This window comes from Rhipicephalus microplus, chromosome 10 (assembly GCF_043290135.1).
Source record: "Rhipicephalus microplus isolate Deutch F79 chromosome 10, USDA_Rmic, whole genome shotgun sequence".
Classification (NCBI taxonomy): Eukaryota; Metazoa; Arthropoda; class Arachnida; order Ixodida; family Ixodidae; genus Rhipicephalus; species Rhipicephalus microplus.
This window is the reverse complement of record NC_134709.1, coordinates 99,190,558-99,262,646: the sequence shown is the minus strand read 5'-3', so window position 1 is coordinate 99,262,646 and position 72,089 is coordinate 99,190,558. Positions and strand designations below refer to the sequence as shown.

Here is a 72,089-nt window from a genome sequence, read left to right as displayed (position 1 = left end):
CCTACTTTCGCCGGTTCGTGAAAAACTTTGCGGCACTCGCACGGCCACTCACCGACATTCTCAAACAAGACGTCCCATTTTCTTGGGGCCCTACTCAAGCTGACGCCTACTCTCAGCTAATCACCGCTCTAACAACACCTCCTATTCTTGCGCATTTCGACCCCGATGCTCCTACAGAAGTGCGAACAGACGCGAGTGGTCACGGAATCGGTGCAGTTTTGGCGCAAATTCAGCGGGGCAATGACCGAGTAATCGCATACGCAAGCCGTCTGCTTTCTAAGTCTGAACGTAATTATTTTATAATAGAACGGGAATGTATCGCTCTTGTTTGGGCGGTTTCATAATTCCGTCCTTACTTGTATGGCCGCCCTTTCCGTGTCATCACGGATCACCACGCGCTGTGTTGGCTTTCTTCTCTGAAGGACCCCACTGGACGACTTGGTCGTTGGGCATTACGCCTACAGGAGTATTCCTACTCGGTCGTTTATAAGTCTGCACGTCTCCATCTGGACGCCAATTGCATATCTCGCAACCCTGTTGATCAGCCCAACGAACCAGACATCGAGCCTAGCCTCAGCGTCATGTCAATGCCCCAGTTTCTACAGATTGGGGATGAACAACGTCGCGATGTTTCTCTGCGACAACTTATTGACCGTCTCGAATCTGCTCCGAACGACACGTCACTTCGCATTTACGTCCTCCTGAACGGCACGCTGTACCGCCGTAGCCTCCAGCCAGACGGCCCTGAGCTCCTTCTTGTCGTGCCGAAAAATTTGCGTTCAACCGTTGTCACACACAGGTCCCGTTAATTAGGGAGGCGATCGCCGGGCTAATTCCAAGGGTCGAAGTATCGGCCCCCCGAACCGTACCCCGAAAGCGTGGACAATTTAGAAGTGGTCCTTCTTGGCGCGCCAGCGGACGCCGGCTGTGGCCCAAAGAACAAGTCAGAGCCGAGAGTTGATAAACAAACAAATTATATTCTCAATAATGGCACATCGAAAACAATACACAAAAATGCACACTCCACAATAGTTGCATAAAATATGTCACCAATCAAACCAATCAAACAACGTACTACACAGTACAATCAGCCACACTTGAAACAACGGACACAGACAACAATACGCACTACAATGCAGTCGCATGCATTGAACAACCAAGACACTTAAAGACTTAAGAGATAGAAAACCTATTCAGTCCAAAGTTCTTGGAACCAAAGTCTAGATGATACTCTTCCGAGAATAACCCCCTCAAAGTCCAGCGTAGTTGTCATTCCGCAGCCCTCGAAGTTTCTCTTCCAGGAAACCTCGCCGAAGTTTCTCTTCCAGGAAACCTATCGTCTTCAATAGGCCACTCTCCAAGCTTCAAACTTCTTCGCCGGAACACGTCGGCTTCACACACGCAGCTGTGGCCACGCGTCTTCGCTCGATAGCGGTAAACACACACTCTTGCCTGTAGCTCGAGTCATCACCCCTCAGGTGGAAATTCTCTTCATCTCCTGCTTTGTCTCTACGGACAAAACATTCGCCGACTACACGGCGGTATACCCTACGCGCTCTGGCGCTAACTTCCGTCTTCTCCTGATCTCTCATCTCGGCTGCTCGGTTAAATACCTTCCGCACCACATTCCAGAAAGTTCTCGTCATTTCGTCGGCGCGATACGCAGCGAAGGTTGGGGAGAGGCGCGAGGCTGTACGAGGGCCGTCCCCGACTGATGACTCAACCCGGCAGAACACGCCCCTTTCCTTCTTGAAATTTCCAGTGCTTTCTCGGCCGCCGATGTGGGGTGAGGAGGTTCGTCGGCGAAGCCACGCTTCCGAGGGGAGAGAGTCACGCGCCCGGGGAGCCTTGGATGTTTGTTCTCTTTTTTTTTCTTTTTTTTGACCTCCCGGCGTCTCCCCCGCGCGTTATCGCAAGAATTTGGCGGCGCGCCCATTTTTAGCGCTCGTTCTGTGACACTGCCCCCCACTTTCAGAATATTATCTCATAATATTCAAAACCACACAAACGAGCGCGAACAGTCACCACACACTCCGAAAGACTGTAACACAAACCGTCGCTCATGACACTTCACATTCGGAATAGATCCTCAATACAATCGTACATTGTAGTTCAATTCCACAACACATGAAATATAGCCACAGGTACATGACTACAACACTTCATCACACATTCCGAACAATACAAACGTACAAAGTTCTCTCATTACAACAATTATACAACACTATACATCACATCACAGCACAGACACTTCGACACTTGTAACACAGGATAACACAACATTAACGCAACATATGGCACTCAGCACTGCCAAACACATTCTGATTCGACCTCAGCACTTATCCGGTGCATTCCGAGCGGCGCTTGCGCCCTTTCTTGCGGTGCTCGCTCGATCTCTTCTTGTGTTTCCACGTTCTTTTTCGGCGAGCCCTTTCCAACGACGATATCTGAGGCGGCGTCTCAGCCATCATTGTCACTTCTGACACTGTTAACGGGTGATAACGCTCAACCGATCCTGTCACGCGCTTGTTCATGTCACGACATTGGACCTGGCTGGCCGACTCCGTCACTTTTACACTGTCTGTCGGTTGAGGTCGTGCCGACGTACGTCCAGCTAGCTGCCCAGCACGTGAACTCATTCAACTCGATCATCTTCTCATTCGCTGTCTCTTGCACCGCGGCTTCACCTTGGGCTCTAGTGAGATCCGTCACGGTATGCTCCTTCACTGTATCTCGCGGTCGCTGGGTTGGCGAGGGCTTCATCTTGGGGTCTTCTCCCAAACATTTCGGATCATTCGGTCCTCGCGCCCCGTCGATGTTTTCGATGACAAGGTCGTACAGGGAGGTCGTCATACATAGAGCGGTAACCTTCCCGCTGAAGTACGGGGTTTCGACCTCAATTTCTGCTTCGGGAACCATCCGAACCGTACGGTCAATTAGGCAAACCGGTTTCGTTTTGCCTGTTAACTCACTTTCCCGTACCAAATTTCTCCGCATGATAACTGTGGAGCTACCGATGTCTCTTAGAACCGTAATCTTCTTGCCCGCAACCTTTCCAGGCAGCGTTGGCATTCCCTTCGTAACACCGTTTGGCTGTTTTGACACAACAGCACCCACAATAGGAATTTTCTCCCCATTTTTCAACTCTACGAATCCATCGGTGACGGCATTATTATCAGATTTCGGTGCCGCTTGCACACAAGATACCTGGTGAGTTTGACTCACTCCGTTCAGACAAGCGTCTGCTTTGTGCCCAGTCTGACCACACTTGAAACATTTTACTACCGTAGGGCTCGTAAAGTTAGTTCGGCAGTGGCTAGAACGGTGACCCACTCGGTTACACAGAAAACATCGCGGAATGCTCTACGGTGCACGCTTCTTTTCTTCGGGAGCCGATTTCTTCGAATCTTCGGGACAATCCTTCTTGACCTTGGCCAAATTAGTGCCACCTTGCGCTTCCAAGAATTGACCAGCTAATTCAAGCATGTCCTCAAGTGACTTAGCTTTCCTCTCTTTCAAGTACAGCGACAGGCTTGGGTGGCAACTAGTAAGAAATTGTTCTCTAATTAGGAGCTCTCTAAGCTCATCGTACTCCTGCGCTGTCCCTGAAAGTTCAATCCATCTGTCGAAATAATGGCAAAGTCGGGCGGCATACTGTGTAGCCGTCTCACCATCAGCTGGCTTTCCTGTCCGAAATCTGTCCCGGAATTCTTCCACAGTAAATCTAAATCGCTTCAGTAAAGCAGTTTTTACCTTTGCATAGTTGGCTGCATCGGTCGGCGTCAGCCTACCGTACACACTGAGCGCTTCACCACTCAAGCAAGTACTCAAAGCAGTTGCCCATTGATGTTCCGGCCAATTCTGGCTCCTAGCAATCGTCTCAAATCTGTGAAGGTACGCGTCAAGGTCGTCCTTCCTCTCATCACACGCTACGAGCAGCTTGCTTGGGTTCAAGCGGAAGCCATGATCTTCTCGTTCGCTGCTTTCAACTCTAGGTTGGACGGGAGTTTCACTTCGCTGTTGCAAACGGAGCCGCTCGAGTTCTATCTCGTGCTGTCGCTGCCGTTCCCTTTCCTCTCTTTCTTCTTTTGCCCTCTCAGCTGCCAGTCTTTCTCTCTCCAGCTCCAACTTCAATTGCTGCTCTCTTTCTTCTCTCGCCCTTTCGGCTGCCAACTTTTCTCTCTCCAGCTCCAACTTCAATTGCTGCTCTCTTTCTTCTTTCGCTCTCTCAGCTGCCAACCTCTCTTGCTCCAACTCAGCTGCTTTTTCTTCCTTGGCCCTCTCAGCTGCCAACCTCTCTCGTTACAACTCAGCTGCTTTTTCTTCCTTGGCTCTCTCATCTGCCAACCTATCTCTCTCCACCACCTCTTTCTCCGTCTGGCTTACCCACTTCCGTAGTTCGGCGCCAGAAAGACCCATCTTCTCACCAAGAGCTACTAACTTTTCGAGATCCATGGTGTCTCGCAAATAAAGTCTTGCCGCGTGTAAAAAGTATCTGCCTAAATCAGTCTATCGGAACACTCCCCTGCACTCGTTAACAAGAACACAGAGCAACACACAAAATCTTTCCGATAGCACCATCAACAACTCGAGGCTCTTTCTCACCACTTTGGACACACTGCGCACCAAAAGGTCCTGTGTCGCGGACGCCAGATTAATTGTCACACTGGTCCCGTTAATTAGGGAGGCGATCGCCGGGCTAATTCCAAAGGTCCAAGTATCGGCCCCCCGAACCGCACCACGAAAGCGTGGACAATTTAGAAGTGGTCCTTCTTGGCGCGCCAGCGGACGCCGGCTGTGGCCCAAAGAACAAGTCAGAGCCGAGAGTTGATAAACAAACAAATTATATTCTCAATAATGGCACATCGAAAACAATACACAAAAATGCACACTGCACAATAGTTGCATACAATATGTCACCAATCAAACCAATCAAACAACGTACTACACAGTACAATCAGCCACACTTGAAACAACGGACACAGACAACAATACGCACTACAGTGCAGTCGCATGCATTGAACAACCAAGACACTTAAAGACTAAAGAGATAGAAAACCTATTCAGTGCAAAGTTCTTGGAACCAAAGTCTAGATGATACTCTTCCGAGAATCACTCCCTCAAAGTCCAGCGTAGTTGTCGTTCCGCAGCCCTCGAAGTTTCTCTTCCAGGAAACCTCGCCGAAGTTTCTCTTCCAGGAAACCTCCCGTCTTCAATAGGCCACTCTCTAAGCTTCAAACTTCTTCGCCGGAACACGTCGGCTTCACACACGCAGCTGTTGCCACGCGTCTTCGCTCGATAGCGGTAAACACACACTCTTGCCTGTAGCTCGAGTCATCACCCCTCAGGTGGAAATCCTCTTCATCTCCTGCTTTGTCTCTACGGACAAAACCTTCACCGACTACACGGCGGTATACCCTACGCGCTCTGGCGCTAACTTCCGTCTTCTCCTGATCTCTCATCTCGGCTGCTCGGTTAAATACCTTCCGCGCCACATTCCAGAAAGTTCTCGTCATTTCGTCGGCGCGATACGCAACGAAGGTTGGGGAGAGGCGCGAGACTGTACGAGGGCCGTCCCCGACCGATGACTCAACCCGGCAGAACACGCCTCTTTCTTTCTAGAAATTTCCAGTGCTTTCTCGGCCGCCGATGTGAGGTGAGGAGGTTCGTCGGCGAAGCCACGCTTCCGAGGGGAGAGAGTCGCGCGCCCGGGGAGCCTTGGATGTTTGTTCTCTTTTTTTTTCTTTTTTTTTGACCTCCCGGCGTCTCCCCCGCGCGTTATCGCAAGAATTTGGCGGCGCGCCCATTTTTAGCGCTCGTTCTGTGACAACCGTGCTGCACGAGCTTCACGATGAACCAACTGCTGGTCATCTGGGTGTATCTCGGACGTATGACCGCGTGTGGCACCGCTTCTTTTGGCATGGTCTCGCCCGGTCTTTTCGCCGTTACGTGTCCTCCTGCGATAAATGCCAACGTAGGAAGCGACCTACTGCGCCCCCGGCTGGACTTCTTCAACCGATCTCCATCCCAACCGAACCTTTCTTCCGTGTCGGTATAGATCTTCTCGGTCATTTTCCCGAGTCGAAATCGGGCAACAAGTGGGTTGCCGTTGCTATAGACTACGCGACTAGGTATGCCATCACTCTAGCACTCCCCACCAGCACCGCTACTGACGTCGCGGACGTTTTGCTCCACGACATCATCCTACGCCATGGCGCTCCTCACCAATTACTCACGGATCGCGGCCGCGCATTTTTGTCCCATGTAATCGACGATCTTCTGCGCTCTTCCTCGACGCACCACAGGCTGACCACTTCCTACCATCCCCAAAGAAATGGTCTTACGGAACAGCTAAATCGGACCCTAACGGACATGCTCGCGATGTACGTGTCCTCCGACCACCATGACTTGGACCTGGCGCTACCTCACGTGACCTTCGCGTACAATTCTTCACGCCACGACACTACTGGTTATTCACCTTTTTATTTGCTTTATGGCCGTGATCTGAAGTTACCACTCGACACCCTACTTCCAATCACTACAACGCCGTCAACCGAATATGCACGCGACGCTATTGCTCGTGCCGACCACGCACGTCAGATCGCCCGCTCTAGACCTTCGGCTTCGCAAGCCACCCAGAAAGCCATCTACGACAGCCGGCATGCTGACGCTCACTTCTCACTCGGTTCTCTTGTTCTCCTGTGGTGCCCAGTTCGTCGAGTTGGCTTATCAGAGAAGTTGTTGTCTCGCTACATGGGTCCTTACCGTATCATCCGCCAGGTAACAGACGTCACCTACGAGATCATTCCTGCATCTGAGACCACAAGGCTGCCTGCAACCACACCCAGTGATGCTGTGCACGTCAGCAGGCTAAAACCTTACCACCTGCCTACTGAAGATCGTAGTTAATGGGCACTGAGACGGCGCTTTTACCGCCGGAGGGGGGGGGGGGGTAATGTTACGTAGCTGACATATCAGTGGTCAGAAGACGACAACGAGGAAGTGGTCTGTCGGTTGTGCGTGCTGTCTTCCATCTTAGTCGACGCCACACGCATCAGTTTGAATATTGATTTTAAATAGACACGCCTCGTGTCATTTTTACGTAACAATATTACCAAGCCTCATGTCACCAAACGACCCACTGGGCCCCACAGGGGTCGGCGACTGAGCGCTGACGAGCGTTTCAGGGGTAACATCTTCTTGACGTCGATTATTTTGTTCATTGTCGAGATGCTCAGCTTCACCCTGGACCGTGACAGTGTGTGCAGCGAAAGAGGGAATAAAGCTGTTTAACCTGGCGGCAAGCATCTCGGTGAGACCTTCAGCAAAGGTTTTGAAAAGCCGTTCCATATTCATCGGCATGGCCTTCTCTCGAGCAGAGAAGAAACACGCGATCTTCTTTTTCCTCCAGATTGAGAGCCACTCTTGCTGTCGACCCACTACGTGCTGGTGGCCAATTCGGCTATAAAAAACTGAAATTTCTTGGACATGTAGTTAGCGCCGAAGGAGTCCGGCCCGATCCGGACAAGCTTGCCAGTGTTGCCGAATTACCAGCTCCTGTCGATAAGAAAGCCATCCGGCGCTTCCTTGGTTTGTGCGCCTACTATCGCCGGTTCATTCATGGCTTTTCACAGATAGCAGAACCTCTGACTCGTCTCACAAGGGACGGCACGCCGTTTGTCTGGGAAAACGAGCAACAAGCAGCTTTTGACGAGCTGCAACAGCACATGCAATCAGCGCCCGTTCTCACTCATTTCGACGATGATGCTGACACGGAGGTCCATACCGACGCTAGTAACATTGGGCTCGGTGCAGTGCTCGTTCAGCGTCAAGAGGACATCGAAAGAGTGATAGCCTACGCCAGCCGCTCTCTATCCCGTGCCGAGGCGAATTATTCCACTACGGAGAAAGAGTGCCTCGCAGTCGTGTGGGCAATCACCAAGTTCCGCCCGTACCTTTATGGTCGTCCCTTCAAGATAGTGACGGACCACCACGCCCTCTGCTGGTTGGCAAGCCTGCGCGACCCTTCAGGACGGCTAGCACGGTGGAGCTTGCGGCTGCAGGAATTTGACGTCACCATCGTCCATAAGTCCGGCCGTAAGCATGATGATGATGATGATGACCTCTTATGGATGGCGCTCACCCATAGAGGGAGATGGGCCAAGAACCGGGCGTCAGGATACTTAAATGAAACTAAAATGAAAATGAAGGCAATCTGAAAAAGTAGTTTAAAAATAATACCACCAAAAAAACTAAAATGTTTGCTGAGCAAGCGGTCAAACCATCTCTTGTTTTTAATAGACATAACTACAAATTATAAACTAAAGATCTGAAAAGGTTGGAGTTCACTAGCACGGCAATCTTTTAGTTGCATTGATGTAATCAAACACAGTGGAGCATACATCCCTGTGGCAGTAATATGAAGACGCTGACACACTGTCACGCGCACCCCTTCATGTCGTCAGTCAGGAAGAAGAGGAAGACGAAGGCTTCCTGGGCGCGATTGCCAACACTCCTCTGTCGATTCCGCATTCTAACGGTTCAAACCTTCTTAAAGTTCTACAGTTTACCGGCGCGAAGATCAGAGTACGCATTTATCAGCGACTCTGACTCTTTTTTTTCTTGCACATTGGCCTCGATTTCATACCCATCAGATAATGTTTGTTGAAAAGAAACTGGATTGCATAAATGTAGACATTAGCACAGTAATTGAAACTAATTCCTCAACCATCAACATTAGAATAGGGTACGATGAAATCTTCCCCCCACAAGCCAAGTTGCAATCTCTTAGATTTTGACCACTACATTAAACGATTACTTGGTACATGCAGAAACAAAAAATGTAATAGCTACAGATGCTTCTGTGAACATTGAAAAGGCAGGCGTAGTAATTGCGTCTGATTTCCTCGGCTGGTCTTTTTCAGTAAGGCTTCCAGATTTCACTCCTATATTTGAAGCTGAGCTAGTAGCTATTATTTTAGCTTTTCGTAAAATTCCTACGACGGAGACCAGTGAAATCATCCTAACAGACTCACTTTCGATGTGTGCAGCTCTGACATCCTCTGAACAATCTCGTGCCCTAGCAGCGTTCCACACATTAGCACCGCCGCATTTAAAACTCCGCAAATTAGTGTGGGTCCCAGGTCACTGCGGATTACAATTAAATGAATTGGCAGATGCTTTGGCACGAGCATCACTTGATGGACCAGTAATTTTAGTACTTCCCGAGTTAGAATACTTATCAGTGGTTAGATATGGGAAATTCGCTATTTTTACAGATAGTTTAGAAGATATCACATAATGGACAGATTATCAGCACCTCAAATTTCCATGGAAAGCCCAGTGAAGTCCGTCAAAAAAACTTGAAATTATAATCTCCAGATTCCGGTGCCGTGTCCCCCCAATAAACTTTTATTTACACAGAGCTGGTCTGAACTTTCCCCCCTTTGTCCGTTCTGCGAAGAATCAGAAACTATTGAATATTATTTTGGCTCATGCCGTAACTATGCATTAATTAGGAAACGACTTTTAGATATTCCATTTGCGAAGCTAGGTTTAAATTTAACCACAAAAAGTGTTCTAAGTTTTCGTGCCTCTGTTTTGGGAAATTGCCACAAAGATGCATTCAATGTGGTGTGTAATTTTATTCAATACTCTAAACGTTTTTCAACATAAAGCCCACGTTAACAGATACTAAAAAAACCAGGTCGAAAAGTAATTTTCAATTCAGGATAAATTCGTGACATACCAAATTAATCGGGTTTGGCAAAACCAGCTGTCTGGTCGGCTCCCAAAATCAAGTTGTAGCTATTAGTGTCTACTTTGTTGTTGATTCTTTTTTCTCACTACCTAAATCTTTGGTTTCTTTCTTTTTTTTAACATACTGTCTTCCCTATACAACTCCCCCCCCCCCTTTTTTTCGTTGTAAGCAATAATGCAGTTATCGTCCGTATGAGACTACATGTTCTCTTGGCCAATCCCCCAGAGTGGGTACGAGCCATGAATTAGAGGATACAAACAAACAAACAAACAAACAAACAAACCTGGGCGCCGTTAGCGCATCAGACTTGAGCAAACGGCAGCGTGATGACGCAGAGATTCGTCCGATCATTGATCATTTAGAGGGCCAGGGCGCAATCATACCACGTCATTTATCCCACTCGTTGACGTCGTTCTGCCTGCGAGACAGTGTACAAGGAATGCTCGTTCGAACAACCATGCTTACCTCCTGGTGGTTGCTCGAGACATGCGAGACGACGTCCTCTTCGCTTGCCATGACGAACCCACATCCGGTCATCTGGGCTACTTAAGGACACTTGCCAGAGTGAGCGAGAGGTACTATTGGCCAGGACTCTCGGCAAGCGTCAAGAAGTACGTTAAGAGCTGTCGGGAATGTCAGAGACGAAAGCAGCCATCTGTTAAGCCAGCTGGTTAGCTTCAGCCCACCGAAGCACCCTGCACGCCGTTTGACTAAGTCGGCATTCACCTTCTCGAGCCATTTCTCCTGTCTGCGGACAGCAACAAATAGGTGATCGTCGCGACCGACTATTTGACACGCTACGCTGAGACGCATGCGATCCCACGAGCCACGGCTTCTGAGGTAGCACAATTTTTCATGCGCCACATCGTGTTACGACACGGTGCTCCTTCCAGTACAATAACGGACAGAGGGACGGCATTCACGGTGCATTTTACGGATGAAGTTTTCAAACTGAGCAACACCAAACACCGAAGGACAACTGCGTACCACCCGCCAACCAACGGACTTACCGAGCGACTGAATAAGACCCTCGCAGACATGATCTCAATGTACATCGACGTACAACACAAAACATGGGACCAGATCTTACGTTACGTGGCCTTCGCTTATAATACCGCCGTGCAAGAGACCACGCGATTCACGCCATTTCGGCTTCTCTACGGCCGCGAAGTGCAGACCACGCTGGACTCTATGCTACCGTGTCAAGACGAAGACGAGTTGGCAACTGACGCCGAAGAATTCGCAAAGCCTGATGAGGAAGCCCGGCAGCTTCCGCGACTGCACGTCGGCCACCAACAGCAGGCAGGCGCACGACGCTATAACCCCCGCCACAGAGAAGTGTTTTACAACACCGGAGACCAAGTTTGGGTGTGGACGCCCGCTCGTCCGCCGCCATGGCCTTAGTGAAAAGTTACTGAGCCGGTACTACTTTGGCCCATATAAAGTGTTACAACGCGTCAGTGACGCGAACTACGAAGTGGTTCCAGACTCAACACCACATGCACGGAGCAGTACACGACCGAGGCCAGACGTCGTTGATGTGTTGTGCATGAAACCATTTATTGCGCGTTGTTCGTAACTTTTCCTTTACCGTGAAGCGTTCTTTGTGTTTTTTGTTTATTTTTGTGAACTTGCTTTTTCGTTCATTGACATTTCCTATATTTACACGCTCTTCAATTTCTACTTTCACTTTGTCCAAATTTCAAATTAATTTTTTCACGTGCCTATGTAGTAGCATCGCGGTGCTGCTTTGTGCTTTTCTTTCCTCTTTTGAGGACTTGTTTTTTTTTTCTTTTTTTTTCTTTTCGGAAGGGGGGATAATGCCACCAGCACGTAGTGGGTCGACAGCAAGAGCAGCTTTCAATCTGGAGGAAGAAAAACGGCAGTGGCTTAGCTCAGCTATGCCAGGATATGCGTAGCGTTAGCAAAGTTCAGCTGATTATTCTTAGCTTTCCAGATATCATGCTTACAGCTGTTCCAATGACACACACGCGGTATACGTATTATGTGGCACATGTATATTTATTTTGCCGGGCAACTACTTCGGGATCCGATTAGTTAAGCTTCTCTGCTCTACTGCGCCGTTGAGCAGCATTTGACTCTCCTTCTCCATGGCTATACCACAGTGGCAAACGCCAGTCAGAGGCGCCATCAAGCGGCTCCAGCGCAGTGTCAGATGGCGACTGCACAGGGAAGGCGCTCGCGTCGGCGTCCATATGTCTACCAAGGCTATGACGGCACTCCTCTGGAAAGCGCACACCGGCGGCGGCGGTCAGTCGCGCACGGCCGAGTGCGAGAGAGGTGCCGGCTCCGGTACGTGACACCACTGATCGTCTGCGCAGCGCATCGAATTCCGCGCACACCGGCGGCGAGCCGCGCGCGGCGGCTGCGGAGTATCATTGCGCATACGCAGACTAGTGCCACGAGAAATTGGCTCAGCGAGGCCAGTGTAGCTAACGCTACAAAAGAAGATCGCGTGTTTCTTCTCTGCTCGAGAGTCAGCCACGACTGACGCATCGACCTAAAGCTAGCTACCCGGTGGTTTAATAAATACCCCGGTACTTGTGACTCATCGTGACAATATGTTCAAAAATTGGGTGTGTGACACCCTTTAACCGTGACAATCACGGGACAATACGGCAGCTTTCGGTGATTCTGGGGGCTTGCAACAAGGCGGCAGTTAAGGCCGTAGACTCCAGCACGTTGAGAAGCTGTGGTGGGCTAAAGCCGATAAAGTGGGAGAGGCTTGCCCTCACCTCCTTCCTCCTCGCGAACGAGTTGGTACGCCCATAGTCCGGGCCTGCCCATATGCACGCACTGCTGCATCGGCCCGGTGAACGAGAATTCTCTCGCGGATCAGCTAAGCGCTGTTGGGAAGTTGTCTATTGTGCGGAGGTTTGCACGATTCGTGCCCTCCCAATGTGAAAATTGTAAGATGCAACTGCATGCTGCGCGCGGGCTCGTCAGCACTGCTACGAAGGAATGATCGACGTCACTAACGGCACTGCCTAATGGCGCGCGCACTTGAGTGCGGCACGGAGAATGACGTAACTAACTCACAGCGCAGACAATGGCGACCGTTATACAAACTCGCGGCTCGAGTTGTTTGTCGTCGCCGCTAGACGGGTTTCTGGGCCGACAGACATGCGTCGCAAGCTTTCACTTTGCTCTAGCCACCATAGCTGTGTTGTAAATACCTCGGTACGACAGTTACTTGCCTGTCTTTTTTTCAATAGCTGGCCACTTCACTCAGAAAAGTGTACCAGAGATTGTGGAGCTTAAAATTTTCTACTAGGCGTGGGTAATACCGATAAGAGACAGATTTTCAATCGCAGGGGACGTGTATGTATTTATTTATTTATTTATTTATTTATTATTTAATAAATGCGAAGCACTTCTTAACGAACTTCGGCGACTCTGAGCGTATCTATCTATCTATCTATCTATCTATCTATCTGTCTGTCTGTCTGTCTGTCTGTCTGTCTGTCTGTCTGTCTGTCTGTCTGTCTGTCTGTCTGTCTGTCTGTCTGTCTAGCCGCTTATGACTTTAGCTCTCCTGGCCGTTCCCATAATGCTATCGATATTAAACTTGGTATGACATAACATGACTGTATGAAGAACATATCTGACTAGTTATAACATAAAATTATGATATATATGTCATGAATGCCATGATTTACATTTCATGGGCCTGCAGCTCTTGCGGTGGTTTCGTTTCACATAGCATGTTGCAAAACTGCTAAGGTATAACATGATTGCATTGCAAACACAAGCGACAGACCCTAACATAAAGATTATGACATGCCTGTCATGTAACAGCATGACTACATGCCACGCTCATTATGCGCTCGCGGCTGTTTCGCTGGCGTCACGTATACCAAATTTGGTATTACGGTACGTGAATGGATGACGACGGTATGAGACTGGTGCAAACATGATAATCATAAGATGCGCGTCATGTAACAACATGATTACATGCCTCGCTCATGATGCGCTGGCGGCCGTTTCACTAGCTTCACTTATACGAAATTTGGTATTACGGGACGTGAATGGATGATGAAGGTAAGATGCAGCAAGGTGGCCAAGTTGGTGGCAAGCGCTGTCCTTGTCAGCCTCTTCTGTCCGTCCGTCTTTAGTGCGCTTCAACAAAATTTTCAATTACGAAGGTATGATACTGGTGCAAATATGATAAACATGAGATGCGTGTCATGTAACAACATGACTACATGCTACGCTCATGATGCGCTCACGGCCATTTCGCTAGCTTCACATGTACCAAACTCGGTATTACGCGATGCGAACGAACGACACAGGTAAATTGCCATCCAAACAAGATAATCACGCCGTGCATGTTATGTAACAACATGACTACATGCCACACTGATGATGCGCTCGCGGCCGTTTCGCTAGCTTTACATATACCGAAATTGGTATTAAAACGTGGCGCCAATGAATAACGAAGGTATGTGACTATAGTGCAAACATCACAATCATGCGATGCGTGTCATGTGAAAACACGACTTCATGCCACAGTCAAGGCGCCAATACATTTCGACGTGACGCGGTGCGCGTGCTCGCCGGCGTTAGTTTCGTCGCGTCACGCCAGGCGCCGGTCCTGCCATATACTCACAGGCGCATGCCACGCTGCGTTGCTTTGACGCATGCGCGTTGCGGTGCTTCCGGCGTCTCTCCGTCACGAGAAGAGCGAGACGCAATGTTGTCTGGGTAACGCATCGGCCCCAAATGCAGCATGTCGCCTTTCGCGCCGGTTGCCATCGGGCCGCACCAACGGACGCTGGTCGCGCCTGGTGCCAGGCTATAGAGTGCTCGCGTTTTGCCAACGTAGCATCGCTGTGCCAAGTGTGCGCGCGCGTCAACGCTACAGTGAGGTATAATGAACCCGTCATGATGCGCTGGTGGCTGTTTTGCTAGCTCCTGATATACCAAATTTGGTGTTATTTGAAGTCAATGAATGACGAAGTGTATGACTGGTGCAAACATGATAATCCTGACACGCGTGTCATATAAGAACGTGACCGCATACCACGCTCATAGCGGGCTCAAGGCCGTTTCGCTAGCTTCACATATACAAAATTCGGTATCCCGTGACGTGAATAGATGACGAAGGTAAACGAGACATACAAACATGATAATCATGACACAAAACTCATGTACCTCCACCTCGTAACATTGTGCTGATATCAAAGTGACATATCAACCTTTCTCATTCGTGCTTATTATATCATCGATTCCCACTGTACGTGGAATCTGCCAATTTTTTTTTATTTTTCGAATGCGTGAAAATTCCTACCGGTGAGTGTACAAAGTGAGGTATATCTGGTTTTCCCGTTATTGTAGGTAGAGCAGGGTTTATGAGATTCCGTTAATATATGGGCTGTATTCTACGAAATTTCACTTTCACGCGTGGTGCGTGTGTTTGTGTGCTTTTGGAAGCAATATGCTCTTACATTTACTTAAAGGTTATCCCATCAATGTTGCAATCGGGAAGAAGTTAATATCGGGAAGATGTTCATGATCATGCGCATGATCATGAACACATCAAAGCGATCTTTGTTTCAAGCGCTTCTCTATTGGCAACGGCGTGTTATTCACCGGAATGTTTTCAGGCGGTATGTGTATCCTGTTGAAAACAAATGGAACAAACAATAAATATGCAAGTAATGAGTGTCATGTCAGAAGCCACAGTGCCAGTGCGAATTTGCGTAAAAGGCCCCTTCTGAGCGACAGCAACTCTTGATTGTTATTCAAGACCTTTTATGTACGTGAAGGCCTTTCTGAAAAGTCAAAGACGAAAAAAATTGGCAGATCCTACGTACACTGGGAATCGATGATATGCGAAGCACGAATGAGCAATGTTGATATGCCACTTTAAAACCATCTCAACGTTATGAAGTAGAGAAAAATGATGCCCTACGTGACTGCCCTGTCATGATTATTATGTTTGGGTGTGTCATTTACCTTCGTCACCTATTCATGTCACGTGATACCAAATTTAGTATATATGGAACTAGCGAAACAGCCGCGAGCACGCTATGAGCGTGGTATGTTGTCATGTTCTTACATGACACGCATGTCAGGATTACCATGTTTGCACCAGTCATATATTTCGTTATCCATTGACGTCCTGTAACACCAAATTCGGAGGTGGAGTATGCCATGGGGCAGCTGCGTACTACGTCTGCCGCAGGTCCGGATGGACTTACTAATAAAATGCTGAGAAACCTAGATTTCAAATCGGTCGGGGCAATCACTGACTTGATAAATGAGTATTGGGTGACCGGGGAGATCCCAGAACAATAGAAGCACGCTAGGATTATATTTATTCCGAAGCCAGGCAAGAATCTCTGCTTGGAAAACCTGCGCCCCATATCGCTGACATTATGCGTGGGCAAATTGATGGAGCACATGGTTCTCAACAGGCTTCAGAATTATGCAGAGGACAAGGCCATCTTTCCCCCAACTATGATAGGTTTCAGGGCCAATTTGTCTACACAGGATGTCATGATACAGTTAAAACATAATGTAGTCGATCCCGGGCATGGCACGGGAACCAAAGCTGTATTGGGGCTTGACCTGAATAGAGCTTTCGACAATGTTTCGCATGAGGCAATATTGAATAAGCTATCGGGAATTGGCCTAGGGGTCAGGACATTTCGCTACATTAGATCATTCTTGGAGGGCCGAACCGCAGAAATTTCAATAGGAGATATCAAATCGGACTCATTCGCGTTGGGAGGCAAAGGGACGCTGCAGGGTTCAGTTTTGTCACCGTTCCTGTTTAACATCGCCTTAATTAAAATACCGCCGAGGCTGGAGGAGATACCGGGACTCAAACACACATTTTATACAGATAATATTACTGTATCGGTAACCAGGGGTAGTGACGCGCATCTGGAAGAAACACTGCAACAGGCAGTTAATATTGTCGAAGAGCTGGCAGGGGAGGCGGGACTTTCATGTTCTCAGCCAAAGTCCGAGCTCTTTGTGGTTCTGGACAAACCCAGAGGGCTACATGCAAGACACTATATTCCGCCACCGCCATTAGAGGTAAAGGTAGGGGGTAGGCCGCTAGCTGAAGCTCAAACGATTAGAATTCTTGGCCTATACCTGCAAACTAACAGGAAGAATAGGGTGGCCCCTGAAAAACTTAAGACCACGGTCAATGCTACTGTCAGGCTAATCAGAAAAATCGCTAATCGTAAGAGCGGGGTTAAAGAAAAAGAACTCTGTAAGCTGGTACAGGCGTTTGTGCTCAGCAGGATTACTTACGCGACACCTTATATGAAGTTGGATGCCGCAGAAAAAGGTATACGGTCGAGGCTATGATCCGGCAAGCTTGCAAGGCAGCGCTTGGGTTGCCTAACAACGCGCCTGCAGAAAGGCTGTTAAAACTAGGGGTACACAACACCCTGGATGAATTATGGGAGGCGCATCTAGTGATGCAGCACGCTAGGCTTTCGACAACCAAAGCGGGCAGGATCATATTGGAAAGGATTGGCATTGGAGCAGAGGCTACCACTGGGGACACTAAAATTCAGGTGCGGTGAGAGTTACATAAGGCCCTGTACATAAAACATTTGCCCAAAAATATGCATCCGATTCACCATACGCAGCGCAGGCAGGCAAGAGCCAGAGCTTTACACGTTGAGTACGGCGAGTATAAAGCGGCAGTCTATACAGATGTTGCGGAATATAAGGACAAAGACGCTTTTGTGATTGTGGTGGTGGACAGGCGGGGGCGCTTGGTCGCCTCTGGATCGGTCAAAACCCGCTCCTCGGAAACTGCAGAGGAAGCGGCAATAGCGCTAGCTATAACTAATTCGCAGTCAGATTTGATTTTCAGTGATTCAAAGACAGCCATTCGAAATCTGGCGAGGGGCAGAATATCGGCGACCGCCGCACGATTTCTGCATGGGGCCACGGGACGAGAAAATAGAGAAATAGAAATTGTCTGGGTACCAGCACACTCTGGAAACCCTGGGAACGAGGTGGCTCACCTGAATGCTCGAGGTTTCGTCAGCCGGGTAGGTGAGCTGCCAGTTCCGGGGAGGTCCGCGAGAGATGGGCTGGTGTCCTTTCATGACATAACGAATCATTATAAACTAGAGCGGAAGTTTTATCCGCCCCCGCACAAGCGATTGACTAAGGTGCAAGAATGCGTCTGGAGAACACTGCAGACGCGATCTTTTCCCAACCCTTACGTGTTGAACAAAATATACCCGGAGGAGATTAAGCCGCAATGCAAATGGTGTCAGGCTGTGGCAACATATGATCACATACTTTGGGAATGTAGCATAGTGCCGCCGCCGGTGGATATTATGCGTGATCCCTCTCTTGAGCACTGGGAGGCCGTGTTGACCAGCTCAGACCCAGTCGTCCAGTTAAGGGTCGTGGAGTGGGCCACACAGGTCGCCGCCAACCTTGGGTTGATGGCCATCTAACACGGAATCATCCTCAGTTGCTTTGTGACGAAATAAAGTTTTTCTATCCATCCAACACCAAATTCGGAATATGTGGCACTAGCAAAACGGCCACGAGGGCATCATGAAGGACGCAATAATCTACAATGTATATATGTATAGCGTTGACGCGCGCGCGCGCTGGGCACAGGGACGCTGCGTTAGCGAAAGCGCGAGCACTCTATAGCCTGACGCCAGGCGCGACCAGCATCCGTCGGCGCGGCACGAAAGCAACCTGCGCGAAATGCAACATGCTGCATTACACGCCGATGCATTACCGAGACAACACTGCGTCTCTCTCTTTTCGTGACGGAGCGACGCCGGATGCGCTGAAACGCGCATGCGTCAGAGCAACGCAGTGCGGCACGCGTCTGCGAGTAGATGGCAGGACCAGTGTCTGCCTTGGCAACGCCGGTGTGACTGTGGCAAGTAGTCATGTTCTCACATGTCAAGCATCTCATGATTATCATGTTTGCACCAGTCACATACCTTCGTCATCCATTGACGTCACGTAATACCAAATTTGGTATATGTAAAGCTAGCGAAACGGCCGCGGGTGCATCATAAGTTTGGCATGTAGTCATGTTGTTACGTGACACGCATGTCGTGATTATTTTGTTTGTATGTGTCATTTACCTATGTTGTCCGTTTGCGTCACGTAATACCTAGTTTGGTACAAGTGAAGCTATCGAAACTGCCACGAACGCATCATGAGCGTAGCAAGTAGTCATGTTGTTACATGATACGCATCTCATGATTATCATGTTTGCACCAGTATCCTACCTTCGTCATCCATTCACGTCCCGTAATACCGAATTTGGTATAAGTGAAGTTAGCGAAACGGCTTCCAGCGCATTATGAGCGTCGCATGTAGTCATGTTGTTACAGGACACGCATCTCATGATTATCATGTTTGCACCATTCACATACCTTCGTCATCCATTCACGTACCGTAATACCAAATTTGGTATATGCGACGCAATCGAAACGCCCGCGAGCGTATCATGAGCTTGGCATGTAGTCGTGTTGTTACATGACAGGCATGTCATGATTTTCATGTTATGGTCGGTCGCTTGTGTTCCCCATGCAATCGTTTTATACCATACCAGTTTTGCAAAATGTCACGTGAACGAAACCACCGCAAGAGCTGCAGAACCATGAATTGTAAATCATGACATTCATAACATCCATGTCATGATTTTCATGTTATGACTAGCCAAATATGTTCTTCATACAGTCATAGTATGCCATATTAAGTTTGGTATCGTTACCATTATCGAAACAGCCAGGACACCAGGACAACTAAAAGTCGTAGGTGGCTAGATGATAGATACGCGCAAAGTCACCGATGTTCGCTAAGGAATTCTTCGCATTTAAAAAATGCAGATTGAATGCCTGTGGCACACGCTGGATACGTACTTTAAAGCACACCAGAGCAGACAAATCATCCCATAATACTCCTGTCACCACCTTGCAGAAAAGTGCCGTCAATGTAATGCCATGAGAATATATATTGCTACGTGTGCCAGCGCTCCCTTCAATAAGAAAACTGCCACCATCATTAAACCTCCCCATGGAGCAACATCGCGGCACAATTAATAGGCAATCCAAGACTAGCCAATCGGGTTTGTTCATTGCGAAGAAACGCCTCTAGGGGGTGTTGTTGCTAAGAAACGCTTAGGAAAAAAAAATCACCCAGCACTCGACTAGGCTATGACTCGACCAATCCACTGCAAGCCATGAGAATAGAACAAGAAGGAGAAGAAGCGTTCCATCGGCGTTGAAGTCATAGTGGTGGTTACTGTGAACTTTTATTGTGGTGGAAAGGCTTTCGACGACTTTAAGGAGTTGGAAAGCAGCATTTTTACTCACCGAAGGTATTTTCCACATCTAGTAATACTTATCCCTAATTGAGCACTCTGTGTTTAGCGTTTTTGTCACTTTAATTACAACATGCGAGATGCCAATTTTCAGGACCTGCAGCATTACATTTTCGGGTGTCGTTTCATGTGCGCTGCCTACAAATTTCGTCGTGATAATAACAATAATTCGTGAACGTGCACGCGAAGAAATAGTGCAGCGTGAATGTTAATTCGGCGTACCGGTATGCAGTGCTGCAGCGAAGCCGTGGAGCCGGCGTCCCCGCCGACAGCATCGGCGCGACCACGGTTTCTTCTTCGTCCTGCCCGGCCTAGCGTGGAGAGGAGACACAATAACGGCAACAAGAGAAATGTAAGGACGTTTAATTCTGGTACGTACTGTGCGTCACTATCTTCTGCTGCTCTTCGACCACCGCGTCTGCCTTCCACGCTCACCTTTGTTCTCCCGTGTCGAGCGCGGCCAGCGTCTCGTTCTAACTCTGCGTCGCCGTTCACGCTTTCTGCAGATCCCTTTCTAGCTTCTGCTTCTCTTCTGACCTACTTCACGATGGTATCTGTTATTCTTTCTCCTGCGTATCTTTTTACGCTCCGCTGATTCTATGTGCTGTATGGGAGCTCCTCTCACGGGCTTACGCGCATGCTGTCGGCGAAAACACCACCTAGCCCGGGCTCCACAACGGTCTCCGATGCCCTCAATGTATGCAGACTAAAGCTTCATTTAACCCTCTAGACGCCGACTTCTTCCTCCGACTCCGTGGCATTGTTTGACGTCCACGTTGAGCAGACGTCCTGCACCCATGTCCCTCAGCAGCAGTTTCAGGTACGCAAGTGATTTCCCAGAGAGCCGGTCGCAGACTTATTCACCAGTCTTCGTACGCTTGAAGCGTTTTGCGGTTTTGTTGCCTTGTAAAGTCACATGAGTCGGCATCAGTCGCTCATTGATCGTGTTGGTCAACGATCGCTGCCGTCTGCTTCAAAAAGGATCGTTCGTCTCGTTGACCAAAGCTGTTTCTATTGCTCGCGAAAGCGAGCTGGTTTGTTCTCGTATGTAACAGTTTTCTCCGCATAATGTAAAAAAAAATTCCGCTACGGGCCACATGGCGCCCATTCTTTGTCGGCCGGGGCTCGCCAACATGACCGCCTGTCTTCCCCGTCGTCTCGAGCAGGCCAGCATGGCAGCCCGTCAGCTCCGTTCCAGCAGATCAGTCCCAGGGGTACAACGGCTGCGACAGTTTGATATGATTCCCTATTTTCGCGCCAAGCTTAGCCAAAACCTTCAAATCTGTCGAAACTGCGCTACGCTGCTACATTTTTGGCATCATATAACCAACATGGTTGCGCAGACCCTAATTCGAAACCACAGTGTAAAATATATAGGCGTTTTAGGAGGACACTCATGAGACGCTACAGATGATATAACGTAACGCCGCGCGCCCACCTCGTCCACTGACCGCGTAGGGTATCTCTAGGCGGGACGACGCAACTTAAAAGACACAAATGTCATGCGTAGCAACTTCACTTCGCCGGAATTATGAATTTCCTAGTCGGCAAACGCGGCCATGGCACGTTGGGAACTAACCCCTGTAATCAGAAATGCTCTTGATTTGAACTTGACTTGCCACCGCCTTGAATACAGCCCAGCCACGTTTAGAACGCGCTGTGTTTAGGTGGTGCCAAGCCGGCACAAACACGTTTCAAACGCACTGCATGAGGTGGTGGCAAGTTTAAGTAAAGGAGCGTTTCTGAATACGAGGTGGTGGTGGTGGTAAAAAACATTTATTTCAGAAAAAGTTTACTAGAGAGTGCCGACGTGGCCCATCGGCGTGCTAGAGTGGCAAGACCCTATTCCGGGACGCCAGTGGAGCTGGAAGCTGCCCGTGCGCGCTCCACCAAGGAGCGTTGTGCAGCCAAGGTAGAGCAGCCGAGCAGGTGCTCCTCCCAAGCCTTTCTAGTTGGGATAGGAAAAGGGGATGAGAAAGGGACGGGATTAACTGGGCACGATGCTACGACGTGATATGTGTCGGCGAGCACATGACAGGTCGAGCAGGTGCCATTGATTTCCGGCAAAAAGTGCCTGGCGACCGCGGGACTTATAAAGGTGTTCGTCTGCAGGCTGCGTAGCAGTCGTTCGTCCGCTTTCTCCAAACCGCGTGCGGGGTCCGGGTAGAGGCGGCGCGAAGCCCGGTAATAAGCCAAAATTTCGCGAAAGCGCGTCAGGTTGGTATTGCCAGATTCCGTCTCGGGACATGGAGGGGCAACGGCCCGGACATGAGAAGCGCGGGCAGCGGCATTTACCGCCTCGTTGCCGGGCAGGCCCGAGTGGCCTGGGGTCCACACTATACGAATGGGATGAGGGTTAAAGCGCCAAGAAGCTGCCTGTAGTAGGCTAGCCGCCAGCGGAGCAATGGAACCCTGAAGGTACTGAGAACAGGCCGAGCGCGAGTCCGTCAGGATGGTGCGTGAGGCAGGGTTAGAGGCGGCCAAAGCTATGGCAACCTCTTCAGCGTGCGTTACTGTGTCTGCTCGAAAGGAGAGGCCATCTACGTGTTTGCCCTCTGTAATCACGGCAGCCGTGAAGTGACCCGAGGGGGAGGGACCCGAGACGTCCACGTAGAAAACACCAGGACGATCGGAGTGTCGCGTATGAAGGGCCGCGGCGCGTGCTAGTCTACGGCCAGGATGGAGGTCAGGGTTCATATTACGGGGTAGAGGTTCCACCCATAGCTTTTGACGCCAAAGCTCTGGTACCGGCTGCAGAGGGTCTTGGTCAGATATCGGGTTAAGGCCAAGTCTGTGTAGAAGACGGCGCCCTGAAGGCGTCTGCGACAGTCGATTGATTTGGTTAACGCGATGAGCTTCGCGCATCTCTGCAAAGGTGTTGTGTACCCCCAGAGCCGTGAATCGGCTGTTGGAAGTTGCAATAGGTAGGTCCAGAGCGCGTTTGTATACTGAACGAAGAAGGACGTCCAGCTGGTGCTCATGTCGACGACGCAGGTGAAGGTAAGGCAAGGCGTAGAGGACGCGACTGGTCACAAACGCGTGGGCCAATCGGAGGGACTGAGACCCGCGGAGGCCGCCGCGCTTGGTAGAAACTCGCCGTATCATGCGGCTCACCTGTTCGCTGGTGCGTCTGAGGCCTGCTATTGTGCCCTTTGGATCCAAGGACGATGTGAGGTGAAGGCCAAGAACCCGAATATTTTGCACTGACGGGACGGGCCCGGACGGAAGAAAAATTTGAGGCGGCGGTAGCGGAGAGACTGAAAGAAGAGCCGATTTAGCTGGAGAGCACTCCAGGCCGCATGAACCTGCGTAGGTGTCCACCAGAAGGGCAGCCTTTTGCAGGCGTTCTTCGATTTGCGCTAAGGAGCCGGTGTTGGTCCAGATTGTGATATCGTCCGCATATAGTGCGTGTTGTATTCCCTCGACCTCGCTTAGAAGAGAGGGGAGGTTCATCATCGCCAGGTTAAAAAGCAGAGGAGACAGAACTGCCCCTTGAGGTGTACCCCGCGTGCCTAATAAGTACGGGCCGTGTTCGGTAGAATTAAGGCGAATGAAGGCGGTGCGATGTGATAGAAAGGCGCGAATGTAGTTGAAAGTCTTCTGCCTGCAGTTTGTGGTAGACAGGTTAGTGAGTATAGTGCTGTGTTTGACGTTGTCGAACACCCCGCGGAGATCGAGAGCGAGCACGGCTTTATCGTTATGGCGCATAGTAGTCGGCTCTATGATATCGTGTTGAAGCTGGAGCAGGTCGTCCTGCGCCGACAGATGCGGGCGAAAGCCAAACATCGTGTCGGCAAAGGTGCTCCTGGCCTCCAAGTAGGCTGAAAGGCGTTCGCGAACCATGGTTTCCATGAGTTTGCCTGCGCAAGACGTAAGTGAGATGGGTCTCAGTGCCTCAATACTAACGGACTTTGCCGATTTGGGAATGAATGTCACGACCGATGTGGTACATTCCGTTGGAAGCGGAGAACCGTCCCATATCGAATTTATAAGCTGGAGTAGCGAGAGGTGTGCTTGGTCGGGAAGATTTGCCAGGAGCGATACTGTGATTCCGTCGCGTCCAGGGGCCGTGCCCCGTCGCATTTTCGTGAGTGCAAATCGTAAATCAGAAAGCGTGTATGGGGCGTCGAGGTCGGTGTTAGGGGCGCCGGAATACGTATATGCTGGGCCTGCGGGATCAATTGTGCGGCAGATGTAGCGGTCACAAAGTTCTCGCGCGAGTTCATCCGTAGTGCCCTGAAATGCATGCAGAACACGGTGGAGCTGGCGTTGCGTTTCTCCCCTGGTGGTGAAGGGATCAAGAAGGCTTCTAAAGAGTCGCCACGCACTCTTAGAGCTCATCTGGTTTGCAGCCTTCGAACAGGTGTCTGCCCAGTTAGCATCAGAAAGTTGTGCGGAGTATGCGGCCACCTCTGCAGTGAGCGCCTCAATGCGAGCGCGAAGTTTCCGATTAAGTTTGTTGCGTTTCCAGCGCCTTATGAGCCCGCGGCGAGCGTGCCAAAGATGTAGGAGGTGTGGATCGATTGCAGGAGTCAAATTAGAGGTTGCAAGGGCGCGAGTGTTCGCTTGTTTCATATGAAGAGCGTATGATGCCCACGCTGCATATTCGGTCGAGGAGAGGCCGGCGGGGAATGGTTGCATTCTGAACTGAGTCCAATCGGTGAGACGGGCTTGGCCCCAGTGTTGGCGCATTTTCTGCCGCGGTGTGAACGAAATGCGGAGTAAAAAGTGATCGCTGCCTAGGTTTTCGCCTAAATTTTCCCATGTAGCATCGCAGATGTGACGGGTGAGGGAGAGGTCGGGGCATGTGTCTCGCGTGACCGAGTTGCCGGAACGTGTGGGTTGTGCCGGATCGGTAAGAAGCGTCAGGCTCAGCGAGGAAATGAGCTCCTTGAGCTCTCTGCCCCGGGCCTTCTCGTAGTGGTAACCCCAGTGAGGGCTGGGGGCATTAAAGTCCCCGACAATCACCAGTGGTTGTCGGGCCGCTATACGCAGTGCCCGATGGAAGAGATGCGCAAACGAAGCCCTCGCAAGGCGAGGGGGACAGTACACGTTTAAGATATGTATTGATGGTTGGCCCCTCCGCTGAGACAGCACTGATATCATGCAGTAGTCGTAAGGAAGATCCAGATCGAGGTCGATCTGTATCGCCGTGTAAGCTTTATGCACGAGGAGGCATGTGGTGGTGCCGCCTACATAGGAGCAGTATCCAGAAAGGGATGGAGCAGGGCCAGATTCTTGGAGCGCCAAGACGGCCGGCTGAGAGCCAAGTGAGCTGAGGAAAAGGGAAAGATGTGAACGCTTTCGCCTGTTCCCGAAGCCTCCAGGGTTCCACTGTATGATCTCGAATTTAGACACAATGTTTGAACGGGACGTACGATTGGTAGCCATCGTGACTGTCCTAGGTTTTATATTTGGTCCTCCATGTCCCGCTCGGAATCCTCAGAGGCAGGGAGGGGCACGGAGGCCGCATTGTCCGACGACGGGGTGGTGGTAGCCACCTTACGACGACGCCGTGGAGCTGTACCCTCACTGCTCACCGAGCAGGAGCGGGAACGCGATGCCTTGGGTTGAAACTGGGTGATTGCCCAGGCTTGAATAGCCTGGGTAACCTCTACTACTATGCGTTGGACCGAGAAGCTGGTGAGGAGGTGATTAATCGAAGCTTCGACGCGCGTGAGGCGTTCCTCTACGCGCGGGGTGTGCTCTTCGCTAGGGAGAGTTTGGTTAGCGGGCAAGAGAACCTGAGGTGCCCCAGGAGCCTCAAGAGCTTCTGGAGTAGATGTAGCACCGGTTCCGAGTGCTGGAGTACACATGGCTGCTTGAACCGGCGGTTTAATGGGAGTGGACTTAGCGCGAGGACTAAGCTTGGACATAGCTGGCGTAGCCGCCTGGACAGAGGAGGCAATACCGGATGGCTTTGCAGTACACTGTTGTTGGGGTTGAAGTCGCTTATTTAAGAGTTCGAGTTGTTTAGTTAAAAGAGAATTTTGCTTTTGAAGTGCCGCAACTTGCTGGCGAAGGGCCGCAAGTTCGGGAGAAGGAGGATCGACAGAAGGGGTGAGAGAGGCTTAGAAGCAGCTTTCCCTGCCCAACTGCTCACCTGAGGTACCGCCGCTGGTGCTTCGAGCGGTGGGAATGCTTGAGAGTCGGCGTGGAGTGGTGGAGCCGAATGATGCAGGTTTGTGCTGCTGTCTGGCTGTGACGAACATGAGGTGGTCCCTCGAGGAGATGTTGAGGGCTGCTTGCGTTTCCGATATTTTCGGTATTTTGCCGTGCAGCCACTGGTCCCAGTCTCATGGGCGCCATGGCAGAGGAGGCACTTGGGGTGGCAGTCGTGGGCATCTAGACCTGCAGGTGCGGGGGTTCCACATTTGGCACACTGGGTTGGAGCGGCGTGAGGGCACTGAGGTGGTCGATGACCGATGGTACCGCACTTGGTGCATACAGGGACCGTTTTCTTATAGGCGCGGATATACGTCGCCACGCAGTGGTAGAAGAGGAAGCGGGGTAACTTCGTGCCCTCGAAAGTCACCACCGCCGCCGCGGAATCTCCGAGTTTGCGGACCGCAAGGATAGTACCTTGAGGCCAATACAGTTCAGACTTTATCTTTTCCGGGCTTTCAGCAGGGTTTACATTGATGACGCCCTTGCATGTATCCCCTGGTGCCTTGGCGTGGCCTCGAACGGGCAGCTGCTGATCCCCCACTTGCAGCTGGAAGTCCCCGAGGAGTCGCTGTGCCATAGGCAAAATGGTGGTGCTACAGACCAAGATGTTCTGTTCCCAGATTGGCCACACTTGAATTTGCGTGGTAGTCCGGTCGCCGAGGTAGCTGCGGATGGCGTCGCCCGCGCGATCGGCCGGGACAAATGTGCGTAGCTCGCAGGGAACGCGAGGTTTCAGCACTACGATGTAGTCGTCGCGAGAGAGGCGAGGAGTTTGACGCGGACGCCACTTGCGTTGCTTCGCTGGCTGCGAGGACGGAGCAGAGGTAGGCACACCACCGGAGGGATGGCGCGCCGGCGTTCCTTGCAAGGCTGGGGAATGGTGGCCCGCTGTGGCGTCTCGTTGTTGTTGAGACGCAGACTTCGATTTCGCTTGCTTGCGTTGCCACAGTTTCACCATGTCGTCGAGGTATTCATCTTCTGATGGCATAGTGTTTTCGGAGGATGAAAGCTCCATGGACAGCATTTGGCTTGAGGTAGGATCATAGCCCGTAACCACGTTAGCGGCCGCCATCGCCGGGCTGAGAGCCCTTAGCGAGGCGGCGTTGTAGCCGGGAGTGAAGGACGTCCCTCAAGTTGTCAAAACTGGACCCACCTGGACGAAGGTGTTGTCTAGGCGAAGCGGAGAACTTGGCGGTGACGATAAATCCAAGTTTCAGGGGTACCAAGGTGGATGTCCGCAGAAATAGCAGAAAATCTACGGAGGCGATGTGGAGTGCGTCCGTCACCATCGAATACGAGGTTTGCTGGATATGTGTGCCGTGTTTTCCATGGGCGAACAAACACGACGTACTTCGAACACTGGCGTTGGCATATTTTCCGTATTTTCGTCCCGGCGATAGTTATACGGTGCCACCGCTGGAGTAATCGACGCGCGGCGTCGTTACTTGATCTGGAACGCGCCTTGCAAGTGAGCTAAGAAGTTGCACCATAGAGAAAAAAAAAAGTTGTACGCTAAAGCAATTTTTACCTTGAAAAAAAAAGCAGCTGTTGAAGGATTTCTTGGCCTTTTTCGTTTTTCTTTATATCCAGTGCTGAGTTATGCTGATGCTACTTTTGCCGCAGGACATTGTTGTCTTGCTAAAAGCGTACTAAAATTTGGAAGGGGATGTTAGTACTACTCACGGGACGCAGCAAATTTTGTTCCCCCAAATACTCATGCGTATCTGTCGCATGATTATAAGTACAAGTAAGACCACTGACGCCTAAATAAATTACTGGTGGTCATTTGTAGCTGTGCAGGATATTTCTGCATCCCTGAAGAACAATAAACAAAACCGTATGCCTTATTTTTTACCTCCCCCTCCTCCTATATGCTGCTTTATGAGTATCGAGTTTCAAGGTCGCCAGCTTGGTAGATTCACGTCTGAGCTTGCGCAGTCTCTTAAAGGATTTTAAAGGCGCTGCAAATGCGAACTTCAATTTCATCATTGCTTTCACTTCGGGGTGGTTTCAAATGCTTCTTTTATCAGTGTAAATGATAAATGAAAATGAAAGTAGCAGTGTAAATGAATACCGTGCACAAATTAGGCGATGTTGAATGGTTTGCAGGTATTTTATTGCTCAAAGTTTAGAATTTCGTGAATAAATTGGGCGTTTTTGTTTTTCAGTAACCTACTCTAAATTTATGTTCTCGTGCCCCAAAAGCTACATTTTACTGCTCCGAAAATTCCTCCAAATATTATTTCGGCTGTTGCGCCCCAGCAGTCCGCAACACGGTTACTTTTGTTTGGCAGATTATGCTTCCCAAGTTTACGACAAAGCTTTTATGGCGTTTCAGTCGGCATCTTAGTATTTTGCGCATGCTCACAGCCTATGGCTCTAAATGGCGACAAGAGCCTGTGGCTCTTGTCGCCATTTAGTGAACTTTGCTCGTTGCCCGGCGGAAATCGTACCTACTTGTTGTGCGCGAAACGTGGACATTTTCGCTCCGTTTGCGATTCACACCCGTCGATTTTTCCTGGTACAATTGATTCTGATCGATAGGTCGCTGTTTCAAACGTGAATGGATTCCTCAAGGCCCCAGGACTTTTCGTCGCAGCTTTACATAGGGAACATCCTTTTCTCATTTCTTGTCGTCACCGCTGCATCCATGCCTTGCATGAACGGCAGCGCCGCTCTGCACTCTGGGTAGGCAGCCATTTTTTGCCAGAGGCGGCTGGGGAGAGCAGCAGCGCAGTCGTGTTTGCGAGCGTCTACGGAGCTTGCAGGCGGGATAGAGTGAAAGCGCGACGCACGTTTACATCCAAGGAGTGTCGTGCATGATGTCAGCCTCACTGGAAGACTACACCGCAATGCTGTGCCAGAAAGACCCCGAGCGGTACGAAGACGAGACGATAATTCGCTGAGCGGACCCATTCGCACTTCGTACGGGCGACTACGTAAGCGACGTGGACTTGTGGTAGCGCGTGTACAGCCCCTATATTCACTAATTTCTCGTTCCGAGGACGAGCTTGATCACCTAGGAGTGGTTGAAGTCGAGAAAGGCCCTCTAGGGCCACGTCTTTATGACGAGGGGGTGGGTGGGGGTGCCGTGCACGTTATGTTCACGTTAAAGCACCCCACCCGCTAAAAATTTCCAGAGCCCTCTACCACGGTGTCTCTTGTAAGCATATCGTGCTTTTGGGACTTAAAAGCTCCTACAGTTGTTATTGTGAACACAGAACAAGGTGCTGACCTGCATTTTCCGCTATTCTGATGGCAAGCCGATAAAAACTATTTTTGTTTTTTGTGAAGATAGACTGGTGAAATTTGTCATGCAGATGATAATTGTTATGTTGATATCATAACTAAGATTGATTTCAAGCTGTCTCGTAGTTTCTGAGCTGCAACAATTCGTATAATCCCAAAATTAGTTATTGAATTAAGCACGAGTACATGTGAATTTTTCTTTAAAGATGTTTACGAAGGCTTGATGAGTGCTATAAAGTTAAGGGTTGTTTTTTTTCCTTTTCAAAAGTAAACACCAAACTTGTTTTTCAAATCGCCTCTTCTATTCATTTATACACAACTTTTACACAAGGCAATTTTATTTAAATTTATACCAGGTGCGGTCAAATATGGACAGATTTACAGCACCCACAAATGTTTCAGGATCTAAGAGCAAAACATTGAATGGTTATATACTTATTTGTTGCAAAATGGCCCATCAAAAAGTGCCAGCAACTGCACAAAAAAACGAAGCTGATCAAATGGAGCATAAAAAACGGAGGTAAAAGCAAAGAAAACGCAGCTCCGATGAAAATAGTGTTTATCTTTCTTTCATTTGAGGTATCATCGTGGCTACCCTGAGTTCCTTAGACCTCTACTCTAGGCAATAATGAAAGTTGGCGACTCTGCTTCAAGGTAAATCTGCAAGTTATGCATTCTCCATAGCCAATTTTCTCAGTTTTTGATGACAGCACAGTATAGTAAAGCATTTTTCTGTCAACTTGTATTGGTTATCTTGTTCTAATATTTTGCCACGATGGGAAATGTGGCCGAGGAATTGCGAAAAAATATAATGAATTTCAAAATTGAACCTTGCAACCAAACTTACCATTCCCATCGCCAAGTTACCCCTTTAAGAAGCGTACCGCTAGAGCACGTTTGCTACTAAACTTGAGGAAAGGGGTTTTCTTATTGTTGCAAACGGCAGGCTGTGGAAAGTGATTGCAAACATACCGCGCGTTACTTGGGCTTTCAGCGTTTTCTCTCAAGACCAGTGAGATGCCCACTCCGTTCAACTTCGGCACAACGCTGCGGCCGACGGGCTTGGCGTCTCCCGCCCCAGCCACGGCCACCCCAGCCACGTCTGTCGCATCACCAGCCGCCATCAAGGCTACTACAAGTGAGGCTGCATCGTTTTGTGTTTTTAAGAGAATATTAATGAGCACTTTTGAAGGGAACCAAAATGGGCTACATGGCTCTCCGTAGTTACTAAGTGGTACTCCGCAAATAAATGCAGGAAGAATAAAAAGGCATTTGTTCTTGCCTTTTTTTTTTTCGATCCTCCGCTCTTGCTTTGTGCCGTACCTATAGTTTTTTAGGCCTACCACATATGTATCGCATACAAAAAGGTTACATTTGCAACGTGTCAAGGTTTGTAAAAATTTTTCATAATTTTGGATGGCTCAATGAGCTCTAGGAACCCCAAGCTCATCTAGAAACACCAAGTCTTATCTGCATTAACGTAGCATTATTACTACGCTTGTGCAAATAGCAAATTTCACGTCCTAAGTTGATGCGAGGCGGATATGGTTTTTCGTAAAAAACATTGGGACAAGCGCGAATTCGAATGATATATATCTCATGTTAGAAAAAAACTAGCATACTTCTCATGATCCAACTAAGCTGCTCAATTTGTTTAATTGAAACAATGCATGCGTAAATGTCATTCTTTTTACTTTTAAGTAAGTGGAGGCAACTTTTACTAGCAGCAGGACTTGACTTTCAGTAGAATGCAAGTATCAACCTGTAAAATATGTTAGGCTTTAGAAATCTCTATACCTAAAACATCTAAGCTGGTGTCACAAGCTTTTAAACTTCAAAGTATGATGAATCGACATGAGGGTAAAACGTTCTTTTAACCATAGAGAGGAACTTTGTGGCTGTGCGAATTATTTTTTGTATAGGTGCATTCATGTTGCAGCATTTCTCTGTTACCGTGAAACCACTTTTACAGGGGGATCACCGACTACTAGCTTATTTTGAGTACTTCGAAATTTCCAATAACTTAAATTTGAATCGATGCATTCCAACGCTGCATCATTTGTTTTGTAACAATACTGTTAGACGCCACGCCGGGGTGAAGCAACCATTTATGGGCCTAACAGCAGCGAGACAGCAGCCCGAGCCTCCGCCAGAACAAACGTCTTCTTCGTCCTCTCTATAGCAGAGCCCGTATTTGTCCCTACATTGACTCCCCGGTGCAAAAGGAGCCATCCTGGTGCCCTATAGCACAGACAAGACTGGTGGGTCGTAGGGAAGTTTTAGGCAGTCGACGTGCACAGTTTCGCGCCCGCGGCGCCGTTGATCTTTAGGTGGCTGAATAGGTTGAACCATGTAGTTGACTGGTGATGTCTGGCACAAGATCCTGTACGGACCGTCATACTTGGGTATGAACTTTGAGCAAAGGCCTGGGGCAGACGATAACACGCGGAGCCACACGATTGTTCCAGGCGCGTATGATGAAGGGGATGAGCGTCAGCCATGGGAGTGATTCTGGCGAGCCTGATCGTGCGTAGTAAGCGGACGTGAGAGCTGCCGACATTATTCGGCATATGTGGTGGCTTCGGCCGAAGTTGTCGATGCTGAAGGGTCTAGTCGGTACAGAAGGATAGTTTCCAAGAACGATGAAGGTTCCCGACCATAAAGAAGGAAGAATGGGGAGAATCCAGTTGTATATTGAATTGCGCTGTTGTGGACGTAAGTAACGAATGACAGTATGCGGTCCCAGTTCGTATGGTCTTCGGAAACATACATGGAGGACATGTCACCCAGAATGCGATTAAATCACTTGGTCATTCCGTTGGTTTGGTGGTGATATGCGGTGTTCGATGCACGATGTTGCATTCGCGTAGGAGGGCTTCTACAGCTTCCGACAAGAAGGAACGCCCATGGTCACTGAGAAGCTCACGGGGTGCACCATGCCGAAGGACGAGGTTGTGCAGAACGAACAAGCCGACTTCACGCACAGTGGCCTCGGGAAGCGCCGAAGTTTTGGCGTAGCGCGTAAGATGGTCCACGGCTACTATGACCCAGCTGTTTTCATTTGGTGTGTATGGTAGGGCACCATACAAGTCGATTCCGATGCGGCCGAAAGGCCGACAAGGACAACGCAGTGGCTGGAGTGGCCCTGTGGTTGTGCGAGTAGAGCTCTTCCGTCGTTGGCACAAAGAACATGAACGTACGTACTGCCTAACAAAGCGGTACATTCCGCGCCAGTAACATCGAATTCGTAGGCGAGCAGACGTCTTCACTGCACCTGCGTGGGCGCATTGCGGATCCGCGTGGAAGAAGGCACAGACGTCAGAACGTAGGTGGCGAGGTATTACCAGCAACCATTTTCGGCCATCAGATAGGTAGTTTCACCGGTACAGAAGACCGTCACGGATGGTGAAATGGCGAGCAGTTCGTTGAAGTAAACGGTTGTCGGTACGTGGAGACGTCTGAGACAGGTACTTTGAGAGACGCTATCCAGGGATCCTAGCATTGCTCAGCGGACATGTCAGCATGTTCAAGTGCAGAACATTCGCAGCTGCAAACAGACGCTGTAACATAATCGTGGGGAAGTGGTGAGCGAGAAAGAGCGTCGGCGTCCAAATGTTCGTGGCCTGTCCAATAAATTACACGAATGTCGTAATCTTGGAGGCGTAGTGCCCAGCGAGCTATGCGACCAGATGGATCTTTTAATGATGACAACCAACACAATGCGTGGTGATCAGTCACGTCAAAATGGGCGGCCATATACGTAAGGTCGGAATTTCGTGATTGCCCAAACAATGGCTAGGCATTCTTTCTCGGTGACTGAAGAGTGCTTTTCCGCTTTAGTGAGGGTGCGACTAGCGTAGGATACAACATACTCCTCAAAGCCAGATTTACGCTGAGCGAAAATAGCACCGAGGCCAACTCCACTAGCGTCCGTATAGATTTCGGTTGGAGCGTCTAGATCAAAGTGTCGTAGGATAGATGTTGATGTCAGAAGATGGCATAAAGAGGCGAATGCTTCGTCGGATGCTGGGTACCACGCCTAGACGTCTTGATTGTCGGCAAGTAGCGGCGTCAGGGGTGTGATTATGGTGGCAAAATTGCTCACAAAACGGCGACAATATGAGCAGAGGCTTACGAAGCTGCGGAGTTCTTTTAGTGTAGCCGGCCTAAGAAAGTCGCCGACAGCACGAAGCTTAGTTAAATCAGGACGGACACCATGCTTGCTAACAACACGGCCTAAGAGGGTAAGCTGGCGGGCAGCGCCAGGTGGTAGAGGGGACGGGGCTGTGTAGCAAGATCCGTGACGGTTGGTAGCGACGGTGGCGATCGTCAGGCGGCATCAGCGTAAGTGAGAGGGACGGAGATAGGTGGAGGATTGTATGTGGGAGACAGGGCGTCAGAAACTTGCTCTTCGATTGCCTTGCGGAGCGTTGGGTTCAGCGTGTGCGCACTGGTGGGAACGTACGGCACCAGAGACAATTCGCGCGCCACTTCTCGGACGAACTGCTGGATTTGCTGCATTAACGGGGTTTTTTCGGAGGAAACAGCGCCAATGGTTAACCCAGATGTAGAGATCGTGTCGAGGTTTGGACGTCGAGTATAAATGCGTTCTCTCCGCAGCTCGTCAAAACTCCGACAGTGCCGAATAAGCTGGCGACGGTTTGCGGGTTTTTTGCAACGAGCATGTGAAAAGCATCGTCCTCGATACCTTTCATGATGTGCCGTATTTTGTCAGTGTCAGACATGTCGGAAGCGATACGACGGCAGAGGTCCAGAACATCCTCAATATACGAGGTAAAGGTCTCGCCAGAGCGCTGTGCGCGGCAGGGCAAGCGCTGTTCGGCGCGGAGCTTGCGAACAGCGGGTCGGCCGAAGACTTCTGCAAAGCGCATCTTGAAGGTTGACCAAGAGGGTATTTCCGCTTTGTGGTTGTTAAACCACAGTTCTGCCACACCCGCGAGATAGAAATTAAGGTAAGCGAGCTTGTCTGTATCATCCCACTTATTGTGGGCTCTTACCGCTTCACACTGGGACAGCCAGTATTCGGCGTCTTGGTCGTCGGTCGCGTTGAAAATAACTGGATCTCGCTGTCGTGGCATTCCGGAACAGGTGATCGATGGTATTATGACTGCAGATGGCTGGGTTATTATTGTCAGGTATTGGCGAGGCGGGGGGTTGAGGTAGAGTTCAGGAACGGAGTTCTAGTTTGAGACAACCAGCACTCTTCACCGAATGTAAGAATACTGTTAGACGCCACGTCGGGGTGAGGCAACCGTTTAATGGGCCTAACAGTAGCGAGACAGCAGCCAGCGGTTTCAGCAGCAGTTGCAGCAGCACGAGCCTCCTCGACAGCAAACTTCGTCGTTTCTATAGCAAATCCCGTATTTGTCACTTCGAAGTGCTCGAATATTCTCACAAGCCAGATCATTACATGAGCCAAAGCTAATGCGTATATATTGCGTACGTAAAGCTAGTTCAGCAACACTGACAGCTAGGTGAGTTCGTGTGGGTTCATAGTTAAAAACGGCACAGAAAAACGAGGCTCAAAATGAAGAAAAACACAAGAATGGTGTCCTTCCTTGTGGTTCTCTTCCTTTTGCGTCTCGTGTTTTTTTTTTTGCGCTGCAAGGTTGATTGTTAGTTGTTTTTTTTTTTCATAGGCCAGAAGGGGAAGTATTTTTATTTTTTTTATTTTTCTTTTATTTAAAAATACAACAGGCCCTACTCGGTCCCAATCAGGAGTGAGAACACCATTAAACATAAACAATACCAACAATAGTATTTACAGCAGTCGATAAATTACAGATAGAGTGAACGTAAACTACAAATAACAAACAAAGGAAAATTAGTAAATATGCTTCGAAATTCCAAGCACACAACTTCATAACAGTGATAAAACATGCACATACAACAATTCAACACATGAGGTAAATTGCACACTATACATAAAAAAAAAGTGAACGAGGGAATCAACTGCCAACATGGCTGTTCAGCATAAAAGTAGCTTTACGTGTCAAACAAAAGGTTGTTTAAAAACTGAACAAATATTTCTGTTGTATTAGCGTTAACTATGACTTCAGATAATTTATTCTATAGTGATATTGCGTGCAGAAAAAGAGAATGCTGATGTATTTTAAAATTATTAAGCTGCTGTGTTTTGATGTAGTTTGTACGACCAGATCGCATGGCGGGCTCAAAGCAGCTTTAGGTCTGGCACACTGTCACCTGTTTATGGCTTATATTTTTCAAAGCTGTGCGGGGAACGTATCATACAGCTCTGATTGTCGTTATGTTTGACTATACCACACTTGCTGTCAAGACTACGAGTGACATTGGCTGACGTGTTCAGATTTAAGTGAAGCGAAATTATTTCGGAAATGCGCAGAAATTTATTTTTAATGTCTTCTACTGTGAGTGTATTACCTGAGCATCTGCGAGTTTCCGGGCTACGATTTCGAACTCCATGCGAATACGCCAGCCAATTCCCCGTGGAGAAACTTTTTTGATGATCTGCATTTTTTTTTCTTTGTCAGCTACCACCAAAGCCCCGACAAAGATGACCCCAAGTGCTGCGCCATCTTCAACGTAAGTACGTTGTTGAAACATAATGTATCTCGTACAGCAACAAAAAATGTCTCTTCTGCAGGTGGTTCCTTCCGTATTTTTTTTTTATTCTGAAAAGGCAGTTTGCAAAGTTTGAGCATCCGTTCGGTGATACAGTACACGCATCTTAACTGCTGCAGACTCTGTTGAAGCTGTTGTAGGTGGTGATGATAAATTATGCCTTTTAGCAGGCCTTCAAATCGCCTAATGTTTGCGTAATTCCCATGTTGCGATACCTGGTGCGATTGTAGACTTGATCCATGAATTTGTGGTCCAACTGCATCATTTGCACCGATTTATGACAATCCTGTCTGTCGGCACCTTACTGCGCCTACTCAAGTGCAGCTCGTTCCAAGAGCACCGTAGTTCATTATCCCACCTCCTTGCTCGGCGGCGGAGCGTTTTGGTTTCAAAATATCCTCGGTCGGTCCCAAACAGAGCAACAACCTTGCTATGATTGCCTCCGAAACCCTCCCCTCTCTGCATTTCTACCTGTGCGCCTTTTCTTGCTTCACAATCAACCGAACTCGTGTACGCACAAGTTGTCGCCTTTGGGACGATTCGCCGTGTCTATAGTCCAGCTAAAACCTAAGCAATCTGGTTGATTAAATGAAAGGGCAATAGTACTTAGAAAAGCTCTTCTCTTTCTGTATCCGCTTTAAATATCCTAATGTAGTGCTCACGGGTCATCCGACTGCTGTTTTTGACACTGGTCACGTGTTGTAAACGGCGATTTCATGCAAATCGTGATTGTAAGAAACATTTAGAAGTGTGGAAGCTTGGGCTAGTTGGTATGGCAGGACGATATTTGTAGCGCGAGAACAAAACGACGACACAGAGACAAGAAGGACACGAAGGACACGTGTCCTTCTTGTCTCTGTGTCGTCGTTTTGCTCTCGAGCTATAAATATCGTCATGTGTGAAATAGTTTGTCTGATAAGATACTAAACCTTGATCACTTTATCAAGTGAGAAGAAAAGAAAGGCCGCTTTCGCCTTCCCGTCAAGTTAGGTCAATCCGTAAGTTGATTGATTCAATGAAAACGTTTTTGAGTTATATAGAACGAATGTTCTCTCGCTTGTTGAATTCAACCTCTGATATCTTTTTTTAAGGGGAGTCAGGGGTGAGGGTGAATGTGTCCTAGAGGGCACCAGGGCGTTTTCGGTATATAAAAAGAGTGACCTAGCCATATACAGCACTGCGTCAAAAGGAAAAACTCCCAAGCATTTCCCCGAGGGTGAACATGGTTAAGTGCGAATACACGGGGTGATGCTATGAGGGGTATTTAATAATTCGCACTATTATATTTATTAATCACACTATGTGCCTTTATGGCGTAATGGTTCCTGGGAATCGCAATTTGATCACACGGGGGAATTTACGTTAACTCACTGGCGAATGCCAACGGATTTTAACTTTACTCCCCCTCACGACCCGCTCTCGACGGGAGACTGAGAGAGAAGGCGGACGCGTGAGAGAGAGGGGTGCGCGCGCAGCTGCAGCGAGCGAAGGGGGAGGGGGTATAAGGCGCGTTACTGACACCGATATCAGCGTCGCGTCCGTGGCTTATTCGGTAGAGCGTCGCGCTGCGGCCCGCCAAGTCCTCTTTCTTTTAAAGATAGAGAGAAGACTGCGGACGCCGCCGACGGCGGTGGATGGTTTGGAGTCGCTTATAAAGTGTATTCACACTTGAAACGACGTTTGCTGCTGAACCATTCAGACCCCCCCCCCCCCCCCCCCTGAACGCACTTTCGGACACTTTCACGAAAGCTCGACTTGAAGCAGATATGCCAGGCAAACCGGCGTATGCACATATGATAGCCTGGAAGCACTGCGGGAATGCTCTTGCTACAGCACGCAGAGGCCTCAGGAAGAATGAAGAAGCGTGTTTCCTGTGTTTTTTTTTCTTGTTCCTAATGCATTTTTTTTTCTAAACCAGTCAACGTTACCCACGGGAATAGCGCTTCGAGGTCTTTATGCTCAGCAAATTAAATTGAGACAGAGCAATCAAGCGATGGAACATGACCGGAAGGTGCATTGTGTACTTGCGTGCATCTTGATTGAATGACTTTCCAGGAGGTTGTTTCTTTTAGGCTATAGCTAAGTGACATCTTGTTCCGCTCAGTAGTACGGTATTTACACGGTTCTAGGTCGACCCATTTTGTATTATGGTGAAATCCCAAGTGGGGTGGTTGACCTAGGGTCTAAATCTAGTTTCTGTTCTAACGTCTTTCTAGAAATAATCCCCGCGTATTCTCGTGAAGCTAGCTTTTTCGCACAGCTTTAAAGCCCTGCCATGAAGCCACATTTTTTTAGTGTGATTTTTTATTTATTTATTTTTCGTGCGAGTTTGGGTGGGTCGACCAACATTTGAGTCGACTGACAATCGTGTCAATACGGTACGATCGATTGAGAAGAAAAATAACTTCTTATTTTTTTTTTGTAGTCGTCTGAGGGGAATGTGTTGAAGAAAGTGCGACGTTTAATGTTGAGGCAGTGTTGTACGTTGCAGCGTTCGTTTGCACATCTCATGATAACCACATAGGTGTATCAAGAGCATTATCTCATGAAGAACAATTTTAGTCATCTAGTATCTCGTTCATTTGTTACTGCCGAAGACAATTGCTGAAGTGGTTATTCCAGAACGCTCCATTACGTGGTGCCACTTTCTTTTTTTAATTTTCGAGTGAAATGTGAACTGCTCCTAAGATGATTTCGTGCATTAGATTAGCAATCAATCAAGATATTTTTATATCTTCATTAAAGCCCCACAATAACTATTGAGGTGTTGTAATGTAATTGCTACTTGCTTCTACACTGCACTCATATATGTGAAATTATCTCTCACAGTGCTCCCAGGTCCAAAATTGCATGCTCCAAGAAGCCACAAGATGAAAACTTCGATTGCTTCAAATCAATTGCTTCAAATCAAAAGTCCTCGATATCATTGCTGTCATATTCTCATACACTATTTGCAACAAACATTTCAAGCGAAGCTGAATGGTCATATTTCATGACTGGTACGAAACGCTAGCGCAATAGCAGCCCATCGAAGCATGAATATTCACCTGCCACACACTGTGCCTTTATCACACGCAGTTCAGTAGTCCATTGCTACTAGACACATAAATAAGCAACAGAAACAATTCTCTTGCACTAAAGTTTTCAATACCTTTTCTATTTAGGCTGCATTCTCTGCCGGTACTCAATCCGTATATTTGTAGCAAGCTTTCTGCAAATTTCGGCAACACTATCGCACGAAGGTTTTCATTATCCTTTCTCTTGTTTATTAATGTTTTTTTTCCTTGTTCCTTGTTCATTTTCTTTCTAAACCAGTCGACATTAAGCACGGGAATAGCGTTTCGGGGTTTTCATGTTCGGCAAATCAAACTGAAACAGAGCAATCAAGCGATGGAATATGACCGGTAGCTGCATTGTGCACTTGCGTGCATCTTGATTAATTGGCTTTCCAGGATGACCTACGGTCTTCTGGAGGAGTCCGTCGACCAGTGGATGCGGGAAATGGGGGACCTCGAGAGGAGCTTCATCGACCAGGCCACTGGGGTGAGTGCAGAAAACAGTGACGTACGAAGCGCGCAGCAGCACCATCAACGTTACTAGAACCAAAACTGTAAATGATTCCGACGCGTTCACCTTCCTCTAATTGATTTAATTTATACATTTTATTTGTATATACTGCAGCCTTGTTCAGGGTTATAGAATGGAAAAAAAAATGGGGAAAAATTCAAACAAATATTACTAATGGTAAGGCACGGACACTCGTTTCAAAGCAAAAGTAAAAGGGACGTGATTACACGTTAGTAAGATTTACATCAACGGCAACTTTTGAAGACATTTAGTGGTAAAGAGCCAACTTTACTTAAGAGAAACTTCCACAGTTCCATTACACGCAGAAAAAAATAACTGTATTCAAAGGTACGAACAAAGATATTTTTATACCTTTTCTCACAGGTGTTAGCATTAGTACGCACGAAGCAAGGTGCTACGTTAAAAACGCGGGAACTACGAGTACAACTTTAATAATTAAATTTGGTGAGATTATCATCAGAAAAGTCGGAGGAAGGGCAAATAATTGCGTGTAAAAATTTAACAATTAAGGTGCTTGTTTGTTTCATAATTTTTGAGGAACAACCGTCATTGCATTAGCTGCGACTTTTCAAACATAGCTTAGACTATTCAGACCACGTGCCATGATACAACTGCTGTAAAAAACACAGGCTGCGGTAAGAACTTTACCATGAAGAGACATTGGCTGCATCATGGTGTCGGAGTTGCCATATAACAAGCTTTTTTTTAACTACTTGTACGGTACACGTGTTTGCAACTAATTAAGTGCGGCTAAGTCTTGCATACCAGGACAACATGATGGACAGCTTATTATTGTCTTTCTGAAGTATTACGTGCCCAAATTGGGAAGATATTATAAGGCATGCCATTAAATTGCGGCGAGACATTGCGCCATTACTAGGCAAGATGTTATGCATGTACTCTTAGGTAGCGTTGACTGCTAAAAAGGCTGAAGTATAATAGTACAGGAACCCATTGTGAGTTTACGTTCACGCATCTATCCATCCGTCCGTTCATCTGCTGTCCGTCCGTCCGTGCGTCCTTCTAAAGAGAGTGGATCTGGTAATAAGAATTTGTTGATAAGATCGGTACTAATTACATAACATTTCGGAAATAGTTTCCTTGGGCTTTATACACGACGTACAACGCGATTCCCTCGCTACAGAGGCTCCCGGAAAGTCAGCTGTAGTGCCCTCTCCCAGGGACCGCAAGTCGGTGAACTCTCTCATGAGTCGACCGCTCGGACTCCCTTAGACGCGGATCGAGCCACGATTGTGAGTCTGGGTGAGTCAGGGTGAGAAATACTTTCGTAAATCTGTGTCCGAGTGAGTCCGGTCGAAGAACATTTTAGTTAGTGTGAGTTGAGTGTGTCCTGTTCAGGAAAGTTTTGGTGACTCTGAGTCCGAGTGATTCCAAAGTGAACGCATGTATAAATGTTTTCTATTCGCTTATCTTAACCCCCGTATTCAGAAATGCTGCTGGACTTGAACTTCACTTGCCACCGACTTCGATGCAGCACAAGCGCGTTTCGAACACGCTGGCGGTGCCAATGCAGCACGAACGCACAGACGCGTTCCAAACTCGATGCATTGAAGGCGGTTTCAAGTCAAGTTCAAGTCAAGGAGCGTTTATTAACACGGGGGAAACTATGAGACTTACCCCGATTCATATTTATGATGATGTCTACTCACTGGTATTCAAAGCAGTGTCATTCATACACCGTTCAAATATTTATTAGAAACGTCGATTTCGTACGAAGGTGCCTTGACCTCACACCACGAACTCATCAAAAAAAGTTCTTGTATAAGGGGGTTTATTGAATAAACCAACTGCCTGGTTCAAGAGGCGTCAGTCACTGTCACGAGCTCAGCTCTTCGTCGTAGTCGTCTTTCAGGTGCTCCAACTAGATACTGTCTCTCTCCCTCTTCCCCACTACATTTGCCCCGGTGGTGAGGAGTGGCCATCCAGGCGACTCACGGCGAAGCAAGCACAAGGGGATCATAGTAAGCTTTTAAGCGGCTGGTGTGGACTGTCTCACGACAACGGCACCGTCTGTCATCGGCAAGTGTCACTGGTTCGACGACGTAGTTGACCGGTGACGTGCATTGAACGATGCAGTACGGACCATTGTACTTGGGTGACAACTTTCGGGAGAGGCCGGGGGACTGGAATGGAACCGAAAGTCATACAAATGAGCCTACGGGAAAGCTGTGAGCAGGCTTGTCTTGGTCAAGTCGTTCTTTTTGGAGACCTTGTGCGACGGACGTAAATGAACGCGCTAATTGGCGGCACTCTTCGGCACACTGAACAAGTTCGGAGGCTGGGCGGTATTCTGAAGCATCTGGGCGGTAAGTAAGTATCGTGTCAAGCATAGAAGAGGGCTCACGTCCGTACAGTAGAAAAAAAGTTGAAAACCCAGTAGTTGCTTGCGTGGCCGCATTATACGCATACGTCACGAAAGGGAGCACCAAGTTCCAATTAGAATGATCGGAGGATATTTACACAGAAAGCATATCACCGAGCGTGCGGTTAAAGCGCTCTGTCAAACCGCTTGTCTGTGGGTGATAGCTTGTAGTGGTGCGATGAATAATATTGCACTCACTGAGAAGCTCCTGGGTGACTTGCGATAGAAACGCACGCCCACGGTCGCTAAGCAGCTCACGTGGCGCGCCATGGCGAAGGACAGAGCTACGCAAGATGAACAAGGCGACATCACGAGCAGCAGCGGCTGGAAAAGCGGCGGTTTCAGCGTAACGGGTTAGGTGGTCAACGGCCACAATAATCCAGCGATTTCCCGCAGGAGTACAAGGTAGTGGGCCGTAGAGGTTGATGCCGATTCTATCAAACGGCCGAGCTCGACACGGCAATGATTGTAATTTGCCAGAGGCATGAGAAGTTGTTTTCCGTCGCTGACACTCAGTGCAGGAGCGTATGTACTTGCGAACGTACGAGTACATTCTACGCCAGAAAAGTCGCTGACGAAGCCGGTCGTATGTTTTCAAAACGCCAGCGTGCGCGTTTTGAGGGTCTGCGTGGAACTACGCGCACATGTTCGAGCGCAAATGGCGAGGTATAACAAGAAGCCATTTCCTACCATCCGGCTGATAGTTGCGACGGTACAACATGGCATCCCGTATTGCATAATGGGGAATTTGCCGACGTAGTGCACGAGGTAGACGATGGCGTGGTGTCACCGAAGACGAGGAGAGAACGTCGATGAGCGAGGCTATCCCTTTGCGTTGTTCCGAAGGCATTTCAGCGGTATCGATGCTGCCGATGGTAGCTTCGGCGGAGGAAACAGGTGCAACGGCTGAAGGAAGGGGCGAACGAGAAAGAGCTTCTGCGTCGGTGTGCTTGCGGCCTGAGCGGTAAATGACGTGAATATCGAATTCCTGTAAACGTAGTGCACAACGTCCAAGCCGGCCCGAAGGATCCTTCAATGAAGTGAGCCAACAGAGTGAATGGTGATCTGTAACTACATCAAATGGGCGTCCATATAAGTAAGGACGAAATTTTTGTAATGCCCAAACAATGGCCAAACATTCCTTTTCGGAAACCGAGTATCTGTGCTCTGCCTTGGTTAGGGTGCGACTGGCATACGCAACTACATACTCCGAGAAGCCAGGCTTGCGTAGAGCAAGGACAGCGCCAAGTCCTACGCCACTGGCTTTCGTGTGCACCTCGGTTGGAGCAGTAGGGTCGAAGTGGCGTAAAATAGGGGGTGAAGTAAGGAGATGGCGTAATGTTGCAAAAGCATCATCGCATGCTGGCGACCAAACAGAGAGGTGTCCATCGCCAGTGATCAGCTGTGTCAGTGGTGCTATTATCGAAGCAAAGTTCTTCACAAAGCGGCGAAAGTACGAGCACTGTCCGACAAAGCTGCGAAGCGCTTTCACGGTCGTAGGCTTCGGGAACTCAGCGACAGCACGAAGCTTCTCTGGGTCTCGGAGGACGCCCTGTTTTGAGGCAACGTGGCCAAGTATTGTGAGCTTCCGAGCTCCAAAGTGGCTCTTCTTGATATTTAGTTGAAGGCCTGCGCTCGTGAGGCAACTCAAGACTTCGCTGAGACGATAGAGGTGGCTGTCGAAATCAGGGGAGAAAACAACGACATCGTCCAAGTAGCATAGGCATGTCTTCCATTTTAGCCCACGCAAGACGCTATTCATCATCCTTTCGAATGTGGCTGGCGCATTACAAAGGCCGAAGGGCATTACAATAAATTCGTATAGCCCATCGGGCGTCACAAAAGCAGTTTTTGGACGATCTGATAGTGCCATGGGGACCTGCTAATAACCGGACCGTAGGTCTAGTGATGAGAAGAATTCAGCGCATTGCAAGCAGTCCAGGGCAACATCGATGCGCGGCAAAGGGTATATGTCTTTAATCGTGACATTGTTCAAACGGCGGTAATCGACGCAAAAGCGAATCGAGCCGTCTTTTTTTCCTCACAAGTACCACAGGTGAAGACCAGGGACTGCTGGACGGCCGAATGACGCCACGTTGAAGCATGTCGGCCACTTGTTCGGTGATCACACGACGCTCAACAGGAGATACACGGTAGGGACGCTGCCGCAGAGGCGCTTGGGAGCCGGTGTTAATGTGATGGACAACGGTGTGCGTTCGGGCTAAGGACGTCTGCTGGCAATCTAACGAGCCGCGAAACTAGTGAAGAAGTTCTAGAAGTTTTTCGCGGTGTGGTTCTTCAAGTTTGCCATCAATTGAGGTGCCAAACAAACCATTGTTTTCGTGGACAGTTGAATGGGCAGATGGCGTCAATGCATTAAGCTGCAAATCACTTTCACCGTCAAGGTCGAAGATGGAGGAACCGTCTAAGTCTTGGAATGTTCCAATACGTTCTCCGCGACGCAAGGTTGTGGGAGACGGCAAGGGATTTGTGACAAACAAATCGGTAGCGCCCGCCGTAATATCTAGAACTGCAAACGGCAACACGAGGCTCTTGCGACTTTGGAATGTTTGGGAAGGCGTAAACAACACTGCAGGCTTAGACACATCGGCACAAGATACTGGAACAAAGGCTGCGCTAGTCGGTGGTATGTCGATGTCGTCAGCGACAAACGGCTTGTTCAACGGAAATTCCGGAGACGAGGCACACAACGCAGAGAAGGCCACTTCAGCACGAGCACAGTCGATAACCGCATGATTACGTGACAGAAAATCCAGGCCGAGGATCACATTATGAAAACACGCCTGTAGCACAAGAAATTCAATGGTATACAAAAAAATCTTGGATGAGAACACGGGCGGTACAGGCAGCTGATGGTCGAATATGGTGAGCACTGGCAGTACGGAGAGACAACCCCTTTGGCGTCGTGGTAACCTTCCGAAGCAGGCGGCAAAGTTTTAAATCAATTACTGAAACGGTAGCACCAGTGTCCACAAGCGCAAGGGTACGGTAACCATCCACAAAAACGTCGATGAGGTTTGTCGGAGAAATGCGAGGACTTGATTCTGTCGACGACGACGCAGTTCATGCCTCCGTAGCTGCGGCATCTAGTTTTCCGCGTCTGAAGGTCAGGGTCGACGGCGCATAGGCGACAGGGAGTGACGTCGGGGAGATGAAGATCGGTGACTGACTGAGGGAGGGCGGTCGGGTGAAGAGGATCCTTGTTGACGTGCCGTGTTGTTAAAACGCCGAGAGTCGTGCGACGATCTTTGAATGGTGTCGCACTGAACGAGAGGGCTGCGGCGGCACAAGTGAGCCACGTGTCCTACGTAACCGCAAGAATAGCAAATCGGGCGGTTGTCTGTGGTGCGCCACGGATTCGGAAACGCTGCAATCGGCCGGCTGAACGTAACTGGTGATGACCGAACAGGGATCGGTGAGGTAGCATAAGTGGGCTGTCGAGGTGCTCTGGCTGCAACGACTTGCGCATACGTCAAAGGTGCGGCCTCCAGAGGTGGTGAACGAGCGAAAGGCAAAGCGTCAGCTATCTCATCCTGTACGACGTGCCTTGTGGCCGGGGCCAGATTATGTGGGGCCAGAGGATGCGTTTTGGCTGGCTCGGGCGCGCTCGATAAAATGGAGAGCTGCCGAGCGACCTGCACACGCACGAACTGCTTTATGCAAGCCAACATGTCGTTCTGGTCTCCGAGAGTCAAGGCCGCGATCGAATCACGTTGTTCCAGGGAGCGCCGTGTTTGGGCACGTTGCTTGCGCAATTCGTCAAAACTCTGGCACAAGCTGACGATTTTGGCAATGGTTTGTGGGTCCTTGGCTAACATTATTTGAAATGCGTCATCGCATATGCCCTTGAGGATTTGTTTGATTTTGTCGGCTTCGAGCATCGCTGGGTTCACCCGCTTGCACAAGTCAACAACGTCTTCAATGTAGCTGGTAAAGGTCTCTCCTGGCTGTTGAGCGCGCTCACGAAGTCGTTGTTCTGCGCAGAGTTTTCGCACAACAGGGCGGTCGAAGACTTGCGAAAAGAAGGCCTTGAATGAATCCCAGCTGGCAATCTCGGCTTCGTGATTGCACAACCAGAGACTAGCGATGCCGGACAAGTAAAAGCTTACATAGGTCAGCTTAGCCGCATCGTCCCACTTGTTCGCTGCGCTTGCCTTGTGGTAAGTAGCCAGCCACTCCTCAACGTCTTGGCCGTCAGTGCCGCTGAAGATCGGTGGGTGACGCAGTGGCCACACGCCGGGACATGTAGAGGCGGGAACTTGCGAGGTACCTTGGGTGGAGGGTTCTTCCGGCATTGCTGACACTGCAGGTAAGGTGCGGCTTTGTAGTTCCAGCCTCGAAGACTACCCCACACTTCCACCAAATTATAAGGGGGTTTATTGAATAAAACCAAATGCCCGGTTCAAGAGGCGTCAGTCACTGTCGCGAGCTCAGCTCTTCGTCGTAGTCGTCTTTCAGGTGCTCCAACTAGATACTGTCTCTCTCCCTCTTCCCCACTACACCTGATTAATATATCTTACGTTGTCATCTCGTTAAAAAATGTACTTGCTGGTTTGCAAGCGCTCATAAATCGTATTTGAAGGTACTGTATCAAAACGCGCCAAAAAGAGCTTCAAAAACGTGAGGTATTTGGGTTAATTAGTATAGACACCGTAATCGGAATAGCTAATTATAGAGTTGAGACTTATGAGTCGACTCACTCAGCCTCACCCAGACTTAGATCAAGCTGCGAGTCTGGGTGAGTAATATTTTGATGAGCATGAGTACGAGTGATGCTGGTTGATGTACATTTCCATAAGCATCAGTCCGAGTGGGTCCGCGGCAGAAAAATTTTTATGATTCTCAGTCCGAGTGAGTCCCAGGCGCAAAATATATTTCGTGAGTGAACCTCGGTGAGCTCCGCAATTTTTGCGTACCTATACTAGAAAGACTGTCATGGTCCGTTGGATGGATATAACATTGACGAATTGGTGACCTTTTCGAATTTTCATGAGCCTTGTGTAAAAGATCAAGTCTGCCGGACTCTCATCGGGGCTGATGCAGTGCTAATACAACACTGGTCTGAGCCTGCCAGACATCGTCCTTTTTGCCAGAGCTCGAGAGAAGCTAAAACTGTCACCAACTTGTCAATGTTCCCACCATCCAACAAAGTGTCACCGAGTATTTAGCAGAGGTCTCAAAAGCTGTCTGTGTGAGAGCCTTTCAAACATGTAAATTGCATTATACTCACTGCATCTACAGCAAAGAAAAAAACTACTTTGAAGAATTCAAATGACATATGCTAATCAGGTCGATAAATACTTTTTACCTGACCCAGTGTCATTGCTTTACAAAGATACCATGGGCTCAATCAAACATGTTTTGGGGCTGGTTGGTGTAACGTAGCGTAGCGTCAGTAGCACGACAGATTAAGGCCTATTGAGCCCGGAATACACGCAGCTTTATTTAGACACTACTTGACAACCACCTTCCTCGCTTCCCGCCTGTTCAGGGTTGCCTTACGACATTTCAATGTATGCTAAGTATGTACACTACAGTTGGTTCATGCATGCTCAAAAGGTAATGACGCAGCGCAGGCCGAAGGAAACAAGAATTAAAAGGAGGAGCACCCCTTGAAACTTTCCATTACCTCCTATTTTCTTCGTCCTCAGTTGTGTCGTTACCTTTTGCATCGGCTGTACTCTTTGGCAGCTAAGGACTGTTTGTTCAACACCCTGCTCGACACACGTCTGCACACAGGTGAATGACAGAGACCATGCACTCAGGATGAGTGCCGAACGGGTGAGCCATCTGAGCTCCCAGGTGCAGCGTGCGCAGCTGGAACAGCGACAGCTGGGACAGAAGCTTGAATACATGGCTGCGCAGCAAGAGGAACTCGAGCGGCTGCTCGCACCTCTCGAAGCTGCAATGAAGCGGGCGCCTGGCCTGTCCGTGCAGCAGCACGCCGACCTACAGCGAGAGGACACGTGAGTTCTGCAGCTCGTGTGTTAATTACTTTTCAAAGTGGTGGCAGCGCAAGCACGAAAGCGCTGGAGGAAAAAGCAACGCGGTGAAGAACACAAGGCAAAGAGGGGTGCACACGAGCACTTCATTGCTCTTTGCCTTTCGTTCCTGGTGGTGGTGCGTGTTCATGACAAACACCACCCCCAGTAAATGACGTCACCACTAACCCCTTTAAAACTAACGCGCCAAGGATGACACGGCGCCTTTGAAAAAGGTAGGTCCTCCTATCGAAACGTCGGCCAGCCAGTCTGAGGCACTTCCACAGTTCACCCTGATTATCCCACTATAGTTATGACGAGTATGCTATATGCTAATTCAGAACAAATTCTCAAAGTCAGTTAGAAATTGTTCTCTTCTCTTTACAAATGAAGGAAGAAGCTCAAAAACCACTCGTCACAGCCGTTCTATTGGCTGATTTGACCATGGCGCGCTCGGTCGTTACAGGCATCACCGTGGAAGCCGCGACTTGTCTACGCGTACGAACGCTATCGCACTGAAAATTCACGTGTTCTAAGACGATGCTTTGCTTTCTCCGTGCCATTCCTTTCCACTTAGCTTCCAGCCATTTTGCCGGGACGAGAGAAAGAAGAATGCGATTGCAGCATGCGACAAATCTTTGTAACTTCTCTCATAGCCGACGGGTCTGAAAAGTTTCTGCGGTGGTGAATTCATGAGACAATAAACTCTTTTAGTGAATCCATTTTATATCTGCATGAAAAAGGTGTTGCAAAGTCCATTTACGAAACCAATATAATCTGCGCAATCTCATCATAAAACACATCGTTTGCACGTATAACGATCCACGACGGCAGATCCACGACAGCAGAATATATCAAAAGAAAATCTACCAAACAACAGAGAAACATCAGAAGTCCAATCAACTTAACTAGTTCGTCTGGCGTCACCTCTTTCCATGAGCGGCCAATCTCTGCATACTTTGGAATTCCAAAATGTGCATCCAGGTGTCTTTATTTGTCTTCTTGCGGGTGGTTTTAATCACCTCCTTCGTAAAAAAAAAGAGAATGAAAGGCGCTTGAATGAACTTCTCATGTCAGCGATATAGATGAGTTGTGAAAAAAATTGCAGCGCCATCTGTATCTACAGAAAACAGCCAACGGCTGTCATTGTGCGTGAGCATAGGCGCACGTTTGGCCAAACACATACCACCTGGATTACAAAAAAAAATGATCACATCGAATTGGAATCCTATCTTACGTTTGTACCTCTTTTCACTCGCACAAGCACCGCGTTCTTGCGAGTTTTTAATTTGTTTTCATTAACAATGGCGCTCAGCCCAGCGTTGCTTGAACGCTTTCCGGCATAAATTTTGGGCCCTTATTTGTAACTCAACACTGTCAGAATGTGAAGGTCATATCAAAACTTCATACTATTTGACTTGCAGTGGTTTGTTTGATATTATAATTATGATGTTAATGCAGAGTAACCACAAGCAGCACATATTTCTCTAACGTGCGGTAGCCAATCATACTTCAAAAATTTTCAACGACAGGCACACTGGTTAACACAATGATCGATCTAAAATCGCTATGTTGCCAAAGTGGGCTCATTCGAACTGTTTTAGTAAAGTTCAGTGGCGGGACTAACCAATAGATAGTGCTACGTGCACAATAAACATCTCCAACATGCCAAAATAGACAATTCAAAGCATCGGTGGCTGGTGATCGATTTCAGCAGCGTAATAACGAAAGAGCACGCTTAGAAAAGTGAGATAGGTTTCGTAATATAATGTGGGAAAGAAGAACAAATTTGGAGGACTCGTTTTTTTTTCTTCTTTGTTAGACACAGTAACGAGAACTATACCAGATAATTTTGCATGTTTTGCGTGTCTGTTATGTTAGTTCTTGTTAATATTATAATGTCGTTATTGATGGTCTTATATCTAACTAACTCTGCCATAACCTTTATGACTTAGTTTTCAATAAGCAGGAACGCGGAGATGCACATTTATGAGTAGATTATACTCTGTTCTCTTGACCTGTGGCCCCGCATTGGCAGCCAAGTGAACTAGCTACCTCTCTTGCTGTTTTAGGCATATGGTGTTAATGCTGCATTCTTGCTAAGCAACCTTTCGAGTTGGGATGAGTAGGATTTGTAACGCTGTCATGTGTACTGTGTCGTCTGCATACTCTTGCAACAATTACAATGTTTTTCTGTTAAGAACATGTAACCTTTGGGTTTTGCTTGTCCCTCTTGTCGCGCATGGCCTACTTTTGACCCTTCTGGCTTAGAACCACAATGTGCACTCCGTAACAGAACATACTGTATAGCCGAACATTCTGCATTAGACGGCGTGCGTCATCACCCTCTTTTAAATGTGTCGCAGGTATCTCATGGCGGAGGACATCTACTCCCAGCTGAGCTCTGTGTCGCAGAACGTTAGAAACCTCACAGCACAGCTGAATGCGGCCAACGCATCTGTCGTGCAGGACGAACCAGTCAGTTCAATTTCAGCCTTGAGTGTGACTAGCTTGGCTAATTCAAGTTTTAAGTGTTGGTGTTCATGGATTTTCGTTCGAGCTGTCAGGAAGGATTTTGTTGCTGTTGTGTTGTTATTTTAGGTGCCTTGTTCTGTTGTTTCTTTTCTCGTGCAGTTCAGTGTACCTTCAAAGATATCCACTGAAATTTCGTTACACTTGCGATGGGGCAGCAAGAAAGAGATGCGGGATTCCAAAAAAAAAAAAAAAGATGGGGATTGCGCGGATAAAGAATGTTAGGTTCGAAACGAATAATGATTTGGTTCAAATAAGTTCAAATTGAATTTGAATAGTATATCGTATATTATAAAGTGAGACGTCCCCCGCTACGCCACCGATTACCAAAGAGAGGGAAGACCACTCTTGGCTATGTGTGGTTCCCTCTTGGCTATGTGTCTCAATCACTTCTCACATACAGGGATTCGTGCTGGGGCCGGGAAGTAAGAGACGCTACGACCTGTTTCTGTTTACTGATTCGTTTAATTTAATAGCAAGTGCAAATGGCGTACACACATACTGTCCGTGAACGACATCTCTGTTAGACGAAATTGTAACACATCACGAAATACTCGCGACACGCGAAACAGGATACTTAAGCGAAGTAACGGTGACAATACAAGGGTGCCTCAATACAGAGTAAACAAAGAACGACACAAATGATAAAGTTATCAATGAATAAAACCGCGCAATGTCTCAATATGCCACATCCCTACCCGCAAAGCTCGTTTAAGTAAGGGAGGTGAAGTTCGTCTCACAGAATGTCCATGTAGTCGGGGCCTCGGAGCCTGGCCTGTCCAATTCGTCAGCGTCTTCGTCATCGTCGCCTACGTCGTGCCTCTCAGTGATTTCCATCTTAGCCCTCTTTCGTAACGCTCCATTCACTCGCCTCTTATCCCGAACTTTCATTCCTCATCGTACCGTCCTTGCCTCTCTACCATCTCGAGCTCATCACATCGTGTATCTCTAACCCACCTGTCGTATCGTCTCGTAGTCCCTTTTTGTAGAACCCAACTCCGCCCTACCGGGGCCCCAAACCAATCACCACAATCGACGCGGCTTATTTTCTTGTCAGTCGGAGTGTATCATCTTCGACGGCCACCCCCGCGGCTCACACCAGTAGAAAACCCTCTCCCGAACAAAGGTGAGCAAGTAACAATGTACAAACTCAAGCCTCAGAGAGAGAGAGAGAGAGATGGGCGAGCTGTTCCAAGACACTTTAATTACGGGCGAACAATGGTCCCGATGCTTCCGACAAAGTGCATCGTCTATAATGACCAACGTCCGGAGTTTGCAGTGTTGTGCCGAAAAGTTTTCGGCCGAACCGATTGCCCCGGTTTCTGGTACTTGATGAGCCGATGAGTCTCGACGTCTCCATGCAGCTCGGTGTCTCCCGCGAAATTCTCCGTAGCCGCCGCTTCTTCGTCATTCAACGCCGCGGGTGGTCATCTGCGCAGAACGCAGTAATGAGCCTTGGAGCCACGGAGGCTGACGAAAAGTCAGGTCGGACCCCGCACACGCGCTGTGGCAGGGTCGCATTCCCCGAACCAACAAAAAGGTGTTCTGCTGCTCCCCCATGCCACAAATCTGAAGGGTGCGCGCGGATTATCTCCACCGTACACTGTCACACTGTCTGTAGACGAAAGGCGCCGCCCGGTCCTCGTGTTTGCGCGGGGGAGCCCGCGAGAATAGTAGAAATAATCCTTCCAGGTACTCCACTCCGGAATGCCCAATCGTTACACCGAAGGTTTTCTTTCCCTTTTTTTTTATTCGTGGGTTTAAGAAACGAGCGAAAACATCTTGAAAGGACCGGGGTTCAGTCCGTGTTTGCGGGGACGTCACAAAGAAAAACGTATATATTTGTCCTGACCCTACTAACTTGCACAATACTTTGTAAAGGTATATACAAGGTCTCTGCAAATGTCATTCGCTTTGGTTCAACCGAAGTGGAAACAATTTCGAGTAGTAGCAAGATTTCACTGTCGGTAGAATGCAAGTGATAAACGTTAAAAAATATGTAACGTTTTAAAATTTACTATAATTAGGGAGCATAAGCCGGTAGGCAGAAATGTTTTTCCGGGGGGAGTGGGGGGCACCTTTTTGTATGCCATTGTGAAATCAAATTACGGGACAGGAGGCACAGGCCGGGTGTAACACCCCCTGGCTACGCCACTGATTTGATGTCAGGGTAATATGTTTATTTTACTTGAATTTTGACCCAATAATGGCAGCACGAATTACCCCTGAATAGGTTTTTTTTTTCATGCATACTGCAGTAAACCCATTTTCACAAGAAACTAAGAACCACGACGACCCAAGCCAAGTATCAGCCATTGGTTGATTTCAGTATGACGCACTCTCTCGTTACTGGGGCTGCCACGGTAGGCCATCACTTGTCCATGCGTGTGTGCGATCGCACCGGAGAGCCAAGGATTCGAATAAACAAACTGAAAAAAGCACAGCACATCCACGGAGTGAATGATGATGAGTGAGGTGAAGTGTCCATCCGTCCATATGTCCGTCCGTCCGAGAGTGGGTCTATGCGTCCAACTGCGTTCGAGAAAGAATGCAGACGGTGCACGGGTGACACCGACGAGACGCGAGCAAAATATGCCGAGCGCAAGTCTTCAACGCGCCCGCCGCTTTAAATTCGTCCATGCCCCACCGACGATCCGCCACATTAGGCGACTATCCAGGAAACTGAGAGAGGCACTCGTTATCCGCGTACTCAGGCGCAGCCCACGCAGCAGCCAGTTGGAGGGTGACGTTACAGTGCCATCTAGAATATCCTTGCTCAACTGCAGTTTGTATGTACTTCTATAAGACAACGCCGTCGATTATACTGTTTGGGAAACACTGCCTTCTTTTTTTTTCTAGTCTCTTCTCTGAGTTACGCGTGATGGACGACAAGGTTGGACTAAGAGGAGCTTCGCCCCTAAAGGTGCTCAAGGTCACGAGGCGCGCATGACGCATTTTCTTCCCCCATGTCATCCCCCCCTGCTTAGCTTCCTGTGATTTCGCCGGGGTGAGAGAACAGAGAATGCAATCACAGCGTAACTCCACTCATACTGAACGGATCCAAAAAATTTTTGCTGTAGTGGATTCGTGAGGCAACTAACTCCTTCAGCGAATGCATTCCGCAACTACTTAAAAAGGTGTCAGGTCTCCTTTAAAATGCTAAGCACTTTTCGCTGATTCTTGTCGCCGCTTTAGGTGACAACGTGTCACACACTACGAGAGTACTGTGGCAGTGTTTAGACATTACAACCGGAAAGGAAAATGTAAAAAAATGAACCTGATTAACATGGTCCCACCGGAATCGGAGGGTAGTCGCACTTACAAGTTCCGGGTAGGGGGGGGGGGGGAACGCAAAACGGGAAATTGTACCACTGTGGCTTTTTTCGTAATGTCCACTCTCATAGACCCCTGATGTGCTTGGACGATGGTTTCAAGCTTACGTAATGAAAAATTCTAAACAAAATCGTGTACGTTTTCACATGCGGCTCCCAGTACACTTCCATACTCCTTTCTGCGTTGCTCTAAATAGGCATAGCCCCGAAAATCGCACTGCCGAGGCTGTAACGTCAACCTATGTACTCCAGCGTGAAGACTAGCCGGTGGCGTTTTTTTTTCTTCTGAAAATATCTATACACAAAACAGCTACCGTACTCCATCAACTTTCGAAAGGATGTGTCCTGCTTGTCCCAACTCATTTGCAACACTGATTGCTATAGCATCAACTCTTGTGCCTTTCCTTCCTTACAGCTGCAGCAGCTCTCAAAGGTGCTGAGCTCCCACATGGATGCCCTTGCGTGGGTGCAACAAAAAGCGGGTGAGCTGTGGCAGCGTAGCAGTCGCAATCATCATTTAACATCACATTACATCATTAAAGAGCGATAGCGTGACTCCTCCCAATGCCAATCCATAAAACTGCTTTGTGCATGCATTTCTCTTTGAAGCTCAACCAAGGTCAATTTTCTCCTTCTCGCGCATGTTTTGTCATAGCCACGGACACGTGCATGTGCCGGTTTGTTGTCCTTCTCTCTGCACCCATCTCCTTCGGTTAGCGAGAACCGTTAACTGGTGCCTCAAGACCTCATCCGCTGTGCGTGAGTCCCGTGTTGAAACGTGAAATGTAGCAAGCTTGCCGATGCTTTCCACGCGACACACTGTGACAGCGTGCTTTACCACTCTACACTCAAACCTCATGTCACATGTCACAATAATAACTTCGTTATACCCGAAAATTCATTATAGACATTTATTCGTGAAACTGTTGGCAATACTATTCTTCATTTACTTAGTTATATTTCATTATCCGTTTTACGATTGTTCGTTATGATGAGGTTTCACTGTATTTGCTCAGACTGCATTCAACCACCAAATTTCTTTTTTTTAATGCTCACTCTGATTTGAAAGGAGCGAAACGTTTCAGGCATTCAGTCGCGCTATGTTTGCTTCTCTCGTGAGAGATATGTTTCTTGTACTTACGTGTGTCATCCGGAGTGTGACACATCGTTGCAGGTCGGTCATGTCTATAGGTGTCATGTCTGTAAAGCACTCCACAAAGTGTCCGGGGGGATGACCGCAGCTGTAGCTTAGTTGGTACAGCATTGGAAGCGTTATTTGAAGGTCGCAGGTTCGGTGTCTACCAGCGGCAGGTTATCTTTTCATCCACTTTAACTTGTTCTCATTTGCATCTTAATAACTGCAAGTAACATTCTCGATACTTTACTTTTCTGCCTGTTAGCTCAAATTAAGGTTATGCTCAACAAAAAAAAACAAGCCTTTGAAATTGACCTTCTTTCGTTCGTGGCTGTGTGCTTTTGTATTGGTAGGAGCTTCAAGGGAAGTCATGAAAAAAGAAGCTCAGATTCATGCATCAGACTGGGCCACGTCAGTGGGAGTGAAATACAAGACACTTTTGTACCTGGAGTTGCACAGGCATCTTAAAGAACCACAGAGGGTCTACACAAATTTTCAGGGTCACACTAAGGCATGCCTTATAATAATAATGTGGTGTTGGCACACGAAACCACCCAATTGAGGGAATGCATGCGGTCTTGCGAGGAAATTGCACTCTATTTGCTTGCATAAAGTGCGCAAAGCATTGTGTAAGGTAAAAAACCCAAGTCGTAATAAATCCCCCTCCTGCCATCTCCATGTGTGACAAGCGTCTCAGTCACGTCAATTCGACCACAGCATCGACTCCTACGATGGGCGTACGATACTGACATGTGTTCCGAGATGTGGTTATTTTACATCGGTTGATTTATGATAAAGGAGACAGAAAGAAATGTGAGGAGAAAAGCAAGGTAGACAGCTCTGCTGTCTTGCCCTTCCGTCACAATGGCAGGAATGTGTGATACGGTGTTTTAGTTGCAGGCATCAACTTGAACTCACAATCCGAAATACCGTAAACAAAAAAAAGCACTCAAAAGTTGATGTTCAGAGAAGCCATGTCTGAAGTCAATTTTTTAGGCATTATGCCCACATGGCTGTCTGTTGGTGTGAATTCGTTCACTACATTGGGCAGGCAGCGCAGTGCATAGTAACTACGATGTCTGGTCTGTACACGGCTGTGTAGTGTGTCAGTGAACAGCGTACCTTGTTGAACGTAGACAGATTCCAACTTCATTTTATGTTTCTGAAATTGAACTATTTATGTTAATTGATGACTACTCCACTGAATTTAGGCACAGCAATGCTGAACTTTTATTTGTGCCACAGGTCTCCTGCAGCAGAAGCTCCGGAAGATCGATAGTGACTGCCAGCAGCAGAGAACCAAACCACCGCTGAAGCGCTGACACCACGGCGACCCCATAGCTTTCTCGTATGTGTGTTAATAATAAATATCTTTGATCATTCAAATCAGTGTGAGCTGTAAAACACAAGTAAATGTTTATCGGGGTTTTCACGTAACACTGCGGAACATGAATACAGTGTTCTCTCGTTAAACGGAACAAAAAAAAAGACTGGTAGTTAAGGTACGTTACTTTTCAGAGGAGCTCCACTTTCTATATAAAAGGTGAAAGCACGAAATAAGTCGTATCAGTGGCAATTTATTTTGTGAACACAATACTGTACTATGTTGAACTTGAACAATATCACGCGATGAACAGTTCTATATGTGATAGATAGTTTGAGGCATAATATTTTCGTTCTTGAAGCTGATCTATAAATTCTGCCTCTTGAAACACATCTAGAGATTGTAAAAAGTGGCAATTACTAGTTTATTCATAAAAAAAGTGTGCAAGGCAGAAAAACTTGCCTATTTCGTTTTTTGTCGAAGTTTTGTAGAAGCCATGTATACGACTGGGAAACCTTTTGTGCTCTTCAAGCAGTGCAGTTGGTCGTCTTTCTGATGACGTATGGCGATTTAGCGAATGCATCACAGTGCGACAGATTTCACTTGGTAGTATTATTGAGCCGGTTGACTGCATATTACCAAATAATGCTGTTTCCATTGTCTTCGTAAATGTCTGCAACTTTGTGGAGGCTCAAAGGGAAACGACGTAGCTTCGGCGAACAGTAATTTTGATGTTAAAAATTAATTCAAAGCGCATATTGGTTTCATGAAAAATTTCAGCTTGAAATGTAGTAGTATATGTCCTTTAATTGTTATAAAAAGTGAGCATATTTGTCATGTCAAAACTACCTATTTTTTAATTGATACAAGACTCATGCAAATGTCATTCTTGGTTCAATGGAAACGGAAGCAACTTTGATTAGTAGCAGGCTTTGATTTGCGGTGGAATGCATGTGATGACCTGTAAAATATGATATTTTGCTACTTTTTAGACTGCCACTGGTCCCGTTTATTTGGGAGGCAATCGCTGGGCTGATTCTCGGGGCTGAAGTATCAGCCCTCCGAATCGCACCACGAAATCAAGGACAACTTAGATTTGGTCCTTTTTGGCGCACCGGCGAACGTCAGCTGTGGTCCAAAGAACCAGACAGAGTCGAGAGTTAATAACAAAACTAAAATATATTCTCAAATACGACATAACCAAAAACACACAAACATACACACTTGGCAATAATCCAATCACAAGATCCTCCAAACAACGTGCCATACAACACAATCAGATACACTCACAACAATGTGCACAAATGAAATTACGCACTACAATGCACTCTCGTGCAATAACCAACCAGAACACTTATGCACTAAATCTTCGTCAAACTAATTCAGTCCAAAGTTCTTGGAACCAACCTTGAATGCTTCTCTTCAAGAAAATACTCCCTCAAAGTCCAGCGCTCATTGTTGTTCTGTTGCTCCCGAAGTTTCTCATCCAAGTAAGCTCGCGTCATCAAATGTCCGAACTTCTATAACAAAGCTTCTTCGCTGGTAAGACGGCGGCCACTCACGCGCTGTGACTGCAGAACACGTTTTCGCCCACTGGCGGTAAACACGCACTCTTCAGCTTGTAGCACAAGCCTTCTCACGCTGGCGGAAAGAGACTCTCTCCATCTCCTGATCACTGCCGTCCGCTGCTCGCTTATATACGTTTGCACTGGGTGATGGAAGTTTCGTCGGCGCGCCGCACAGTCAAAGCTGGGAAAGGGCAGAGACTTTCCTTGATCTCTCCGCAACCCGCGACGCAACTCTGCATCACCACGCTCTTTCGCATCCCATGGTCCCCTTCGGGAAGATTGTCAATATTTTTTTAAATGCGAAGTAGCTATTTGACTAGCCTGTGTAACGCCGTCCCTCCGTCCGCACCGCTCCCCTCGCCGCAGGTGTTGGAGCGGTTCCAAGTAGCTCACGCCCTCCTAGCATTGCGTGGTGACGTCTCTCTCCCTCGCCTGCCGCGCGCTCGCCCAACACCAACTGGAAAGGGAGAAGGCCTCAGTTCTCCTCCCTTTCCAGTCGCACCACGTCAGCTGATGGGGCGGCTGCAAGAGGCGGCTTGACCTGCTTGACCGGTTCGGCGGGAGCGATAAGCCGACCGGTCCCAGCACATCGCAGCAACGCACGTGCGGCTTGAGAATGTTGAAGGTGCGACGGTGAGATGCCGTGCAAATGCTGTGTGCCGCGATGCCGTGGCAACTACACCGTGGACACGAAAGTGCACGTTTTCAAGTTCCCAAGGGATCAAACTCTGAGGAACGCGTGGATACGCGCTGTGCCACGGGAAGACCTCTCCATGACCGAGAATTCCAGGGTAAGCTTTCTTTCTGGTAGAGCATTGTTGTTTCATTGCAAATGTAAATTCAATATTTGCATATGCTCGAATGTTCACATTAGCATATGCATATGTTCACAAGCCGCACTTTGTCAAATACTCATTGGTTTGCTCATTGTATGTAAATTTTCTTGGTAGGTATGCGAACTTCACTTCAGAGAGGAGGACATCATCCGAGAAGCCTCGCATACCGATGTAACTACTGGCCGCACAATTACAGTGCCACTATCCCATGTTCGCCTCCGCCCGGACGCTGTACCATCCAAGTTCCCGAGCTGTCCGACCTACCTGTCTAGGTAGGTCGGACAGCTCGTACGAAAGCAGGTTGAGGCATTACATCCCAGTTGCAACGTAGTTGTCAGCAGCGAGACGCTGTCGAAGATACAGGAAGTCCTTCCTATTTTGGTCTACGTTGCAGGATATGCCGTGTACGCGACCCTAAAAAGGTTGAATTGTGCAAAATGCAAGGACGTGTTGACTGTGGATAAGACAATCACAGTGTCGGCCGCCCATGAACACTACGATCTCGTGAAGCAGTTGGACCGTGGAGGTCTAGTTTACCCATCGATGTTTGCGCTTAATGCTGTTGCTCACTGCTACGTTGTCGTAGAGCAGCTCGCTACGCAACCGGAACTGCTCCTGATGCGCGAACAGCGCCAGGTCGTCACGGAGCTGACGCTGCATTTGCTGGCCAACGAAGAGCCATCTGACTTCGACACCTGTGAGAACGGTCACACAAACGAATCAGTGCTGAAACACATCCTGCGGTGCAGCACTAACACTTTACTGAAGAACGTTTGTGGAAAGCTCAACGACAAACTTCTTGACGCTGCTGACAAGGCAAAAAAATGGAAAGCCACAACTCTCCAGAACAAATAGGTGAACAGCTTCTGATAAAGCGCAAACACAAAACGAAACTAGTTTGTGTAAATAAATGTTTCGCTCCTATAATTTGCTTCGAGTGAAATTTATTTTAAACTACGTGCATGCTCGTTCTTGCAAGAAAAAAAAGCGCCCGCTTGGTAATTCTAGGCGACAACCTCTCTTGAACAGTGCTCCGTACTTTTACCAGTCCGCTCTATCGCCTGACGTCACTAGAAGAAAGCTAAGGCCTTGCCTTTCTAGAGGGTGTTGGTCCACTCCTCACGTGAGCATCATCTCACCCGCGCCACCTCTCTCCCTCTGTCGGCGAGAAGAAGCTGCGAGCCGGCGGGAGCGCGCGCTGCTTGCCACGGGATTGCGCCGACGGGCGGGGCGCCGCCGTGGCAAGCTTCCCGCTAGCGTGCGCGTACCTTTCCCGGCTATCGCCAGCGTTGCGAAAGTTAGCGAAGCCGATCGCGTTCGCGAGTGGCGACGTCAACACTGACGAGGCGCGAGCCAGGGAAGCCGAACGCAAGCGTCGGCAGTGGAAGACCAGCGAAACGGACGAGGTGCGAGTCAAGAACACCGAGCGCATCCGAGAATACAGATGGCGTGCGGGTAACAGCGACGAGACGCGAGCCAAGGAAGCCAAGCGCAAGCTCCTTCAGCGCGTCCCGCCTCTTGTGTTTTTGCGTTTCAGACAAACGTTTACCCGAGTAAACGCTACACCGAGTTTCGCTTCAAAACGTTTTTCCAACACCGGCATCTACACCTGTTTCAACCGGGTACACGCCGTGCGCACCACTGCTGCTTCGCATCCTATCAGTGTCGCCTTCGGGGAGGTGGTCCATAGTTTTTCAATGTAAACCTTTTGTTTGCATTCAGCGAGAGCGATGTAATAATATTCAGCCGTGTTATTGCAGAGACTCGTAGGTTATGTCTGAACTAAAAAATAGTACATCTTTTATGAAGTTTTTGTCAAAAAACTTACTATGTTCACAGAGCCACAGAAGATGCCGTGTGGTTTCTTTTACACCTTCCCTTTTTTAAAGAAATCAGCAATTTCTTAGTTCAGATTGTTCCCAGCTTGTAGTACATGCATGAATTAAAAGTTTCATCGAAATCGTTTGAATACTTTTTTAGACAAGGTACATTGAAGTAAAAAAATATTTAAAAACGGAATTGGAGAAAGAGAAAGTTTAGTGTGCGCATACTGCTTACGCCTGAAGCCATGCGGCGCAGTTTGGCGCGGCACTGAAACAGCTTGAAGCAGCCGCGCAAGGTCGAGCTTCCACAGGTTTTTTCCTAAAAGTGCAGTGAATTCTTCGGTGTCCAAATGGCAAATTCACTTGGGGGGGGGGGGGGGGGGTATACCCTACTATACCACCTCAACATTGGCCATGTTTATCGTCGTCGGCAGGATTTGTTCTTGAGGGGTGCAAACCAGTGTTGCATCATGGCTGGGGAAGGAGGAGAGCACTGGTGTACCTTTATTGAGGGCAAGTGCTGGGGAGGCTTGAGCGGGGAAAGTGGGCCTTTTGCACCCGCTGCCGACGCCTATGGCTATGCTGAAGTTGAGGCGCATCTCCGTTGCAGTGCAGACAAAATGAGTGCAGATAGTTTATGCTACTGAGAGAAAGTAACGGGAGACATGGCAGCAAAAGACACTGCTATTTGAGTATGCAAGGCATACAATCTTGGCAGGCCAACTGTATCAAGGCAGGTATCTGCAAACGAAAAAGCCACATGATACTTTGAAGTGACGAGCTGTGTGGCACGAAAATTGAGCTAAAGGAAGTGAGCCCATATTGTACACTGTAGGAGAATGCATATATTTTTACATTCGTGGGAGGTGAGCGTGAAGGGTTGCATACCACGTCTGAGTGTAGTTTAAGAAATGCGTGAGCCAATATGCTGTTAATCGGCTTCCATTGAACAGTGTATGTCATCCTTTTCTAATAAGGTGTGCATATCCACTAGTTGGCCTTCAGAATATTGATGTATTTTATCAGTGCCATACTGTCAATTTTGATAATGATGGGGCCTGACCATGTAGAATTACTCTACCACGAATATTTATTGTAAGCAACTTGGAGAAATTAGGCAACCACTAGCTGTTTATGCCGACTGGGTTTTATTTTATCCCAATCGGGAAAAACAGAACTTTTATCCCGATTGGGTTTATTCGGGATCGGCAGTTCACTGCATCGCATCGGCATCGTCAGATTTAGTTAGTGTATGGTCTAAATCGAAGCCGTGTATAGATGATCATGTAAGCCTAAAGTGCCGGCAATTACGACTGGAGTTTCGCAAAGCCATAGTCTGTCTTGCTGCACCTTTCGGGACATAATTTTTTCTACAACTTATTGCACACGGAACTGTCCTATATAGATCTCCAATTGGACTTATAACAATCTCTAATCGGTTCCATATATAAAAATGTCAAATCGAAGGCCCAATACCACATGGACAGCTAGTCGTGTTGACTAGTGACTAATAAAGAACAACTTACTTTGAAGAGTGGATAAATTGAATTTCACGAATAATAAATCTGTTTACATTTAACTTCATTCTGCAGTGTACTAGCTGATTACTCACCTAGCTGAAGACACTATTATGTTCGATGTCCCGCTTTATAAATTACCTTTACTCAAAATGAACATGACCGAAAAAGGAAAATACTAGCACTATATTTGTGGCCCAAAGAGAATATGAATCGGGATAAACGTAATTGCAGTTTAATAAAAAAAATTTACTATAAAATACATTTGTGACGATATTCTTTAGCGAGAGCCAGTCGTTTGAGATAATGAGTAATTGACGCACTTACAACACATAGATCACGTCAAAGGGGTAAATGCAGTCGAATGAAAAAAAAAAAAACACTTGAATTGAAAGTTCAACCCCACTTGCAGCTTGCCTATAACAAATTCTATCGTGCATTTTGTTTCGCTCTTTTTTCCACAAAATGGTCATACAGACCACACCCTCAAGAAGTACGCCGCTGGCAGGCACTGATTAGTCATAAGCAGCAGTCTTCAATGTCCAGCAGAATTGCCAGTTCCGCACATTATAAGCGGATTTGGGCTTGTTTTTTCGCCAAGACGCTTGTAAATTTGTATGGTCGCTTGTCGCGTTTTTTTTTTTTTTTTGAAGGGGGGGGGGGAGGGGGGCCTATATGTGTTTTTTTTTTTAATAATGTTGCATCGCCCGGCACGCAGTTTGTTGTCAAAAACATGGCGCGATACTACACTTCCCTACCAGTCGGCGCTTCCAGCATATTGAAACTTCAGCGCACACACCCTAGGATGAATGCCAAATAAACAAATGATTGATTGATTGATTGATTGATTGATTGATTGATTGATTGATGGGTTGATTGATTGATTGATTGATTGATTGACACACATGAAAGGAGCACACCAGACTATCGCAGACTAACAACTGATCTTTGTTCACTAATGAACCACAAAATATACTCTTTTCGCACCTCATGAACACAGCGCATGAGCAAATCGGCATCGTACAATAATTCACATAAACTGATAAAACCTTTGCCATAGACAGTGTAACCCCCCATATTGTTCAAGAATTCAACTTTTTTTATCGTTCAGTGAAAGTGAAGGGTGACTGACGCACATGTCCTTATGAGGCATGATGTCCTTATGATGCGAGATTACGCCGTTTATGATGTGAGATTACATTTATTAATGGAGATAAGTTCTTCTGGACAATGAATATAGGCAGGTCCACCTTCTTCTCTGGAAAAATGCAACATAAAATAGCACTACTTCTTTTCAAACAGAAGTCCTGTATTTCACAGATGGGAGTAGAGAAAGGTGTTTCAATGGTGTTAGCAGCATTTTCTCTGTCATTGTTGGCCATACCCCTGAGCAACGCCGATGTCAAGCGTGTTTTTCACACATGAACCTCGTGAAATCGCGCCTCCGAAATAAGACGAAAACTGCAACGCTGAGCGCCATCCTGCACGTTCGCTACGTAGAGTTCGCCACCGAGTATTTCAACCAACCGCAAAAATGATGGAACTATTCAACGCAAAGAACATGTATGGTTCCGCGGACTTGGATGCCATGGACTATCTTGATCTGCCAGATGTCAGTGACGATGACTGTATGTAAGGCTAATAAATTCTTACTTTTATTCATGCACCTATATTCTAATTAGGCAAAATAAATGTTTGTACGCCTTCCAGATGTAGTTGTAGTATTTCTTTCCGTATCGCAACGCAGTTTTCAAGAATAGGATCATTTGTTCAACTTCCGCTTATTTTGGGCTTACTCGGAGAAGCGCCGGAACTTTTTTGGGCTTGTTTTGAGGTGACCGTTTGCTTGTTGGCTTGGTGGCACCTGGCAACTCTGACGTCCAGGGTGTTTGAACTCTTCCAGGAACACCTCTTTTCTTAATAACTAGCAAGCACGTATGTAGCTCGAGAATCTTCGGCATTACGTTGCGAGGGATGTTGGACAGTTCCGTCTCGTCCTGGTGCATTGACAGCGCTTTCGCATCAAAGCTGTCAATTTTATATAACAGTGCATGTGTGTTCACGATCTTTTTCAGATTATTGGAAGTGAATTTTCAGAGCTGGACAGCTTGATACCGCATCTAGCGCAAGTGAACGATCAAAGAACTCGATACGTATCAAAAGTGCAGCACGTGACACTATAATGCAAAGCACAAAGCTTAATAGGAAGTTGCTTCGTGGCGTGCAGCTTATCAATGACTTCACCTGATATAATGGCTGAGCGCTGTCGAGTACGGGCGAAGAAATTGATTGATATGTGAGGTTTAACGTCCCTAAACCACTATATGATTATCAGAGACGCCGTAGTGGAGGGCTCCGGAAATTTCGACCACCTGGGGTTCTTTAACGTGCACCCGAATCTGAGCACACGGGCCTACAACATTTCCGCCTCCATCAGAAATGCAGCCGCCGCAGCCGGGATTCGAACCCGCGACCTGCGGGTCAGCAGCTAAGTACCTTAGCCATTAGACCACCGCGACCGGGAAGCGATATTCAATAAATCAAAGGATCAAGCAGGATTTCGTACAGGCTACTCAACAATCGACCAAATTCACACTATCAATCAGGCAATAGATAAATGCGCGAAATACAACCAGTTCCTATATATGTAGCCTTCATAGATTACGAGAAGGCGTTTGGATCAGTCGAGACATCAGCAGTGATGAAAGCACTATGTAATCAAGGCATCCATGAACACTATAATACTTCAAGAAATTTACATCGGATCCACAGCCACCATAGTTCCCAAGTCGAAAAAAAAACATTGAAACCAATTGGAAGTTCCAGTTGGTCTCAATTGGCCCCCGTTGGTGTGACCCGTTATCCAATAGCTTTCAATGGGATGCTCTGAAATGTCCACAATGAATGCTAGCCCATTGCCTCTTCTCCGGTAGGTTGTACAATGCAGTAAGACAAAGTCGTCATACCATTTGGCCCCCATGGGATGATGCTAAAACCGATTGGGACCTTGAAATTCAATGAGTTAGCCCAATTGGAAGTAATAGTTTCAAATGGTCACAATTGGCGTGTTTTTCAATCTGCCACTCTATTAGAATTTTCAAAAATCTAAATTCTTGTGCAATTCCAATTGAGGTCAATCCATATGGTAAGATTGTTCTTCTGATCGGAATTTTCGGATATCATTATACATTGCCATGTGGTATTAGGCCTTCGATTGGACATTCTTATATATAGGACCAATTAGAGATTGGTATAGGTCCTATTGGAGGTCTATATAGGACAGTTCTGACAGTTTCGATAGAATGCAAAAGATAACCTGTAAAATACGCTACACTATAAAGATCTCTATACTTAGAGCGCATTACCGACACAAGCTTTCAAACCTTAAAAAAAAATATTAATCTATGAAAAGGTAATATGTAGGTAATAGGACGGAGCTTTGTCGTCCACTCTCACTGTCCAATGTCATAGTATATAAAAAACCATTTCTATATAGGAAGCATGTGTGTGTTGAGATTACAATTAAGATTATGTAGTCCCAGATAAAGCCATACGTTGCACTCGAAACACTCCTAAAATATTTTAATATGACATCGCATGGCAATTAAAGGCGCAGTGTTCCAGAAATCAACAAATCTGGCTATCACGATTCTGAAGGATGTGTACTGTGGGACTGCGAATGGTGTAATGACTCACACATTGTACTCGACGAGAAATTTTGAAGAAATGCTTTCGTAAGAGATTTAGTGTGAGACAACTTTAGTAGAAGAACATAGAATTTCTTCCCCAAAGACGAAAGATGTGTATGTTGCAATTACGGTTACAAAACAAAGTACAAGCGCAAATATTTTATACTATTTTACGACTTCAATGTAGACGTTGATAGGCAGCGACTGGGTTATGCAGTATGTGATGTGTCGATACACTCTATGATGCATTTCATATGACTGGAAACAACCAACAACCACTTCAGGAACATGCATAGACCATGTATTTGCCAGTTTTAGATTGAATTTGCCTGAAAAACTATTGGCACTCCATTTCACAGAACACAAAGCAGTAATAATGAAGGAAAAACGAAACCCGAAACTCAAGACGATATACGAATTATAACAAGAATATTGAAATAGAATTGTTAGAATTGATTGATGTGTGGGGTTTAACGTCCCAAAACCACCATATGATTATGAGAGACGCTGTAGTGGAGGGCTCCGGAAATTTCGACTACCTGGGGTTCTTTAACGTGCACCCAAATCTGAGCACACGGGCCTACAACATTTCCGCATCCATCGGAAATGCAGCCACCGCAGCCGGGATTCGATCCCACGAACTGCGGGTCAGCAGCCAAGTATACCTATAGCCACTAGACAACCGCGGCGGGACTAGAATTGTTAGAAAAACCAAATAATCACACGTGCGCGCGTGTGTGTGTGTGTGTGTGTGCGCGTGTGTGCGTGCGTGTGTGTGCGTGCGTGTGTGCGTGCGTGTGTGTGTGCGTGCGTGCATGTGCGTGCGTATCTGTGTGCGTGCGTGTGTGTGCGTGCGTGTGGCATGTGTGAGTGTGTGTGTGTGTGTGTGTGTGTGTGTGTGTGTGTGTGTGTGTGTGTGTGTGTGTGTGTGTGTGTGTGTGTGTGTGTGTGTGTGTGTGTGTGTGTGTGTGTGTGTGTGTGTGTGTGTGTGTGTGTTAGCCGTTACGGACGGCGACGAGACAGCGTGAAGAACCGTCCAGATATCGGCACAACAGCAACAAACCGAAGCACGAGCCGAGAGAGCCGGGCGTTGACGATGCTGCTTGCTGCAGGCACATCTTCTTCTTCACAATCACCCCCGTTGCAAAAGGAGCCATCCTGGCGACCTAAGAAGTTTCATGCAGAGGCTGTGATACGGTTTCAAGCGGAAAACATGGACGATGTCACGTGCACGCTGACGCATGTCGTCCGATCGGGAAACTGGCTGAATTAGGAAATTAACCGCAGAGGTTTTCTCTAAAACAGTGCAAAGCCTCTCGTACCGGGGGACAAGTTTCAATGAGAGTCTCGGAGTCCGGTATGGGATAGCAAGCCACACAAGAGACCCTGGGGCATAGCTGGAATCCGGAAGGGAGGTGCTACGGTTTTCTTTCTGGCGTTGCTGCTCGTCCGAGGTGAACGCACAGGCGAGCTGACGGTACTCTTCGGCTTGTCGAGCAGCATCGGAGATAGGTGGACATTCGGAAGCATCGGGACGGTAGGGAAGTAGGGTACCGATTGTATTCGAAGGCTCGCGTCTGTAAAGAAGAAAGAAAGGTGAAAATCCCGCGGTTGTTTGTATAGCATTGTTATATGCGAAGGTGACGTATGGGAGAACACGGTCCCAGTTGCTGTGATTAGATGCCCCGTACATTGAGAGCATATCACCCAGCGTGCGGTTAAACCGTTCCGTTAGCCCGTTAGTCTGCGGGTGGTAAGCTGTCATTTTCCGATGGATGACGTGGCATTCCGTAAGCAAAGCTTCGACGACCTCAAAGAGGAAAGCGCGGCCTCTGTCACTAAGGAGCTCTCGAGGTGCGCCATGTCGAAAGATAAAGCGACGTAAAATGAAAGAGGCGACATCCTGTGCGGTAGCGCTCGGCAAAGCGGCTGGTTCGGCGTAGCGTGTTAGATGGTCGACCACCCCTATAATCCACCGATTGTCATCTGGTGTCAATGGAAGGGGGCCGTAGAGGTCCACGCCAGCGTGATTAAGTGGCTTGGCAGGGCATGGAAGTGGCTGCAATGCGCCAGTCACACGTAGTGGTGTTGATTTGCGTCGCTGACAGTCAGGACAGCACTGCACGAACTTGCGTACAAAATTGTACATGCCGCGCCAGTAATAGCGATGGCGAAGGTGTTCATATGTTTTGAACACCCCGGCTTGGCCACATTGTGGATCGTCGTGAAGAGAGGTGCATACTTGCGGTCGTAAAGTCCGTGGAATGACCAGTAGCCACCGGCGGCCATCGGGAGCGTAGTTGCGTCGATGAAGAAGTTGATCACGATGGCAAAATGGAAAGCTTGACGTCGGAAGGATCGGTATACCGGAAGGTTGGGCGAGCCGGATAGATATTCAAGAAGAGATGCGATCCACGGGCCACAACGTTGTTCGGTGGCAATCGAGTCAAGATTTAGCGATGACAAGGTCTGGAGGCAAGTGTTTCCGCACGTCAGATCTGGTGGTAAAGGTGAGCGGGACAGGGCGTCAGCGTCAGAGTGTTTGCGTCCGCAGCGGTATACGACGCGAATGTCGTAGTCCTGGATGCGGAGTGCCCATCGCGCAAGGCAGCCAGAACGGTCTTTCAGCGTGCAGAGCCAGCAAAGCGCGTGGTGATCAGTTACTAGATCGAACAGGCGGCCGGAACTTTCCAAGCGCCCACACCAGAGCCAAACACTCTTTTTTTGTTAAGCTGTAATTAGTTTCGGCTTTCCTCAGAGCGCGGCTAGCGTATACGCTGCAACGTATTCTGAATAGCCGGGCTTTCGTTGAGCGAGGACAGCGCCTAGCCCAACGCCGCTGGCGTCGGTGTGCACTTCAGTAGGAGCCATCGGGTCGAAGTGGCGATGAATAGGTGGGGGTGAGCAGACGGCTCACTAGTGAAGGCAACGTCACATGCAGGGGACCAGGAGGAGAGGCTCACGTCACCGCGAAGAAGCTGGGTTAATGGTGACATGGTGGATGCAAAATTGCCAACTGCGCCGGAAATAAGAGCATAGGCCTACAAAACTGCGAAGTTCCTTCATGGTCATCGGCTTGGGAAATTCTACAACTGCTCGAAGTTTTGCTGGGTCCGGTAATACGCCGTGCTTGGACACGATGTGGCCTAGGATGACGAGCTCGCGTGCAGCGAAGCGGCATTTTTTCAGGTTAAGCTGCAGGCCAGCGTTGGTCAGACAAGTCAAAACGTGCCTGAGGCGAAGGAGGTGCGTAGGAACGTCATGCGAGAAAACCACGACATCGTCGAGGTAGCAGAGGCACGTATTACACTTTAGGCCACGTAGCGTATTATCCATAAGTCGTTGAAACGTGGCAGGCGCGTTGCAAAGCCCAAAGGGCATGACGTTAAACTCGTATAGTCCGTCAGGTGTAATAAATGCAGTTTTTTTAGCGCTCGGCTTCAGCCATTGGGACTTTCCAGTAGCCAGACCGCAAATCTAGCGACGAGAAGAATTCCGCTCCGTGAAGGGTGTCAATGGCGCAATTATAGCGCGGCAAAGGATAGACGTCCTTGCTGGTTACCTTATTCAAACGACGATAGTCCACGCAAAATCGGATATATCTGTCTTTCTTACGCCCCAGGACGACAGGAGACGCCCAGGCACTGTGAGATGGTCGAATGACGTTCCCACGAAGCATATCTTCGACTTGATCGTTGATGACGCGGCGCTCTTCAGTGGAGACACGGTATGGTCTTTGACGCAGTGGCTGGTGTAGGCCGGTGTCAACATGATGTTTGACTTGCGACGTGCGGCCTAGTTGAAGTTGCGACACATAGAAAGAATTCAGGAACTCATGCAGAAGATCAAGCAGGTCGGCATGTTCAGTGGGAGTGGGGGTGTCGGCGATGGCGATGAAAAACGTATCTTTGGACGACTCCCCGAGTGCCGACAGTGCTTTTGGGTGGTCGCAGTATAGTCATCCGGGACATCAACCAAAGACGAAGGGTCGAGATCCTGCACGCGGCCGAGAGATTTTCCTGCAAACAAAGTGACATGTGTGGAAAGTGGATAGAGTATGAACATATTGCTTCTTCCGGCGGCAAGGTCAATCGTTGCGAAAGGCAGCGGCAGAGCTAGACGACTCGTGAAGATATCGGAAGGCATAAAAAAGACTGTAGTGTCAGTGTAGGCGCTGCATGAAGCGAGAACAAGTACGAAATTTTCTGATGGAATATCGGTATCTTCATGCACGAACAACTTCGGCGGCTGATGAAGAGCGTCAAGTAATGGGACATCACACAAGGGTGAAAACTCAACTTCAGCGCGTGCGCAGTCGATGACGGCATTATGGCGGGATAGGAAGGCCCACCCGATGATATCATGCGAACAGACTGCGAGGACAATAAACTCCACTAGGTAAAGAATGCCTTCGATGGACACCCTTGCAGTGCAGGCTGCGAGAGGCGTTACTTGCTGTGCGCTTGCGGTGTGGAGCAACAGTCCCGAAAGCGGCGTCGTGACTTTGTGTAATAAATGGCAGAGATTAGTGGCAATAACAGAAACAGCGGCGCCGTTGTCCACAAGGGCGAAAGTACAATAACCTTCAGCAGTTACTGCGACCACGTTAGCAGGAGAGGGGCGGAGGCCTTAGACAGTTCGAAAATGGCGCAGTTCTTGCCTCTTGAACAGAGGCGATTAGTTTTCCTGGTCAGAGGGTCCGGGCCGGCGACGCGTGGGGGAGGGCGATCGCCGACGAGGAGAGGATGCGCGCGGCATCACGAAGTCGGGGTCGTTAGGAGGGGCATGCGATGTGACGAGAAACTGGTAGGTGTTCTGTGACCGGCCCGTATTGGGCGAATGGTTGGCTGCCGGGTTGCAACGATCAGGCATAGTCACCGAACGTCTGAAATCGACGGCGGCGGTAGCGGGCAACGTGTCCGGGAGTGAAGCAGGCGTACATATCGGTTGGTTATCAGGCGTCCTCCAAGGATTGGCGACTGGTAATGCCGCCCAAGGTGCAGTGTAAGCAGGCGGGTGTGCGGGCTGTAAGCGCGTGGTGTAGGGCGGTTGCGGAAGCCTACGCACAGCGTCTGCATATGTGAGCGGCGCTGCTACAGGCCGCACCTCTTGCGAACAGGCGACAGGAGAAGCCACAGGCTGCGCTCCATACGTTAGGGGCGCGGCCACAGGCTGCACGGCTGGGGGATAGGCGACAGGAGCGCCTACCGGCTGCGCGACACGTGGGCAGTGAACACGGCTAGATAGAGGCGCCTCGTGGTGCGCAAGGGGAACAGCTTGGGCAACCTCTTCTGAAATAGCAGTGCGAAGCGGGGCAGGTAGACGGGTGGTGGTCTCGTGAGTAAAGGGCACTAGGGAAAGTTGACGGGCGACTTCCTCACGAACGAAGGCTCGAACTTGCTGAAGCAACGGTGAATTGTCAGGCATGGTGACGAAACTGAACAGTGACTCATCACCACGTACGCTGAGGCTGCTGAGTCAGAGTGTGTTGCTTCTTCAACTCGTCGTAGCTCTGACACAAGCTGACGACTTCGGAAACTGTGCTCGAATTCCTAGCCAAGAGCATTTGAATTGCGCCATCGTCGATGCCCTTCAGGATGTGTTTGACCTTGTCAGATTCGGGCATGGTGTCATTCGCACGTCGACAAAGATCAACGACGTCTTCGATGTAGCTGGTAAAGCTTTCGCCAGTCTGCTGAGAGCGGTAGCGCAAGCGCTGTTCTGCCCGCTGCTTGCGGACAGCTGGCCGACCGAACACTTCAGCACACGACGTCTTGAAGACGCTCCATGTGGAGATGATGTGTTTGTGGTTGTGAAACTACAATTCGGCGACGCCAGTGAGATAAAATATGATGTGGCCCAGCTTGTCGGCTTCATCCCACTTATTATTGGCGCTCACCAGTTCGTAGTGCTCGAGCCAATCTTCGACGTCGGTCCCATCCGTATCGCTGAAGACCTTCGGGTCCCGTTGCCTAGGACGGCTAGGGCAGTTGACGAAGTGGGGCGAAGACGCCGATGGGTAGGCGTTGTTAGTCATGACGGGCGGTAGCGTGCGGGTTCGTAGCTCCAGGGTGTAGCGACGGGGACAGACAGCCCCCTCCACCAAATGTGAAGAGGTTTATTCTGAAGGACAGCCACGGGACAGCATGAAAAACCGTCCAGATATCGGCACAGCAACAAACCGAAGCACGAGGTTTAT

At 48.3% G+C, this 72,089-nt stretch overlaps 1 protein-coding gene across 1 annotated transcript; it reads left to right on the top strand.

Annotated features, from left to right (window-relative positions):
* Nucleotides 1-48,052: 48,052 nt before the first annotated feature.
* On the top strand, nt 48,053-56,519 carry LOC142774488 (nuclear pore glycoprotein p62-like). The gene is made up of 4 exons (XM_075874826.1): nt 48,053-48,119; nt 50,501-50,612; nt 54,414-54,480; nt 56,379-56,519. The coding sequence occupies exons 1-4, from the start codon at nt 48,061-48,063 to the stop codon at nt 56,453-56,455; spliced, it is 315 nt and encodes a 104-aa protein (XP_075730941.1). The 5' UTR covers nt 48,053-48,060; the 3' UTR covers nt 56,456-56,519.
* The last annotated feature ends 15,570 nt before the right edge of the window (nt 56,520-72,089 follow it).

Coding starts and splice junctions, on each gene's coding strand:
- LOC142774488 (XM_075874826.1), top strand. CDS start 48,061: ATGAAGCGGGCGCCTGGCCTGTCCGTGCAGCAGCACGCCGACCTACAG. Junction 48,120..50,500: donor GACCTACAGCGAGAGGACAC/GTGAGTTCTGCA, acceptor AATGTGTCGCAG/GTATCTCATGGCGGAGGACA. Junction 54,481..56,378: donor GTGGGTGCAACAAAAAGCGG/GTGAGCTGTGGC, acceptor TTTGTGCCACAG/GTCTCCTGCAGCAGAAGCTC.